This window comes from Ostrea edulis, chromosome 6 (assembly GCF_947568905.1).
Source record: "Ostrea edulis chromosome 6, xbOstEdul1.1, whole genome shotgun sequence".
NCBI classification, from domain to species: Eukaryota; Metazoa; Mollusca; class Bivalvia; order Ostreida; family Ostreidae; genus Ostrea; species Ostrea edulis.
The window spans coordinates 56,932,014-57,004,102 of NC_079169.1; the positions used below are offsets into that span (position 1 = coordinate 56,932,014).

Consider the following 72,089-nt stretch of genomic DNA (forward strand, 5'->3'; position numbering starts at 1 on the left):
TTATCTTTTATTTTTCTATGTCTATCAGTATCAATTTGATCGAAATCTTGTATTCAAATTGATTTGAATACAATATCATTGCATTTATTTACATGTCAATTATCAAAATTAGATTAATTCAGAAAAGTTACATGGATTATTTAATGGCGGATGTTTATAAAAGTTTATGTTGATTTACCTAGGAGTAAATCAGCTGACACAGAACCCCCGCTGACGACCACTATACAAATCCATACAAATTACTGCGCAGAAAAGTGCGTGATGACCCAGGGAGATTGAACATAGTTCAACTCCCAAAAAGATGCCGGAGTTCCTCACTAACAATATCTCTAAAGTGTTTTGAGATTCGGTCTTCCAACATTCTGTTGGAATACCCATGGGTACAGATGTGCTCCTTTATTAGTTTACCTGTTTTTGTATTCTTATGAGGCAAATTTTAACAGCTTTTATATGACAAGAAAAGTTTTCTTGCTGTGGCCTTCAACTTGATATTCAGATACATCGACGACGTTTTTTTTAAACTATTATCAATTTTCAAACTCATCTCTCCGCCAACCAACGTTCATCTTTATGAATTTGAATGGGATGGACGTCGTACGACCCCTTTGAGTAATGTTATAATGAAATGATGAATAACAATGAAATTATTTTAATATTTCTAAACGTATATGGCATGAAAGGTGAAGATAACGAACAGTGATCAATCACATAACTCCTATAAGCAATACAAAATAGATAGTTAGGCAAACAGGGACCCATATATATATATATATATATATATATATATATATATGAATATATATATATATATATATCGATTACATATATCTCAGTGAACCCTAAATAAAGGAAACACAGAGTCTTCCTATTCTGCTTTAAATTTGGACATTTTGCTGAATACATTTAGCAATATTCCATTATCACTTGCATAAGGTGTTTTTTGTCTCTCAATTGATACTATATGCGAGAGCATGTTTTACGTATGACAAATTTGAAACCGAGGTAGGCTACTGACAAATGAGTTGAATTTATTGGGGTTTCAACAGTATCGTTTAGAGTACGCATTTTGTCTGTAGTCGTTATCATGATCTTATTTGAAAATACAGCATGTCATTAGGTCAAATGCTGTTTGGCACATTACATACCAATTGTTAGGCCGTTCTTTACATACTGGTTTTGACTACGGTTACCTCCATTTACCTGGTCAAGATATAGAGCTCACGGCGGGTGTGACCGGTCGACATAGGATGCTTACTCCTCCTAGGTACCTGATCTTACCTTTGGTATATCCAGGGGTTCGTGTTTGCCCAACTCTGTTTTCTATATTATAGGAGGTATGAGATTGATCACTGTTCGTTATGTTAACTTTTTCATGTTACAGGTACGAAATAGAAATTCTGACAAGGTATGTTGAATAGACATATATTTTTCCTATCAGAAATAGAATTAACCTATTTCTCCACCATGTAGTCAAATAATGGTGTTAAAACTGCACCGTGATATATTGGTGACTTTGTGTTTAAGCAGCTCAGGTTTGTGCTAGACTTTATATAGATTGAATATAATGTGAGTAAAGGTAATTTTATTATTCATTATTTGTTCATATAGCTCGAGGAGTTTTGTGAACGAATCAACACTTCTACCTTTTTACACAGATTTTTTCTGATGATGTCATCAAAAGACAGCAGTCCCCCGGACACTCTCCACACGGGAGGATGTCATTGTGGTGCAGTAAGGTTTCAAGTTTTGGCACCGAAACGTCTTCATGTGTACAACTGTAACTGTTCCATCTGTATGAAGAAGCAGAACAAGCACTTCGTAGTGCCGAAGTCAAAGTTTACTCTTCTGCAGGGCGAGGACAATATAACAACATACACCTTCAACACGCGACAGGCTCAACACACGTTCTGTAAGACTTGTGGAGTACAGAGCTTTTATACACCAAGGTGAGTGCATTATTTCTTCAACAATTCGGATACTTATCTCATTTGTTTATCACAGCAGATGAATAGATCAGTAGAATTATTGAACCTCATTTTATTAAGTACATTACATGTATGTCAATTTTATGTGAAATTAGATCTAATCCTGATGGATATGGAGTGGCCCCACATTGCCTGGATCCTGGAACAGTAGAACACGTCACGGAGGAAGGATTTGACGGACAGAACTGGGAAAAACAAATCGAGGTCTCAGACATTAGGTCAAAGTCCAAAGAGTGATGTGTTGATGACATTCATTGAACAATAACAGGATTCTCAAATTTTTAATTAATTTTGTTACATATGTACTCTCATTGTCGAATAATTGTTCTCAGCGTAATTATGTTAGGATGCTTTCTGGGGAACTAAGGTTATCACAAATACATGATCTAATTCCTGTGTAAGGGATTCAGAATTCACGATTGCACGTAAGGGCACCATGTCCATGAACATTGATTTCACTTAAAGAGGTACTCTACATCGTCATAAGGGCTGATTTCTTTTCAAACATGGATGAAAATATAAATATCACTGATATTTGTCTATTCATTTCAAAATCATCGCCTAGCTGTTAGTAGGTTAGCACATCGATTGTTGAACGATCGCGGGATCGAGTCCAGCAGGGGTTTTAAAAAATTCAGATTGATTTCTACTAAAACTGCATTTTTTAGCTAAATACAGTAAATTTGAAAGTTTTCAATTTCAAAATATTGTATATACCCTCCACTTTTTATCCATATCAAATTTCTCTGGTGTAGCATACCTCTTTAAGCCTTAAACTAACCCTTAATTATTGTCAACGAAACTCGAGTTGTCTAAACTACAGTAAAATAGCAATGCCTTATTGCAGTTTCATGGATACAGGGGCTCTAAACCAATTGAAATAGATGTTTATGGACTTGCTCCTTTAAGTGTGATCATTGAGTTCTGATTCCTCAAAACCGCAACGCCTTTTATCAGTTTATGTTTCCACAAATTATATCAATGAAAGGTGAAGATAATGAACAGTGATCAATCTCATAACTCCTATAAGCAATACAAAATAGCGAGTTGGGCAAACACGGACTCCTGGGTATACATGGAGTTATCCGGAGTAAATGGAGTTATCCGTAGTCAGAATCAGTGTGCCAAGAACGGCTTAACAATCAGGAAGAAACACGTCAGACAGCATTTAGAAAATCTGTACCTGTTTACTAAATGATAGAACTAACTATTATGAAATATTGGAACTCGTTAATGTTGACAGGTATAAAATTAGATAATGGCCATTTGCAACTACTTCGAAAGTAACCAACTTGAATATTCATAGTATTTCTAATAAGCAAGTCAAAATAGCTCCTTTGGAATACTTATCTTGTTGGATACCAAGTACACTGCAACATGCTTTTGGATCTTGTAAGTTTGTTGTATACGATTTGTTTTGTTTATTTTAATTCGTTTTTCTTCTGAAGTTACGGATAATAAATATAACGCTAATATATTCTAAATGTATGCAAGTTTGAATAGTTTCTTTGGATAAATGCTTCGTTGCTAGCTTGAAAATACGGATGTGTATTTAATTGCTTTTATAAAATTTAGAAATTCGTTTCAAAATTAAGGATTATCTCCCTCACGAATAGCTTTTATCCTTAGAAGAATTTGACTCCACTTTTTTGGCACTCTGTTTTTTCCTAAAATAGCTCTAAAACTTCATTGTTATTTCGGATTTCAAACATTTCGGTTGAGCATCACTGAAGAGACATTATTTATCGAAATGCGCATCTGGTGCTTCAAAATTGGTACCGTACAAGTTTTACATACTGTAGAATTATTTGAATTCGTGGGGGCCAATTTTCGTGGATTGCTGAATGTTTACGGGTTCATGGGCACGTAATTTCGTGGATTTATATATTTGTAAGAAAGATAACTCTAGAATGTCTTTATTCGTTGAGGATGTAAATTCGTGTGTGAGGGGTACCCACGAATTCCACGAAAATTGAGCCACCACGAATTCTAATGATTCCATAGTATAGAGTACCGGTACGAGGGCTGTTCGATATGTAATGTGTATTGTACCACAGTGCGATAACACTTTGTACGATTTCGTGGATGATGATACTCTTGAATAGCTCTATGCAATACCTTTCCAACGGTATAAACTCGAGCCTTCAGCTCCACATAGTTTTAAACTTATAGTCATTTCAATAGAGCCAGTCGTTCACCACTGTTGTAAAACGTTGGGAAACGGGTTGAGATTATTGAAGAAATTAGAGCTTATATAAAAGTTCGCACAAAACTCGGTCATTCGGTAATACTGAATTGGAGGAAGTTTATGGGTCTGAAAAGGTATCGTTTGCGGCAGTTCGTAGGTGGAAAAAGGAATTTCTGATTAGCACAAAGTCTGTCAAAGATGCAGCAAAATCTGGCCGACCTGTGACTGTAGCTGTCAAGGCAAAAGTCAGGGAAATAATTGAAAGTGATAGTAGATACACGATTCGTGATATTGCGAAAGCTCTTGGCATATCGCTATCGCGGGTGCATTTCATTTTGAAGCGTATTTTGAAAGTACGAAAGATTTCTGCCAGAGGATACCGCATATATTGACAAGTGACCAAAAACGGATACGAGCACAAACCGCTAAGCAATTGCTCAGAATGTTTCCCAAATTCAATCAAAGACAATTTGCAAACATTGTTACTGGTGACGAAACATGGGTTCACTATTTCGAACCAGTAAGAAAAATTGGAAACAAAATATGGCTAACTAAACGCGATAGTTGCCAAAAGAACCATAAGCACAAAGAAGGTTCTTTTTTGCATATTCTTCTCATGTGATGGTATAGCCGTATAAATTTCGGTGCCAAAGGGCAAAGAGTGTTACAGGTCGGTATTACTGAGATGTTATACTAAAAAAGCTCAAGAAATATTATCATAAACGACGCCCTGTGTCAGGAATAAGGCATGTTCGTCTACTTCATGATAATGCTCCATCACATACATCTGAGCTTGTGAAGCAATTTTTCAAGTCGGAGAAGGTTACCGCCTTGCCACACTCACCATACTCTCCAGATCTAGCCCCATGCGACTTTTTCCTTTTTCCAAAACTTAAAAAGTTTTTATCTGGTCGTTATTACAAGTCCCGACAAGCCTTGGGTCAGCCATCAGTCAGTGCCTCAGAGGTCTACCTAAATCAGCGTACCGTAACACATTTCAGAAATGGATTCAGAGATTGAAATCATGTATTTCAAACCACGGAGAATACTTTGAAGGGATGTAATGTTCATTTCACTATTTGACTCGAATGTTTTTGAGATATCGTACAATACACATTACATATCGAACAGCCCTCGTATGCATTAAGTTTCAAATATGTGTGAGTAATCAATCGTCCTAGGTTTCAAATTCTCGTTCCTAGATTTTTATGATGTTTTTAATTTCAGTGAATCTAATATGGAATGAACTAAATTCAGGTTCAAGAAATCCCTCATTTATCTTTTAGGACGTTTTAAAAGACTGAATTTTGTCGTGACTTGGTGAAATATCGGAGACTTTTTGTCTTAATTTTTCTCAAATGAAAAATATTCTCGCCGAACTCTACGAAAGCAAGCCAGGCTGATTTTTAAGAGAGTAAAAATAGAAAGGACCCAATTTTTTTTTATGAGACCAACCGGCTTTCGTAATATTCTAATTGGAAAGTAAACAAATCTGGAATTGGTTGCTATGCAATTCTGCTTTTTTGAGATTTCTTTCCTTAAATGTTTACTTTTCGCGAATCTGGATTTATAATCTGATTTGAGTGTATGTTTATTTTGACTAATACAGTGTTATTTTGAGACTGAAAACAGGAAGTTGACAGTTTTATGTTGTAAAAAATAAATTTCACATTTTCCACCGTAATGAATGGATTTTATCCCAATTATTTAAAGAGACGCTTCGGTGCATTTGCGAAAATATTGACAAAGGGAATTTTTCTGTTTCTTTCCTCTCTACTGTTCCATTCCTAAAAGTATGAACTTCACAAAAAAATTGAACTTTTCAAAGTTAAATAATGTTCCACTTTTATCACTAAATTAAGAATTTTTATGGCCTTTACAAAAACAGGCGTGAACATGCGCAGATAACATAAACCTTCTCCAACATGCAAGAATGTTTTTTTTTAGTTTAAATAGTAATCTCGTTCAACCTTCGGAGATTTACGGAGATAGCGAGCATCTGGTTGCACGAGACTATATGAATTGATGAATGACGAATTCTGGAGAAACTAGTACTTACAAAATGTTACATCTGTTTTAAGACTTTTAACGTACTACCGATCGGATGTTGTAAAATAACAGAAACTAAGTTAACTTACCTTTTAAACAATAATCGTCGACATTGTTGAAATGCCCTCTGTCGTGTTCTGTATATATCAATTTCATTAACGGCAAAAGAATGTTTGTAAAATTCCTTACCATATTATAATATCCAAAGAATTTTTAAAATATTCACAATGCATTAGGGCTCACGGCAGGTGTGACCGGTCCACAGGGGATGCTTACTCCTCATAAGCACCTGATCCCATCTCTGGTGATTCCAGGGGTCCGTGTTTGCCCAATTATCTATTTTGTATTGCTTGTAGGAGTTATGAGATTGATCACTGTTCGTTATATTCATCTTTCATTACCGTGGAGAAACATTTATGCAAATAAACTTAAAGATATCAAAGACAGGAAAATGGCTGAATTTAGTTATCTAACAATAACATGAAAGGGGAAGATAACGAACAGTGATCAATCGCATAACTCCTACAGCCATTAATAAATATAGAGTTGGGAAACACGCGTACCTCTGGACACACCAGAGGTGAGTCAAGTGTCTAGGAGGAGTAAGCATCCCCTGTCGACCGTTCACACCCGCCGTGAGCCCTATACATGTATCCTGATCAGGTAAACGGAATTATCCGTAGTCAAAATCAGTGTGCCAAGAACGCCCTAACAATCACTATGAAACACGTCAGACACCATTTGACCCAATAATAGGTTGTACCAGCATATTAGATCGTTATAACGACCATAGAATTTGCGAAATGTTGACTTCAAGCGAGATTATTGAAACCCCTGCACCATCAAATTGTTTGTCAATAGCCCGCCTCGATTTGATAACTGACCATACACGGAACAAGCTCTTGTGTATCGAATCAGTTGAGATATATAAACAACATCTGCAGGTGATACTGGAATAATGCTACATAAATATGAGAAGTTAACGATGGAGAAGCTGAAATCATTCCGTCGAGTTGTTAGTTTGCCGTTAATATCCACTTTTAATAAAATATCTAAGTATGAAGCAGCAGTGGACGGCTATGTGGTGTCTTTTATTTCGAGTTCACAGGGATATATCGAATCGACATATGAATGAAATTATTATTGTTAATAAATAATACGTTGTCGATATATCTAAATGTCGGATTGAAGGCCAAAACAAGAGACTTTTTCTTCTCAGGTAGTAGTCTTCGGAAATATTATGCTTTGTAGGAATATAAAAACAGGTCAGCTAACAAAGAAACACAATTTGTGCCCATGGGAATTCCAACAGACTGTTGGAAGACCTGATCACCAAAGACTACGAAGATGTTGTCAATGAAGAACTCCAGCAAAGTCCTTTTTTATTTCAGCTTCAGAATACTTATTCGCGGAATCAGAGTGGTGTTTAACAAAGTCATTTTTTTGGATGACTGATCACTAGATATGAAAATTTGCGTTTTCAATCTTTGTTGAAGAAGCAACTGTCTATGATGTTAAAAAATGTAGCCTTTAATTTATCGTGAGGAATGGTTGTGTAAAGTTTTGAAAAGGCATACGTTTTGATGTTCTTGGTTTGAGAAAAGTTTTGCGATTTCAAATTTACTTGAAGTTCTTTAGAATTTTTTGGAATCCACATTTGATTTACACCACTTCTGGCATATGTAGTCGCAAGGTAAGTTTGAAGTTTCTCCTTCACAGCTGTTAATATTTTCGTGAGGAGCAAAGATAGGGGCTTTGTAGAACATTTACTGGATCAAACAATGTATCTTTGTTAGTAAGGGTTTTATGAAGTTTTGGAATCCAGTATAGGTACGGTAACTCATATTCATCCGACCCATTGACTGGGATATTAAATGTGTCTAAACCTGAAGCATGGTTTTGAAGAAATTCATCTTTTGAAAGGACAGTTGGAGTATTAATTACGATTCCAAATGTGGAATTGCCAAGTTCGTTTAAAATACAATTGTAATAATGAGCCTTACAAACAAAGACAATGTTTTTACAAGCTTTGTCAGCTGGAACCAAAACATATTCCTCATGCAATCTATCTAATTCTTTTATCACTTCTGGTTTATTTAACATAGAAGGATAAATGGTACGTACTTTTGTTTTAATATGTCTAATGCGGGATTTTAATATTCCTCTTATACTTTTAATCCATTCTGACAATGTATCAAGTTCTGTTTCATATTTAGCCCATCGTCTGGCATAATCTTCGACAGAATTCATAATAGAAATGAAGTTCAGTCGCCAATTGAAAGACCGAGGTTCTCTGTATTTAGGACCTTTTAGAATAAGTGATTTGAGGTCCTCATTTTCAAATATATCAACATCACCAGTAATGACATGTCCAGCTGGACTTTAGTTGAGAGAAGACGAAGAACAAGAACACGGAGGTGGATTAAGTATAAGATGGTCTATATCTAGGCACTGCAAAGTTTGTTTATAATTATAAAGTTTGGATGCAATAGTAAAAGTATATTTGTAGCAAAATACTGGGTGTAGATTTGAACTTGAAATAAGCTGGAATTCACGTCAGAACTCTTTTATGACGAAGAATGTTGCTTATGTTAACGGCATCTGATACAAATGCCTATTGAGTAAATAGGGGGACTCACTGTTGAAAATGCAAGACTTTTATTTTAGTAAATACAGTACTCAGTTTTGATGTCAAAATGTTGTAAACATATGGAAAATCAATGGTGCCTTTCTACCATTTGATATTATATGCATCTGGTACATCAAAATTGGTACCGTATAAGTTTTACATTACGACCCCTCGGTCGATGCCTCTGCTGGTGGACTGTTAGTCCTTGAGGGTCTCTACAGCCCAGTAGCTAAGTACTGCGTTACTAGCTTCAAAATATGGATATATATTTAATTGCTGTGATAAAATTTAGAAATTCATTTCAAAATTACGGATTATCTCCCCCATGCATAACTCTGATCCTTAGACGAATTTAACTCCAGTCTTTGTCACTCTCATTTTCCTTTTAGTTCTTTCAAGTTTATTGTTATTTCGGATTTCCGAACTTTCGGCTTGAGCATCACTGAAGAGACAGTTGTCGAAATGTGCATCTGGTGCATCAAAATTGGTACCGTATATAAGTTTTACATGGAAACACGCTCTTGCTGGGTGATATTATGAAAGAAATACAAAATGAAGATGCATGAATTTTCTTACTGCTAAATATGCAAATACAAAATGTAGTGTTTTTCAGATTCTTTATCTGAATTAACTTAATCTGATTTAACATTTACATGTAACAATGTCTTAATATTCCTCCGTAATTAAACATCTAAAGGCAAAAAACCGAACTATAGATTACCCGGAAAAAATCTTGCATCTATAATCTTTATTTCCCAGACCTACAGCACTGAAATATTTAAAACTGGATATTTTCCGATATTAGAGGGTAATTCTAAATGAATGTATTATATACAACAGAAAGTGTTAATTCCAATCTTTATTTAATAATCGAAAAATTCTGACTAAAATGGCAACTAAATTCCAAGAAAACGTGAAGATAAATAATAATAATACCATATTTATATAGCACCCTTTTCATACTCAAAGGTGCTTTACAATGCATATATACCTTTTAACAGAGATCGGTAAAGTTGGCTACTAGTAACCAGCTACTAGTAACTGGCTACTTAAAAAGAGAAAAGTTGGTTACTAGTAGCCAGCTACTTGAACCAGGAAAAGTTAGCTACTAGTAGCCAGTTACTAGTAGCCAGCTACTAAAAGTATGAAAAGTTAGCTACTCGTAGCCAGCTACTACAAAATATAAAAGTTATAATTACTGATAGCTCGCTACCAGATAAAGGTTAATGAGTTTGAAAATTATTATCTATCAGATTTATTTCTAAAGAGGACGAGGAGTCGTATGAAATTTCATGCTCAATTATCCCCAATTACATAACGTTGCAATGCAAAATACGAATACACTTTTTCAACTGAGTGCTTATTTTAAAAGTGATACGGATTGAATCCAGACCTTCAATCATTTGATATACCATCCATTTTGAGATATCTGCTACTTTTACAATTTGATTCGAGTTACCCTGAAATTTCAACATAAGTGTGAATACTGTAAGAAACTTTATGTTTGACTTTATGTTCGTATTAGATATCTGACGAATATACGACTATACATATGGCAAGAAGTCATAGATGGTGTTTTGGTACTCCACGAATTTTCAGATATCGCTCTTTAGGTAATCAGTTACTTATACATTTTGATTATCGGTACAAGATCCGTGTGAATACCTTAAGGAACTCCGTGTTTATAGCATATATTTAACTAACTTACAACGATACGTATGGCGAGTAGTGATATTGGGTATCGTGATATGTCATTAATTTTCAGATATAACGCTTAAGGAAGTCAGCTATATTTACCTTTTGATGGCAGGTAAACTGAAATTTCAAGTTTTTCGCAAATATCTTAAGGAACTCTGAGTTTGTATTAGATATCTGACTAATTTACAATTATCAAAGTGAAGAAGAGTGATATTAGGTATCTTGACATGCCATAAATTTCCAGATATCACGCTTAAGGAAGTCAGCTACTTATACCTTTTGATTCCTGGTATCCTGAAATTTCACGTTTTTCATAAATATCTTAAAGAACTCTGTGCTTGTATTAGATAGCTGATTAGTTTACAACTATCCATGTGAAGTGGAGTGGTACTAGGTATCTTGATATGCCATTAATTTTGAGATACCACGCTTAAGGAAGTCAGCTACTTATACCTTTTGATTGCAGCTGGTAACCTGAAAATTAAAGTTTATAGAAAATATATTAAGGAACTCTGTCTTTGTTTTAAATATCTGATTAATTTACCAATGCACATCTGATAAAATCTGATACTATGTATCTTGATATGCCATCATTTTTCAGATATCACTCTTAAGGAGGTCAGCTACATATACCTTTTGATGGCTGGTAAACTGAAATTTCAAGTTTTTCGCAAATATCTTAAGGAACTCTGTATTTGTATTAGATATCTGACTAATTTACAACTACCCACGTGAAGTGGTGTGATATTAGATATCTTGATATGCCAACAATTTTCGGATATCATACTTAACGAAGTCAGCTACTTATACCTTTTGATTCCAGGTAACCTGAAATTTCAAGTTTTTCATAAATATCTTAAAGAACGCCTTGTTTGTATTAGATATCTGACTAATTTATAACTATCCATGTGAAGTGGAATGGTATTAGGTATCTTGATATGCCATCAATTTTCAGATATCACCCTTAAGGAAGTCAGCTACTTATACCTTTTGATTCCTCGTATCCTGAAATTTCACGTTTTTCATAAATATCTTAAAGAACTATGTGCTAGTATTAGATATCTGACTAATTTACAACTGTCCATGTGAAGTGGAGTGGTACTAGGTATCTTCATATGCCATTAATTTTGAGATACCACGCTTAAGGAAGTCAGCTACTCATACCTTTTGATTGCAGGTAAACTCAAATTTCAAGTTTTTCATAAATATCTCAAGGAACTCTGTGTTTGTACTAGAAATCTGACTAATTTACAATTAACCACGTGAAGAAGACTGATATTAGGTGTCTTGATATACCATCAATTTTTAGATATCACGCTTAAGGAAGTCAGCTACTTATACCTTTTGATTGCAGGTAACCTGAAATTTCAAGTTTTTCATAAATATCTTAAAGAACTCTGTATTTGTATTAGATATCTGACTAATTTACAACTATCCACATGAAGAAGTGTGATATTAGGTATCTTCATATGCCAACAATTTTCAGATATCACGCTTAAGGAAGTCAGCTACTTATACCTTTTGATTGCAGGTAACCTAAAATTTCAAGTTTTCCGTAGATATCTTAAGGAACTCTGCGTTTATATTCGATATATGACTAAGTTCCAACTATCCACGTGAAGAGGAGTGATATTAGGGATCTTGATATGCCATTAATTTTCAGATATCACCCTTAAGGAAGTCAGCTACTTATACCTTTTGATTCCTCGACACCTGAAATTTCAACTTTTTCATAAATATCTTAAGTAACTCTGCTTTTGTATTAGATATCTGACTAACTTACAACTATCCACATGAAGAGGAGTGATATTAGGTATCTTGATATACTATTAATTTTCAGATATCACCCTTAAGGAAGTCAGCTACTTGTACAATTTGATTGCAGGTAAACTGAAATTTCAAGTGTTTAGTAAATATTTTGAGGATTTCCGTTTTTGTTTTAGATATCTGATTAATTTACCAATGCACATATGACAAGGAGTTATATTAAGTATCTTGATATGCCTTCAATTTTGAGATATCACGCTTAATGAAGTCAGCTACTTGTACATTTTGATTGCAGGTAACCTGAAATTTCAAGTTTTTAGAAAATATTTTAAGGAGCTCCGTGTTTGTTTTAGATATTTGATTAATTTACCAATGCACACATGACAAGATGTGCTATTAGGTATTTTGATATGCCATCAATTTTCTAATATCACGTTTAAGGAAGTCAGCTACTTATATCATTTGATTCTAGGTAGACTGAAATTTCAAGTTTTCCGTACATGCATATCTTAAGGAACTCTGCGTTTGTATTAGATATATCATTAATTTACCATCTCACATATGACAGGGAGTGATATTAAGTATCTTATTATGATATCAATTTTCAGATATCACGCTTAAGGAAGTTAGCTACTTAGACCTTTTGATTCCTGGTTACCTGAAATTTCAAATGTTTTGTAGATATCTTTTAAGGAACTGTGTGTTTGTATTAGATATCAGACTAATTATCTACTATCAACCTGAAGAGGAGTGATATTAGGTATCTTAAAATGCCATCAATTGTCAGATAGATATGTTAGATACTTGACTAATTTATCTTTGCCGATATTACAGAGCTTTATATGAACTGTCTTGATATGCAATCAATTTTGAGATATCACGTTCGACGAAGTCAGCTACTTATACCTTTTGATTCCAGACATCTTGAAATTTAAAGTGTTTTGTATATAGCTTAAGGAACTCTGTGTTTCTGTTAGATATCTGACTAGTAAGCTACTATCCACGTGAAGAGGTATGATAATAGGTATCAAGATACCTAATATCACTCCTCTTCACGTGGGTGGTTGTAAGTTAGTCAGATATCTAATACAAACGCAGAGGTCCTCAAGATATTTACGGAAAACTTCAAATTTCAGGTTACTTAGAATAAAAAAGTATAAGTAGCTAACTTCCTTAAGGGTGATATTTGAAAATTGATGGCATATCAAGATACCTAATACCACTCCACTTCATATGGATAGTTGTAAATTAGTCAGATATCTAATACAAACAAGACGTTCTTCAAGATATTTATGAAAAACTTGAAATTTCAGGTTACCTGTAATCAAAAGGTATAAGTAGCTGACTTCCTTAAGGGTGATATCTGAAAATTGATGGCATATCAAGATATCTAATACCATTCCACTTCACATGGATAGTTGTAAATTAGTCAGATATCTAATACAAACAAGGAGTTCTTTAAGATATTTATGAAAAACTTGAAATTTCAGGTTACCAGGAATCAAAAGGTATAAGTAGCTGACTTCCTTAAGCGTGATATCTGGAAATTTATAGCATGTCAAGATACTTAATATCACTCTTCTTCACTTTGATAATTGTAAATTAGTCAGATATCTAATACAAACTCAGAGTTCTTTAAAATATTGTTGAAAACTTGAAATTTCAGGTTGTCAGAAATCAAAAGCTATAAGTAGCTGACTTCCTTAAGCGTGATATCTAAAAATTGATGGTATATCAAGATACCTAATATCAGTCTTCTTCACGTGGTTAATTGTAAATTAGTCAGATTTCTAGTACAAACACAGAGTTCCTTGAGATATTTATGAAAAACTTGAAATTTCAGGTTACCTGCAATCAAAAGGTATAAGTAGCTGACTTCCTTAAGGGTGATATCTGAAAATTGATGGCATATCAAGATACCTAGTACCACTCCACTTCACATGGACAGTTGTAAACTAGTCAGATATCTAAAACAAACACAGAGTTCTTTAAAATATTGTTGAAAACTTGAAATTTCAGGTTGTCAGAAATCAAAAGCTATAAGTAGCTGACTTCCTTAAGGGTGATATCTAAAAATTGATGGCGTATCAAGACACCTAGTATCAGTCTTCTTCACGTGGTTAATTGTAAATTAGTCAGATTTCTAGTACAAACACAGAGTTCCTTGAGATATTTATGAAAAACTTGAAATTTCAGGTTACCTGCAATCAAAAGGTATAAGTAGCTGACTTCCTTAAGGGTGATATCTAAAAATTGATGGCGTATCAAGACACCTAATATCAGTCTTCTTCACGTGGTTAATTGTAAATTAGTCAGATTTCTAGTACAAACACAGAGTTCCTTGAGATATTTATGAAAAACTTGAAATTTCAGGTTACCTGCAATCAAAAGGTATAAGTAGCTGACTTCCTTAAGGGTGATATCTGAAAATTGATGGCATATCAAGATACCTAGTACCACTCCACTTCACATGGAAAGTTGTAAACTAATCAGATATCTAAAACAAACACAGAGTTCTTTAATATATTTATGAAAAACTTGAAATTTCAGGATACCAGGAATCAAAAGGTATAAGTAGCTGACTTCCTTAAGCGTGATATCTGGAAATTTATGGCATGTCAAGATACCTAATATCACTCTTCTTCACTTTGATAATTGTAAATTCGTCAGATATCTAATACAAACTCAGAGTTCCTTAAAATATTGGTAGAAAACTTGAAATTTCATGTTACCTGCAATCAAAAGGTATAAGTAGTTGACTTCCTTAAGGGTGATATCTGAAAATTGATGGCATATCAAGATACCTAATACCATTCCACTTCACATGGATAGTTATAAATTAGTCAGATATCTAATACAAACAAGGCGTTCTTTAAGATATTTATGAAAAACTTGAAATTTCAGGTTACCTGGAATCAAAAGGTATAAGTAGCTGACTTCGTTAAGTATGATATCCGAAAATTGTTGGCATATCAAGATATCTAATATCACACCACTTCACGTGGGTAGTTGTAAATTAGTCAGATATCTAATACAAATACAGAGTTCCTTAAGATATTTGCGAAAAACTTGAAATTTCAGTTTACCAGCCATCAAAAGGTATATGTAGCTGACCTCCTTAAGAGTGATATCTGAAAAATGATGGCATATCAAGATACATAGTATCAGATTTTATCAGATGTGCATTGGTAAATTAATCAGATATTTAAAACAAAGACAGAGTTCCTTAATATATTTTCTATAAACTTTAATTTTCAGGTTACCAGCTGCAATCAAAAGGTATAAGTAGCTGACTTCCTTAAGCGTGGTATCTCAAAATTAATGGCATATCAAGATACCTAGTACCACTCCACTTCACATGGATAGTTGTAAACTAATCAGATATCTAATACAAGCACAGAGTTCTTTAAGATATTTATGAAAAACGTGAAATTTCAGGATACCAGGAATCAAAAGGTATAAGTAGCTGACTTCCTTAAGCGTGATATCTGGAAATTTATGGCATGTCAAGATACCTAATATCACTCTTCTTCACTTTGATAATTGTAAATTAGTCAGATATCTAATACAAACTCAGAGTTCCTTAAGATATTTGCGAAAAACTTGAAATTTCAGTTTACCTGCCATCAAAAGGTATATGTAGTTGACTTCCTTAAGCGTGATATCTGAAAATTAATGACATATCACGATACCCAATATCACTACTCGCCATACGTATCGTTGTAAGTTAGTTAAATATATGATATAAACACGGAGTTCCTTAAGGTATTCACACGGATCTTGTACCGATAATCAAAATGTATAAGTAACTGATTTCCTAAAGAGCGATATCTGAAAATTCGTGGAGTACCAAAACACCATCTATGACTTCTTGCCATATGTATAGTCGTATATTCGTCAGATATCTAATACGAACATAAAGTCAAACATAAAGTTTCTTACAGTATTCACACTTATGTTGAAATTTCAGGGTAACTCGAATCAAATTGTAAAAGTAGCAGATATCTCAAAATGGATGGTATATCAAATGATTGAAGGTCTGGATTCAATCCGTATCACTTTTAAAATAAACACTCAGTTGAAAAAGTGTATTCGTATTTTGCATTGCAACGTTATGTAATTGGGGATAATTGAGCATGAAATTTCATACGACTCCTCGTCCTCTTTAGAAATAAATCTGATAGATAATAATTTTCAAACTCATTAACCTTTATCTGGTAGCGAGCTATCAGTAATTATAACTTTTATATTTTGTAGTAGCTGGCTACGAGTAGCTAACTTTTCATACTTTTAGTAGCTGGCTACTAGTAACTGGCTACTAGTAGCTAACTTTTCCTGGTTCAAGTAGCTGGCTACTAGTAACCAACTTTTCTCTTTTTAAGTAGCCAGTTACTAGTAGCTGGTTACTAGTAGCCAACTTTACCGATCTTTTTAAGATAATGTTATACATGTACACATAATACATAGAAAATAAATAAAACATTAAAAAGCAATGATATAAAAGGCGTTATCACATGTAAACAGTCCGTAGCTGTACCTATCCTGATTGTATATATGAAACATGAAAATACAAGATACCATAAATATGCTAGATAAGAATAAACATCAGTTTCAGGGCGTATTAAAATAATAATAATAATGAAATACACACACGCACACACAGATATAATGTCTCAGGATTAATACATTAAAACATAGAATTCTTTTTTTTTTAAATAAAACATCACAAAATGGTACTCGAAAACCAAGACGCACAGTCAAAACAGATAAGATAATCTTAATGCACTGAAACAGCAAACACGAATGACTGAAATGATAAGAACTAGTCCTGGAATTGATGGGGGAAATGTGTTTCCGGTGACTTCTTGAACGCACACAGTGTGTTACAGTCCCTTACATGTTCTGGAAGGGCATTCCACAGTTTTGGAGCTATTGTTCTGAAACACCGATCCCCGTACGTAACGGTTAGACTTTTTGGAATAACTAGAGTGACCGATTGTTTTATAGACCTAAGATTTCGAGTAGGCTGATATACTCTAGTAATTGTTTGATAAAGTTGGGCACTCGTCATGTAAGGCTTTGTAAGTATAAGTAAGTATCTTATATTGTGTAAGATAACGAACAGCGATCAATCTCACAACTCCTATAAGCAATACAAAATAGAGAGTTGGGAAACACGTACCTCTGGACACACCAGAGGTACCTAAGAGGAGTAAACATTCTCTGTCGACCGGTCACACTCGCCGTGAGCCCTATATCTTGATCAGGTAAACGGAGTAATCTATAGTCAGAATCATTGTGTCAAGAATGGCCTCACAATCGGTATGAAACACGCCAGACAGCATTTGACCAAATGGTAGGTTGTATTGGCAAACTAAATTGTTATAAAGACCATATAATTTGCCAAGTGCTGATTTTAATCGAGATTGTTGAAACCCCTGTAACATCAGCTTGTTTGTCAGTAGCGTGCCTCAATTTTAAAAGCTGATCATGCGCAAAGCAATCTCCTGACTATCGAATCGGTTGAGAGATATAAATACCATATGCAAGTGATAACGGAATATTGCTACATAAATATGGGAAGCTGACAATGAAGACCGTTTGTTATAAAGTTGTTAGTTTGCCGTTAATATCTATTTTCAATAATAGTACGAAGCAGATGTGAAGGACGTTGTGGAGTCTTTTATTTCGCATTCACTGTGATACATTTCGCAGGGTCCAACCAAGATAAAACAAATGTTGGTCTGGGTTCTTACTTCAATTATTATTGTGTAAGGAAAAAACCTATAAGTAAAAAACAAACTCTCACAATACATGAAAGGTGAAGATAACGAACTGTGACCAATCTCATAACTCCTGTAAGCAATACAAAATAAATAGTTGGGCAAACACGGATCCCTGGACACACCAGAGGTGGAATCAGGTGCCTAGGAGAACTAAGCATCCCCTGTCGACCAGTCACACCCGCCGTGAGCCCTACATCCTGATCAGATAAACAGAGTTATCCGTAGTCAAAATCAGTGTGCCAAGAACGGTCTAACAATCAGTATGAAACACGTTAGACAGCATTTGATCCAATGACAGGTTGTATTGGCAAACTAGATCTTTATAACAACCATAGAATTTGCAAAATGCTGACTTTAATCGAGAATGTTGAAACCCCTGTACCATCAAATTGTTTGTCAGTAGCTTGCTTCGATTTAAAAAACTGACCATACGCAGAAGAAGCTCTTGCGTATCGGATCATTTGAGAGATATAAGCACCATCTGCAGGTGATAATGGAATGTTGCTACATAAATATGGGAAGTTGACGATGGAGAAGTTGAAATCATCCCGTTTGTCATAAAGTTGAGGTGTCAGTTTGCCGATAATGTCTACTTTCAATAAAATATCTATGTATGAAGCAGCAGTGGACGACTCTGTGGTAAAACACCACAGAGTCGTCCACTTATTCGAGGTCACAGGGATATATCGACATATGAATGAATGTTATTATTGTTAATAGACAAAACGTAGTCGATATATCTAAATGTCGAATTGAAGGCCACAACAATGTTTGGAACATCGAACTGTCCTTGATTTCTGTCATCACTTGCCAATCTTCTCTTGGCTTCTTTGGTTCTCTTGCTTTCTGTCCTTCCTAATATTTTTTATGAACTTCAAGCTTAATGTATTTTGTTCTCTATACCTAAAGTGTCTACATATTGATGTGTCTCCTGTTATATCCTAACGGCTTGACACATTAAAAGTACATGTACATCATGTTCTAAAATAATTCCGGATTCTCTCACATATTGATATGTATGATTGATCTTCTGTAAGTCCCCATGTTTCTAGCTTTGCTTGACTTCATACAATACGTCTTAACCAGCTCCCAACAGGAATATCCCAGATATCATTCTATGCATGTGTCGGCTTCCTTGTACTTTATCACTTCTATTAACTGCTTTTTTTAAATGACTGATTACAAGGTATGATTATTTCCGCGTTCCATTTTTTTTTTTTTAAAGGCATCTGTCTATGATGTCAAAAGCCTAGTCTTTCATTTATCATGAGGAATGGTCTTGTAACGTTTTGAACAGTCATACGTTTTGATGCTGTTGATTTTGGAAAAAAATTGTGAATTAAAATTTACTAAAAGCTTCTTTGATTTTTATTTTTTAGAATCCACATTCATTTATACCACTTCTCACATATGTTGTGATACAATGAATCTTAAGTTTCTCTTTCAACGCAGTTCATACACTTGTGAGGAGCAAAGATAGGGGCTTGGTAGGACATTTACTGGATCCAGTAATGTATGTCTGTCATTTCAAACCAATGGAAGGCAACTGCCAGATGTAGAAATAAGCGTAAACACTGTATTGTGTGGTCATTCCGTTGAATGGACCCCGATTTAATTGTATAGCTGTGCACACATACCAAAATAACAGCTTCAGTTTATTCTCTCAAACCATAAATGAAATGGTACCTGTGGTATACAAAAAGAATTTCACCTTACATTTGAAATGCCTGACTACGATGCTATATAAATATCTTTTCCATAGGGAAGGGTGTAATCTATATAAGGGACTAGTTAACACTTCGTACTTTTCAAATGAAACTGCACAGAAATAGACAAACATTTGTATTTTTACCAATCTCAGGGGAGGTCCCCACTCAATGACCTTCCTAAGGCATCACTGGTGTGTAAGTATGACGGATAGTAATTACGGGCTTATGGCAGCATTGGATTTGTAGTAGTTGTTCTAATAACGGTTTATGTCGGACAAATCAGTGGGTTTTAAAACATGTTTCTTTTCCAAACATTCTTTTTCAACTGGACATTGTGAAAGAGATGATAAATTTCCAATATTAGGACGCACCACAGGGCCTTGTTCCCTTTTAAACAAATAATACTGTAAATAATACTATGATTATTTTCACAGAGGGGTACGTACGACATATCGTTTTTTAAACAAGAGCAAACCCTAGTGGTACAACAAATCGATGGAACACATACAATTTGCCAATTCAGACCTGTACATTGTAATTCAATTGATTTACATTTTCTTCATTTCAGTGGGTTTTTTTTTTTTTTTTTTTTGTTTTTTTTTGGTCGAAATGATGTTGCGGCAAATACTTGCGTGCGCATAGCGGTGTACTTTATCCTGTTTTTATTTTTTAGAAAGAGGAGAAAACAGTTTCAGTCTGACTTTGTATACTTTAAAAATGCTGGAATGAAGTTGTGCAGAAATATTACGAACCTCAGCCAAGCGCTCTCCCAGTTTTAGTGTGATGTGTACGCCGGGTGCGTGTCAAATTTTCCTCTTTGCGATATCGCAAGTTTCAAAATGATTGATACTGAACACTTCCGGTACATGTAGATGAATCGATTTCCAATTTCAAGATTTTGCAAGCGAGACATCAAATGGTAAGATTTGTATTACGGTAGAATTATGTTTTTTTTTAAACTATTGTGTTCTTAAACTGGCCATTGTTTTGTAGTGTGGGAGAATCTTTTGTAGAATTAGCTAAGTTAATGACAATTTAAAACAGATTAACGAGTGATGTGTCGGCAAAAGCACTGCTCTTTGATACTGTCATTGAAACGTACTTAAAGTTCCGCAAAGTCAAATTGATATGTTTTTTCTGTACCACTTTTCAAAGTATTTAGTCCATACAATATGATTACGGTGTGACCGTTGGGGCGAGCGCAGCATATCTGAATACATTTTCAAAAAATTTATATTGAAAACAAGGAAAACTGATCTGGTTCAATGTCGATACGTAGGATTACTGTCTTGCTCTTCTCGCCAATGTAGGAACCAGTTTAGCGGGAAATGCAACGAGCGTGTTGTGACGTAGCCTGGTAGTTGTGACGTGACTGTTTACATTTCTTTAGACAATATTTTAAAAAGAAAAAGAAAGGAGAAAGAATATGATTGTCATCCTTTCCTTTCAAATAAGAAAGGTTTGTAATACTTCAAATATTTTTTTGATTATTATTTTACGAATCGAACCATCCGCCATTTTGTACGAGGGACTTCTGGGATTGGCGTCAAAAAAAATTCTTGTTAGAGGTTGAGATTTAGCTCGGATTATTTCCCGCGCTCTAGTCATTAGAGCTCGCAGTACGAGCCAGCGCTCGCTATTATATATATACATCAGAAAGTTTGTCTTGTCACAAAAACTGACAGTTAAAACAAGAAAATCACTGACATTGCGACAGTGACCGATACTAATGTAAAGAAGTTTCTGAACTAGTATTTGTTTATTTTTTATAATATGGTGTTCATGCGAATCATTTTATCATTTTCATCATCTAGGCGATATTGGAAACCCTTTTTATCGGGTGCATAGAATCACCGAAATTACCGCTAATCACCGAAATTACCAAAGAAATGACCGAAATTACCACTGAAGGGGCCGAAATTACCTCAGTATATGTTCATCTATATACCATCTAGTCACACATCAAATTTCATGAAGATTAGTATTGATTTGAAGGAATTGTTTCCATAAAACCGATTATTGTGACGTGTGAATCTGAGTTAATTCCCTTTACCGATAGGTACTCAGTAAGCGAACTATGAATAGCCAGTAAGTTCCAAATGGCAATATAAAATTCAGGAGAAATATTTTATTTTATCTATTTATCACACATTGTATAAATCAATACCATGAATACGATATATATAACATGAGATATATAAATTGTATAAATTTACGCTTCACATTAATCGGTTTAATGACCATAACTCCTTTAAATTGTTACCAATCTTCATGAAATTTGATGTGTGACTAGATAGTATATAGATAAACATACATTGAGGTAATTTCGGCCCCTTTATTGGTAATTTCGGTCATTTCTTTGGTAACTTCGGTGATTAACGGTAATTTCGGTGATTCTATGTACCGCTTTTTATCTAAGTTTTATGGTGATTTTTTGGAAGATAAAGATGCTATTATAAGGTTAAAAATATCGGACTTTGCTTGCCCAGTATTTTTGTTGTTCATTTTAACATACAGACATGCATATATATATCAACATTATAACAATGCAATTACAAAACAAAGCAATGGTCAATGTTGCAAATGCATACATATATTAGACAGTTATGACACTTACCATTAACATAAGAACCTTGCACCTTTGCATACTCAAACACTACTAAAAACTGAATATAGCACCTTTATTTTGCAACATCTTGTCAGTAATTCCTGCTCGTAATATCCATGTGCATTGACCCTGGAGGTCACCAGCTCAGAAAAAAGTGATAGAGAGGCACTGAGCATGTGTCAGATTTGTGAAACAATTTAAGCCTATTGCAGAGAAAATGACAAGTGTTATCCAAATTTTATTTGAGTGGCATATTTGCGTAATTATTACTTTCTTACACTTATAGCACTTCTTGTCATACCTGAAGCGATGTAATATTTTAAACAAATGAAATGTGTAGTTACTCACGTCAGTTTCCATCCTATGACCTCAGTCCCCGCAACCCGATTATGTTTGGCAATCATTGTTCCCATGTCCTTGTATACGAAGCAATGGCAGTTTATACGAAATACTTATTGTAGATATGCTCTCAAACAATATTCCCTTGTTTATTTTGCGGATTTTTCCCCAGATCTTGGGGATTATATTAGTTATACCAATAGGTGATGTTTGGTGCCCAATTGGATAGTTGAAAAAATACCATCAGTTACAGCTTGTAAATGCTTTATTGTCCCCCAAGAAAATGCCAAGTTCCCAAAATATTAATAAGTTTTTTAGCTTTTTGTCTGGCGGAAACATCATTATAGATCTTTATATGAATTAAACTGAGTTTATTGAAGGAAAAATGTCACAATGTTCATGAAATGAAGACAGAATGAAATGTTTCCTATAGCTCAGTTGGTAGAGTGCATTGAAAACTGCAGAGCTAGAACTTGTAGATGAAATCAAAGCAGTTTGTCACTTTGATTTAGGTGGAACCTAAGATACATTTTCTAGATGAGGTACTTTGACGTACACTTTGATTTAGGCGGAACCTAAGATACATTTTCTAGATGAATTAGAAAAATAGTTTTATTTCCAATTGGAGCAATGTTCTAGATGAATTAGAAAAATTGTTTTATTTCCAATTGGAGCAATGTTCTGAAATAATTTTTATTAATTAGGACAAATGCTGTTTGTGTTCATGAAATGAAGACAGAATGAAATGTTTCCTATAGCTCAGTTGGTAGAGTGCTTGACCAGACATTCAGATTAGAATCGTGGCATGGTCTGTTGCATGTTCTCTCTTTCTGTTGCATATGTATAACGTGATAGTGACATGTTGCAGGGGGTTGAAAACTGCAGAGCTAGAACTTGAAGATGAAATCAAAGCAGTTTGTCACTTTGATTTAGGTGGAACCTAAGATACATTTTCTAGATGAGGTACTTTGACGTACACTGGTATACTAGGCATTAGTCAAAATACAAATAAATGTGTCACAGCCAAGACAAATCTTGTAAACATCAAACCTGCTTTCTTTCTTATTATGTTCTTTTCAAGTTCTTCAGCTTGCCAAATCAATAGTTTGCTTCTGTGATTATTCATCATACATAAAATAATTTTGCAGAACTGCCACTGAATTTTATGGAGAAATTAATTGATTGTATATCATTTAACATCCCTCTTGAGAATATTTCACTCAAATGGAGATGTCACCATCGCTGATGAAAGGCTGCAAAATTTAGACCTATGCTCGGCGCTTATGGCCTTTCAGCAGGGAGGGATCTTAATCATGCCACACCTGCTGTGACAGGGGGCCTTGGTTTTTGCAGTCTCATCTGAAGAACCACCCCCATTCAGTTGCCTATAACGACAAGCACGGGGTACTGAGGACCTATTCTAACCGGACCATGGAAAAATTAATTTGATAAAAAATTATGTGCCTATCACAACCCTAATACTGTAAACATGGAGAACTGTTATCTTTTATCTGTATGCAAGAAAGATCAGTAAGAAGCGCAAACACCACATTCTCATGAATATTTATCACTACCTTCACATCAATTTGCATACAAATTTCGGATTACTCGAACTCACTAATATTAATTACTTATCATAAATCCATTTGTCATCAGTGATTTGCAAATAAAAGTGGTCAGAAAAATGAAAATTAGTTTTGAATGACAATTTATACCAGAAATGTTTTAATTAAGCCATTCTTCTTTTTGTAGGTTTAACATATGAGGTGCCTTTTTGGTATTTATTACCATTGTTTTAGCTAAGCATATATAAATGATGTCACCTGCACATTTGTGTATGAGTGATGTTTAACATATTCAAATTAATATTGCTTAAGTAATAATTAGGATAATGATACCATGTATACATTTTTAAAAGAATTATCACTTACTCATTGAATAAATCATATCAATCATTGTAATGATCAATATCCATTTCCTCATGAAAGTGCTGCTGTTGTAAACACTGCATACACATGTATAGTATGTCTATTTTAACAGCAGACAAAAATGAAAGTAGACTGTAAATATAAAAAATTGTCATGTATTTTCAAAAATATGTTTATTTCTTAAATATATTAATCATGTTAATTTTAGGTCATTTAACACGATGATATATGCAGGTACTAGTCAGGATATGTACAAACTTTGCCTAGTAATTAACAATTTACGTGGAAATTTTATCATCACATTGACATATCAGTCCTTGAAGTACTTTCCTCTCTATGTTTTCACGATTTCAGAATTTCCATCTGTTAAATGTTCTTTGCGTTTCTTGAATGATGGACGTACAATGAACTGAAGTGAACACCAGGGGTTAACTATGATGGATTCTGAACAATTTTGTCATTAATATCACCATTCCATTAGACATAGTGGCTCATTGATTCCTCCCTCAGCATTTTAAACTGACTGCCGGTAGGATATATCCATTAAAGCAACACTCCATGATTCGAAGGTCTTCTTCATAATCACTCATGTGGTACAATCTTAACAACATCCACGTTCTTGTGTTGTGTGCAAAATGTAGTTACACTGGAGGGGGGGGGGTGTAGTCTGCCATTGTCTGTCCCTCCGTCTGTGTGTCACACCTTAGTTACACTGAGAGGGGGGGGGGGGTAGTCGGCTGTTGTCTGTCCCTCCATCTGTGTGTCACACCTTAGAACTTGCTAATTGTTTAAGAGATAGGACTTTAATAATTGGCAGGGATGTTGTTTGTGTGAGAGTTGTTTAATTTGTGCCTGATTAATGAACCCAAAGTGACACATGTTCCTTGAAACAGAGAGGAAGTGAAAAATTCTGCATAATACCGTTCACAAGGTGTCTGTGATTTGTATATATATATATATATAAAATGATGTGCATGGTGTTTTATGGATTCATTTAACACTGCACACATGTTACAGAGCAGAGTCAGCTTCATCAATTCTGTACTGCTCAACAGATTGTATTTTCTCTTGCTTTTATACGTGTAAATCTAGGTGATGGCTGGTCAGGATTTTATGTTCAGTAGTTCTCTTTTGTGTGATTTTACACACAAACATGTATTCTATTCAGGCCACATTTAACTTCTTTTCAACAGAAGTGATTGACATGAATTGACTGGCATATGATTATTGTCGCATTGGTAGGATTTTCCCTCCTATTAATTACTCAATTTCAGATAGATTATAAGCTTGTGTCACTGTGAAATGTATTTCCCAATATAGAGTTCATGAATACTATTGCAATACTGCATACATCATCACTTATGCTATAGACTCTATGACAGAAACTCCAAAACTGAGATTTAGGCTGCCAGGACCGAATGATACAGTCTGAGTCTTTTTGGATTGGTCAGAACTTCTCCAATAGATATGTATCTTGACAAAGTGAAATGGATTGCTTTGAGTTAGAAGAGTGGCTTGTTATCAGATGCTACATTATTTCATAGGAGAAAGCTTTCTCAAAGGTGATATATAGTTTCACAATTTATTTTCACAATTTCATATCAAAGTGTTTCAGAGGCTTAAAGGTAGCTAGTTGTCAACTTGTCATGTTTTTCTTGTACAGTATGTACAGTACGTACTCCGTAAAGATTGAATAACTGCCCAAAGCAAAAACTTAATTGATTTTTTTTTTCACATTAGGTGATTATAGAATGTATTTCTCTGTTGAGTGTAATTGAAAATCCATTTTAGTGATCAGTGTCATGTAGCCAATGGTGACCACACCATCGCTATAGATTTTCTGACAGTTTCAGGAAGGTAGTCTTTGTGAAGTAGAGACTGTAATGTTTCCTATTGATTAGTTACCGAGGTTTCCTGTCGTTGTCAAGATGTGGTATCGTCATGACAAAATTTATTTTCTCCACAATTTTGGACTAAACAGAATCTGACCTTTGTCATTAAGAAATAAGACTCCTTGTTACATATGTATTTGCATGTTCGTTTTTATATATAAATACTGTATAGCAGGTTATTTCCGCGGACTGATAGATTTGGCTGATTTTAGCAGTTAAATAGCTTTCCGCCAAAATTTCGCTTGCCCAATATACACCCAATTGCGACTTCAGTATGTGCAAGATCGAGAGATAACTCTTTTCTGTCCGCCAAAATTTATTCCACTAAAATTATTAGCATACGTTTGAGTCAGCATATCGCCAAATTTTAGACCCGCAGAAAAAAACACTGCTATACGGTATATTGAATGTACCATAATATGGTGGTACCACTATTACAATACTATTGTGATAATATGATTGTGCACTAAATACTATACTAGTCTAAATGAGTAGCGGACTAATGGAAGTAATAGAAGTCTTTTTGTTGAATGAATTAATAATCAGGTGTACAGTATTAAAGGCTCATTATCAAGGGTTGGCCTGAAGCAGGGTAGAACATTGGGGCAATTTGCACTAAATCAGCTGATTTATTAATGAGCATTGATTTCATGCTTACTGTTGTGGCGAAGCCCATCAATTATTTTATTTACATATATGCATAAAGTACATTTTTTATCATTTTTATTGTGGATAATGTCTGATCCTGTATGGGTGTTGACTACATGGACCATGCATCTGATAAAATAATGTGGTTAAAATACGATGGAAATTTGTCATCATCACAACAGTTCTGTATACATTGTGTTGTACCAGCAGTGTTATTGTAAAATACAGTGAACTGCCTGACTCAATCAATACATCTATTATTACAAGGTCTGAAGCCATTCTCACTGTACTGGAAGTGTGTCCTTCAGAGCATTGTTATTGTTAATACACATATTAGAATAGATGTGTAAGGGCTGGGGGAAAAAGTTCACAATTCAGTTCCTCTTGTGATGCTGTTTGCTTTTGGATTTATGTTTTTCAATGGAAAGGTAATCTTTGTTTCTATATGTCCCTCGAGAGAGTCTGCATTGATTTTACAAAGTATATTGCTGCACTGCTTTTAGACTTACTGTCTTAATCATGTTAATTAGTCTACAATAAACTTTTAACTGTACAATGTGTGTGCATAACCTTTAAAGTGGACATAGATACGTGTTACACAAATCAATTAGGGTGTTGCGAGCGTTTACCTGGCGAGCGTTTACCTGTAACATCTCTGTACACTGCATAGAGTTTATATGTGTAAATAAAAGTTATAACTGTCTAGTATTTGAACTGTGTAAGGATGGTAGATACATTGGAGTAGAGAATCAATGACTTTGCCTGTATTTATCACATCACTCCATGATCAGAGTAACTGAATTAAAATTAAACAATTATTCCTTTTGAAAATAAGAAACTTTCAAAGTATGTGCATATATTCTAATCCTTAGAGAAGACCAGTAGATACACACATGATTGTACATGGATTTTGTGAAATGGATCAAATCTCTCTATTTGCCCTCAGAGGTTGGCACTTACCAATTTTGAGAAATTTCGGAGCAATTTCTGATTCATATTGGAGTTTGTGCGATATTACATATACCTTGTAGAGGATCAAGCCACCACACTCCTGTCAATAAGTGATGTAATTTACTAGCCTTGCATGTTTTGCGGCCATTAGGTTTCTTATACGCATCACCGAGACCCACTGAGAATGGACAACAGTAAGCGAGAGGATGGGATTGATGTAGTTCATGTTTGTCAGCCTTGCCACATTATCCAAACTCTATGTTACTGAAGTAAATACAACACGATTCTGGATAATCGCCTTACAAAGTCCTGGATGACTGAATTCGTCCAATTGCCCAAAATCATTTTCATGATTAAATTCAAAGTGAAATCAAAGGAAAGACTTCAAAAGAAAATTGGTATCGCATACAGGAAAATTAACACGAATTTATTCACACACACAAACATGCCAGACCCCGAGTTAACTTACCATGAGCTATAACTGTGTATCTATTATTTTAACTAACAGTCGATCAAATATTTTAAAAAGTTTTTGTGTTTCATTAATTGGTCCTACTAATCAAATATAGTGGTATTTTAAAGATGCGCTAGTTACAGTGAATACAAGCGGTGCTGTTTGGTATTCATAATTCTGTGTGTGCACAGACTTGAGCGAGTTCCATGAACTAGGAAAACTTCAGTGAAAGTTTCTCATGATTGATATTAAACAATGAAGTTTGATTACATGTATTAGCAAATACCGAATATCTTTTGTTAGCAGAATTCATATTTTTAGGTACCATGCTATAGAATAATTAGTTTTTATATTCACGTTTGAGACTTACATGTGTAACAGGAAGGGAGCAAATGCAACAGACCAGACCGAGATTCGAACCTGGGCTCCCTGAATCTCTAGTGAGATGCTATACTATAACTGAGCTATCTGGCCACCGGTGATCAAACCCATCTGACCGCTACATCCCTCCCTCCTTAAATGTCTTCACACCTTGAAGACATCAACCCAGGATCTTTATCCCCTGACAGGCATAAATGTAACAGGTAGGGAGAAAATGCAATGGACCTGACCGCGATTCGAACCCCTAAATCTCCAGTCAGGTGCTCTACCGACTGAGCTTTCTGGCGATCGAACCCGTCTGACCGCTACACATTTAAAGTGGTTTGGAGCTACGTAATAAAGTAATTTTAATTAGGCCTAGTCATCAAGATTTATGATTGACATTCTTATATTCCACAGAGAAGATTACATGTTTGCATTGTCAAATAACTAGTACGGTCACATAGCACTGTTCTGTCTTGGCCCTCCTTTTATACTGAACACTATTTATTGCCTAAGACACTACCCCTGTTACTGTGTGGAGAAAACTCCTTGTATTATCTTTTAATTATTCATCAGAGATTTAGGTCTTTTAATCCTTTTTTGTTGTTTTTACACTTGTACTAATATTTTGCAATAGTAATTCCAGTTGTATAGGATCTGTGGTCGTCACTGGTAGAGCCCTCCCCCTCTGTTTGACTAGGTGGTTTGTTGTTCACATAACATTTGAGTTTTATTTCTTAGCGTCAGGTAGTTTTTCACAATAGTTAAAAGCAACACTTTATTATTTATAGACCTGATTTCTTTAAAAAACATGACCAGTCTTTCTTAAGTCAGATAATATTATCTTTCAATAATCATGATCATGATAGAAAATTTTGCAACTCCCATGCTATTATTGTTTTTAGAGCCTCAGTAGATTCTGAGGGAAAAACTTTCTTTTAATAAATGGCTGGTGGATTTAAATCTCTTTCTTAAACCAGAGGTTATAAGGGTATATATTCATTTAGAACAGTTTTCCCAGGTAAATACTGAGGGGTGAATGTGTGGAATGACCATAGGGAGTCAATATAATTTAAACCAGTTGAATTGGTTGGCATACATGATTAATTTTAGGTAAGATGCAAACGTATATTCATCAGATTTAAAATGCTCAATCCCTAGTATATATTCATGTACATTTAGAATTTGATGCGGTTATTTGAATCGGTCTGTACACAATCATATTCCTCGCTGGAGTTGTGTGACACAAGTGGACAGTTACTGTGATTGAATGTGTAAGATAAACTCTCCATATGTTGGATTTCAATTGTGTTTAAACGTGTTCTCCTACTGCTGGTGAAATAATAGGAATTCTGAATCAATCGACAATGGCCGCCACTGAATCTCAAAGTCCTCATGAAGATGTAATACATCAGTCCATGTGTTTCATTCTTAGTAAATTCTGAAGTGATTAAGATTCAGGGATCTTGGTTATTTAATATGATTTTAAGAGATTTGTGGAGAAAAAAATGGGTTATTTCTGTAAAACATTCTTTTACATCCGTGGAAGTTGCTATCTGTTCCAATGCAGAAGTTTTTAAATGTCACTGCAATCATTATATAATGCCAGACAATCTGTGTGCATGTGACATTTTTATTTGTTATCCATGCATTTGCTCCATGCATCCAATTCACTGTGTTAGTAGCTTGTTTGTGCAGATAGTTGTCATTGGAACATTCCATATTTATCACTAATTAAAATCCTCAAGAACAGCCTACAATGAATCAAAGCCACAGTAATATTGATATATTGTCAGGATTTCTTTTCCTTCCTGGTAACATGGGGGAAATGTCAACAAATTAGTCAGTATAAAGAAGAGGTGACAAGCTCATTATTGCATTTCAGGAAGATTTCTGCAAAAAAAATCCCTATTAATTGCGTACTGATAGATAAGTTGGTCAGATATTGAGCCTGTCGAGATACATTGATGATTTGTTTATTCAGGAAAAGTACAATATATATATGCAACTGGCGTAGTTTGTTCCTTGGGATATTATTAGATTGAATTAGTGTATGGAAGATTATACAAACATATTCATTTCCTTTTTCAGCTCGCCTGAGCTTGAAGCTCAAATAAACTTTTCTGATCAAAGTTTGTTCATTTGTCTGTAAACACTTTTCATTTTTTACTTCTTTTTTTTTTTTTTTTTACTTTTCCTTAAGCACAACTATACCAATTTCAAACACACTTGTCACAATGCATTCTTGTGTAAGGAGATTCAGCTTTCTTTGAATAGGGGAACCATGCCTTATTTCAAGGAAAGATAATTTTTAAAAATGAGATATTAAAGATATCTCTACCAAAAAAAAAAAAACTCCGAAAACTTTAGTGGAAGCCTCTTTGTACATGCATAATGAAGATTCAAGCTTGTTCATGCCATGTTCCCAATGGCCAAGACACTGGGCCACAATAGAAATTCAAAGTTTTACATTTACAGAGAAATATGTAGGAAAACCTTTGAAAATTCCAAGAACTACAAGGACATGCGAATTTGTCAGATTTATATATGAATGCATCCTCATCTAGTGTAGAGTCAAGTATGCTTACACCATATGCGTCCGCTTTCCCTGGACCAGAGGGATATGGATTTAACTTGTACATAGGAATATGATGTATCACATGTTTACTCCTTTATCCAATAGATATCACCTATTACATGAATTTCAATTATTACAATTATTTTCCTACGCCGTTTGTGACGGTCACAAAGAAACGTCAATTTTATGTAGTTTGTTTATAAAATGTCAGGAAGTAAAATTCCCAACAATACAGTATCGTAAATGAATAACCGGGGGGAGGGGTGGTGGTTAGCATGATTGTGATAAAAGAATCTCCCATGGTTTGTGGTTTGATATGATATATATCCGACTCGTGTGTCTATTCCCTCACCAAGGTTCGTTCAGTATAAAACATATTAAACCACAAACCATGAGAGATCCTATATATATGTAATCATCATCTTGCAGAACATTTAAGTTTGTCCAAGCTATGATAGCCAAGACTATGTTGGGGGTCAAAACAGGATTTTAAACATGGAAAAAGACAACTTTTCAGGTGAGTAATGTGGCCCATGGGCCTCTTGTCTTTCGATATTTCCTTTAGAACAGGGGTTTAGTTATTGATCAACTCACTGGAAACAGTCATCACAGATACCTAGTAATTAGGGTGTTAGCATGGTTAAGATTCCGCTGATGCATGTTGGTGATTATACATCTAGAAATTAGGAATTGGATGATAACTCTGCATTACTGTATATTGGATATTAACACACAGTCATAAAATCAGTCCATCTTACTGTTTAGAATTGTCATTATAGTTAGTCTCACAATGAGATAAGGATGCAGAGGAGTGAGGAAGGTAGATGTCAACAATGTCGGGCTCCTCGGACAATGAAAACACATCACTGATGGCAGATCATTCCAAGGGCAAGAAGAAGCAGCCAGACTGGAGCAGGTTTGGGCTGAGCCGAGAACCAGTTAAAGGTGACTCCGGTGTAACCAGCTCACCATCAGAAATCCAAGATGGCAGCTATCAGTCATTGGAGGAAGGCAAGCACAATGAACTCTACAGGGAGGATCAGGTATAGTCACAATACTACAAGATTCGGATGCTATTTGGATGTAGTATTTTGTCATTTATTAGGTTAATGGGTGTGTGTGTGCATTCATTTACTTTAACACAAGTGTTATGCATCTTTGAGAAAAATATGAATACATCCATGTATATAATATGTATATCCTTAGAGTTTCAAGTTCTTCACAATTTGTGAATGGGGTGCATATAGAAACTTTCTAAAAAAAAAAAGGCCATATATTATACCTACTACTATCATTTAAAAGTTACTTAACACAGATCATTCTTTTCAGTTTAGATATAAATACATTTAGGGGAGGGGGACTTAAGGACAAGGACGATTATGGGACATAGTGCAATCTACACATGCATGTATTGATTGCCCTTGGAATGATATTTGAATAACTTGTGGTACACAGCACTATACATGCCAAGTTAACACAGTATTAAAACAGAATATTGATTTCAGTTTACAGTTTACATATTGACTGAGAAAATTGTCATCAATGCCATGTGTACACATGATAATGGCAGATAAAATTTTTGTTATTACATTACTGTCCACACTGAGCACAAGAAACTATAATTTTTCATTGAATAGTTTTTTCCCCTAGATGTCTTAACATATCATCAACTGCATCTTCACTAGCCAAGGGTGACGATCCATGGTGTTTCTTTATTCACCGTGGATCGTCACCCTTGGCTAGCGAAGATGCATCAACTGAGGATACTTAATGATGCACTGTATCCATGCTGCTGCGGGCTTCCTATAGTCATCCCACCCATTAGAATATCTTTCTACAGTTTGATTATATTTTTCAGAGTCTATCTTCCCAGAAGCCTTGGTACAAAGCAAACTTCTTCATCTCAGAGCCGGTCCTGTTTGGGACGTGGGACGGTGTCTTCACTTCCTGTCTCATCAACATCTTAGGTGTCGTCATCTTTCTTAGAATGGGATGGATTGTAGTAAGAACTCCTTTTTATTTCAAATGTTTACTGTAAGAACCCTCTGAAAATTCTTATTTCAATTATCATATAATTTTTAGATATCAGATGAGTTATGACACCCAGATGACAGAAGACTAATGTATCTATTGTAGGGAAATGCTGGGATTTTGTTGACAATCTTGATGATTTTCGTCACTGTGTTCATTGTGCTGATCGTTGCCCTGAGTGCTATAGGAGTGTGTGAGAGATGCAAGATGGAGGGAGGGGGTGTCTATTTCCTCGTGTCTCATGTCCTCGGGGGCAGGATTGGAGGCTGCATAGGGATTCTTTACTGCTTTGCACAAGTATGTGTTTAATGACCGATGCCAGTGTTATGAAGTAAAGTCACATACTATATAACACAGTTACAGCGAACAAGTTTAAAATGAATTCACACTTAAAGTAAAACACGTTTACAGTTAACACATTTACAATGAATTCACGCTTACAGTAAAACAGGGATACAGCGAATACACTTATAATGAAACCACACTTACAGTAAAACACAGTTACAGGGAACATATTTATAATGAAAACATGGTTACAGGGAACTTGCTTATAATGAATTCACACTTTCAGCAATGTAATTTTCATTCCCTGTAGTTATAAAACATATTATGAATTAACTGGATATTATGAATTATGTTTATAACAAATCAAAATTGTTTGTTTGTCCGCAGCACCTCGCTATGATTGTGTTTTAATGTTAATATTTCCAATGGAATAAATAGGTGTTTATGTGTAGGCCTCTTATTCCAAAATTTTAAGTTTACTGTCTATAAACGCTTTAGAACAGGCATATACAGTAGACTGAGTTTCAGTCAATTGTCCAAATAGCCACAGTAAACCAGACCAATGCTGTAGATCCAGTTGACTGTCTATAAGACTGTAACTAGTGTATAACGGACAACAACCTCTGACAACAGTTTCTCAGGTCTTCGCCACTACCTCGGGACAATGGTTTTTTGACTGTTCCCCAAGTAGGCATGAAATAATTGTATACTGTAGATCCGGTTGACTGTTTATAAGAGTATAACTACTGTATAACAGACAAATACTGTAGATCCGGTTGACTGACTGTAAGACTATAACTATTGCATAACAGACAAATACTGTAGATCCAGATGACTGTCTAAGACAATAATTATCGTATAACAGACATTGTTGATCCAGTTGACTGACTGAAAGACTATAACTACTGTGACTGTCTGTAAGACTTTAATTATTGTATAACAAATACTACAGATCCAGTTGACTGTCAGTAAGACAAAACTGTAGATCCAGTTGACTGTTCATAGACACTGTATATCTGCCATATACCATTCTTATGTTGTAGACAGTTTATCTTCTATTGCTACTCCCTAAAACATTGTAGATCCAGTTTACTGTTCATAGACACTGCATAACAGGCATATACTGTAGATCCAGTTAACTATGCATAACCACTGTATAGTAGATGTGTACTGTAGATCCAGTTTACTGTCTATAGCCGCCTTATATCATGCTTATGTTGTAGTTTACTATCTATAGGTACTCCCTAATACAATGTAGATCTGTTTTCTTAGCAAAGTTTACATAACATAAGGAGAAAAAAATTTGGTTTTGCAATAATTTTTGGTGCTACTTGTGTTTATAAGTACATTATCATTTTCTGTCTAAGGTTCTGTTTTCATATATGGAATCAATAACACCAATGGCTAAAAAATAGTCATCTGAAAATTTCTGGATCTACATTAGTGTGCACAGAATATACTATGATAAACTGGTCAATATCCTGAAGCACATTACCAAAAATGCCTGGAGATATTTTGATCCCATTTTCTGTAATTGTTTTTGCCAGTCAGTAAGCTGCTCACTCTCGGTGATGGGGTTTGGAGAGTCCATTATGCGATTGATGGGGGAAGATAATCCATGGATCGCTAGAGGTGTTGCCATTGCACTAGTGCTGCTCCTGCTAGGTAATTACCATTGCTTCTGTCTCATGTTACATTTGAGTGGTTTTTATACACCCTTCTTTATGGTATGGGCTTGTCCATCTGTTAGCTTCATTTTATCAGGGAGTTGTATCTTTCACACTGTGTTGCCTAGGACTGTCAAACCTGATCAGCTGATGCATCTTTGGGAGAAGTGTGTATTGTGACCCAAAAATAGATTACTGTGACCCCCTTCTGGAGGTTTATGGCTGTACATACTGAAATTATATCCATATCATATTTGCACACACTGTGAAGTAGTTTAGTACCATCAAGCTTGGTCATTTGATGTAAAATTTGAAATTGACATAATTTTTATAAGACACCTCTAGGCACATAGCTGCTGACTAATTCTCTGTATGTATCATGCAATGTACGTTATTTTTTATACTGTAAACCAACTTTTATTCCCGACAGCTTTATTTTTGCAATTTACCAGTGATAAACTGTGTTGTGGTGACCAATTTTCGTGACTGAGATTATCTTAAACAAATACGAGAGACATTAAAGGACTTGTTCGTGGTGTGAAATATTCGCACCTGTGAGGTTCCCTCACGAAAATTTCTCATGCATGAATTAAAGTTTATTTACAGTAAACAGTCATTCAAACATAAATATTTGTATTACTTGTAACAGTCATGTTTTGGTATATTTGGATTACTTGGGTTATAAAAACTTTTCAATATATTCAATAGGTGCAGGGGTTCTAACAGTCTCGTTTAAAATCAGCATTTTGCAAATTCTATGGTTGTTAAAACAATCTAGTTTGCCAATACAACTATCATTGGGTTAAATGCTGTTTGACGTGTTTCATGCCGATTGTTAGGCCGTTCTTGGCACACTAATTTTGATTACGGATAACTCCGTTTACCTGATCAAGATATAGGGCTCACGGCGGATGTGACCGGTCAACAGAGGATGCTTACTCCTCCTAGACACCTGATCCCACCTCTGGTATATCCAGGGGTCCGTGTTTGCCCAGCTCTCTATTTTGTATTGCTTATAGGAGTTATGAGATTGATCACTGTTTGTTATCTTCACCTATAATTAAACACAGTCAATTAGAATACCTCATATCCTCTTGACCTGTACTTTGTAGCTCATTACCCTGCCATTAATCTCAAAGTGTCTGTAATTTTTGTACTACTGTATTCAGTTTTATATTTGTTTCTCATTATTTTAATGGCTTCTAGACTAAATCTACTGTCATGCCATTTGTGGTTTTTTGTCCACTCAACAAAATGAGACTGCATACTCAATTGACACTGTTATAATTGCTTGTTAGGACACTAGTGACTTGTAAGAATATATCTTGAAATCATTAACATTCATATGTGTTTAATAGAAATTTCAGGGATTTCAAAGTATATCCCAAACTTGCTAATCCACAAACTTCTTGGACACCTCTTGTTTACTGAAACATTCACAAGAATTTTATTTTCACAATAAGGCTACATCACTCATGTCTGAATTGACTGTTGTTTGTAGGTATAGACATAGCGGGGGTGATCTGACTGAATTGACCGTTGTTTGTAGGTATAAACATAGCGGGGTTGATCTGACTGAATTGACTGTTGTTTGTAGGTATAGACATAGCGGGGTTGATCTGACTGAATTGACTGTTGTTTGTAGGTATAAACATAGCGGGGGTGATCTGACTGAATTGACTGTTGTTTGTAGGTATAGACATAGCGGGGTTGATCTGACTGAATTGACTGTTGTTTGTAGGTATAGACATAGCGGGGGTGATCTGACTGAATTGACTGTTGTTTGTAGGTATAGACATAGCGGGGGTGATCTGACTGAATTGACTGTTGTTTGTAGGTATAAACATAGCGGGGGTGATCTGACTGAATTGACTGTTGTTTGTAGGTATAAACATAGTGGGGTTGAAGTGGGTGATCTGACTGAATTGACTGCTGTTTGTAGGTATAAACATAGCGGGGGTGAAGTGGGTGATCCGGCTGCAGCTGATCCTGTTGTTTACCTTATTCTTCTCGGCCATGGATCTCGTTGTAGGATCCTTCGTCCACACAGATCCAGGTGAGTCACTCTACAGTTTCTAAGTAACAGAACATCATGCCACTGGCAATTCTAGTTTCACAACATATGCCACTGGCAATTCTTGTTTTGATAAATACACCAGATTATTATTCAAAATCCAGATCTATATTTTAGATCCAGATAGGTGTTTATATGCCTGTCAAAGACAGGACATATTGTGGTATTGCATTCATGTCTGTCCATCCGTCTGCCTGTAAACTTTTTTATGTCCAGCTCATTATTTAAATGCAGTTGAACTTTGGTATCTCAAACACTGATATCTCGAATACCATGGATATTTCAAAGTGATTTGGAAGTCCCAACCACTTATTTTGTAAGTATTTTTACCCTTGATATCTCGAATCATCAGATATATCAGATTTTTTTAGTTTGAGATATGAGATTTGACTGTACTATGAGGCCTAGAATCATCAATCTTTGTCAGCTAATGCCTCTCAGGTAGAAGATGTGGTGCACTACGTGCACGTCACTGTGATCTTTAATTTAAATGTTATGGCTGAATATGGCAAAACCTTATTTGGCCGAGAATGATCAAACTTGGTCAGTTAATGCATCCTACTTAATTGCATCACACCCAACATCACAGTCACTGTGACCTTTAATTAAGATGATATTGCTTTATATTGTCATAACCCTTTTGGGCTCGTGTACATTTGAATACTAGAATCAACAGACTTTGTCAATCTTTAGAGAAATGTGAATTACAGCTTAAGCTTAAGCAAGACATTAGGTTATAAAAAAAATTTTAAAATGAATGTAGGAACAAAAAAAAAACTGTTTCAAGGGAGGTGATCCCTGCAAATGTAAGAATAATGTACCCTTTTTTCAAAAATTGGCACATCAAGAAATACTTTATGCATTTTTTCATACAATTTTAGCGATATAACAATTGATATAAATAATTATGTTGTTTCTATTAAATCATAATGGCATAAATATGCAATACTATACTATGAATAATGCAAAGACGTACAAGTACATCACACAACAGATTGAATAATTCCATTTGTCCCAATGGAGAAATGATCTACAGTGTTTCAGGGAGTTCGTCTGGGCATACAATGGTCATTTTGATATGAGCCAAATTGCATCTGTCAAGTTAACGATTAATTGATGAGTATGATGTAAGAAGACTGGAAATAATTCGTCACTCCTTTGGACATTTCTTTGTACAACTTGAAATTGTTTATTCAAACTTTTGGGTTCTATGATCTTAACGAGACAGTAGTTTGGAAAAAATATTCTAGAGACATGCTGATGAATGGAAAATGCATCAAAACAATTCTAGGATGTTGTGAATATATACACTGTGTACTATAAAATTGTAACCACAACAGTTGGACCTTTAATTTCCAGATTTAATTTTGATTTCTGGTCAGCGCAGGTTCAAATCCCACTCGTGCCGGTAAGTAAGAAGGTTTCCCAGTTTACTTGCGGAAGGTCGGTGGTCTTTTCCCAGGTACATTGTATCTGGGTTCTCTCTTCCACCAATAAAAACTGGGCGCCACCAGATAACTGAAAAATTGTTGAGTGTGGCAGAAAACAGCAATCAATCAATCAATCATTGATCTCTCAAAGTCTTATTTTGGTTCCTTGGACTTTGACTTCTCAAGAATCACGTGTCTTCATTACTACCAAACAAGCTGACAGCTTTGAATTTTGCAGATCACGGAGTTGAAGGATACTCAGAGGTCAACCTTCGCAACAATTCCAGCCCAGATTTCCTGGAGGGTGAGAGCTTCTTCAGCATGATGGGATTGTTTTTCTCCACGGTAACAGGTATCTTAGCAGGGATCAACATGAGTGGTGACCTGAGGGACCCCTTCCACAACATTCCTCAGGGGACTCTCGCTGCCCTAGGAGTATCGTGAGTATTCATACTGTCTGAGGAATTCCATATATATGATCAATATCTTTTTTTTAGCTCACCTGAGCTGAAAGCTCAACTGAGCTTTTCTGGTCGTCTGTCCGTCTGTAAACTTTTTACATTTTCGACTTCTTCTCTAGAACCACTGGGCCAATTTCAACCAAACTTGGCCAAAAGCATCCTTAGTTAAAGGTCTTTCAAGTTTGTTGATATGAAGGCCCATGCCCCTTTCAAAGGGGAGATAATCACAAAAATGCAAAATTAGGGTGGGGTCATTTAAAAATCTTCATCTCAAGAACCACGGGGCCAGAAGAGCTGAAATTTACATGAAAGCTTCCTGACATAGTGCAGATTCAAGTTTGTAAAAATCATGGCTCCCGGGAGTAGGTTGGGACCACAATAGGGATCAAAGTTTTACGTGCAAATATATAGGAAAAATCTTTAAATATGAGCCAAGGTGACTCAGGTGAGTGATGTGACCCATGGGCCTCTTGTTTTCTATTTTTAGCACCCTTCTGTATGTGTCCTTCACACTAGTTCTTGGTGCCACTTGTGTACGCAACTACCTCATAGATGATGTCATGATAGCAGAAAAGGTACTATTTTACTCCAAAATTATTACTCGGTAACCAAGCAGAAACTAGATGTCACCACAAAGGTATGCAGTAGAGTGTTCACTGTTTCATGATGGAATTTTTCACTCTTTGTTACAAAGAAACTGATAAGAATGATTATGATAATAGATACTGATGTTTATTTGATTAAAGAACCTAGGAATTATGATTTCATTCAGTGTTTAGTATTGACTATCTACTCTTTATTTTAGGTGTCTATAGCAGGCTTCCTGTGGTTAGCTGGTCTGTATATATCATCAATTTCATCGTGTATGGGTAGTTTGTATGGACCTCCCAGAATTCTCCAGTCCATAGCCAATGAAAATGTGATGCCTATTATTAGGATATTAGGTCAAGGGGTCAGTGTATATTACACATATAATATAGTTATATTTTTCTATCCAGTATATGATCATCTGTATATTAAAATTTGATGTAATGATTTTATAAAATTCATGCTGTTCACAAAGATCGAAATCTTTGTAAAATAAAAATTCAGGATACCAAAAGTAATGCACATTTTATAATATACATTTATATCCAGCCACAAATTTATTTGCTAATATATGATTTTTATTTTTTTTCAGAGAGGACCTAACAAAGTTCCAATTTTTGCTTTAATTCTTATAACTCTAGTCACGCTTCTTTTCATCTTTGTGGGTGATGTGAATTCCCTAGCTCCAATTGTCACAACAGCATTTATGATGACCTACGCAGCTATAGACTATGCCTATTTCGCACTTGCCATGTCGTATGATAGACGTCAGGAAAAAGAACTCAAATATGGACCAATCAACAAGAAGAAGCTTTCTTCTGGAGATATTGGAAATGGCTGTGTTGGTTACGGCACATACTCTGCCCAGACGAGACCGAAGGATTCCTTTGAGAAGTTGGCCAGTGATCTGGACAGCTTGTTTCCTGAGAGGATGACCCAGCGGGGCCAGCACCACCTAGTGAGGCAGAGCACTGGGAACAGTAATGCCACCACCCCAGATGCTGACTTTGACGCCACAAAGCAGTACATACCTGCAGAGAATACCACTGATCAGAATGATAAGGCCAATCTTCTACCTGAGAAAAACCTAGCAGGTACGGGCAAGTCAGAGTTATTCACATATGTTTTATCATATATTGTAATGACATATGATTTATAGAATTTTTGAAAAAGAAGACAAAATTGAAACCAGATTATATATTAAGAAGGAAATTAAAAATTCATGTTTCAGGAAACTTCATGCTGAAAATGTTTTTCATTTGCAAATGATCGATTGAAAAAATGTTAAAGTAGAGTATTTTATGTTTCTACAAGATGAAGAGAAAAAACCTCCAAGTGACGAGATCATCAAACAGCCAACGTCCTGGTACTCCTTCCTCTGTAACCGGTGGCTGTCATTGTTTGGGGTAAGTCCTGGTTCTCCTTCCTCTGTAACCGGTGGCTGTCATTGTTTGGGGTAAGTCCTCTGTAATCGGTGGCTGTCGTTGTTTGGGGTAAGTCCTGGTACTCCTTCCTCTGTAACCGGTCGCTGTCATTGTTTGGGGTAAGTCCTGGTTCTCCTTCCTCTGTAACCGGTGGCTGTCATTGTTTGGGGTAAGTCCTGGTTCTCCTTCCTCTGTAACCAGTGGCTGTCATTGTTTGGGGTAAGTTAAACAGAGTGTGTACAAAACATTTCACCTGCATGACCTGTGACTCACAGAAATCTGACACATGTACATATACTGTGGGATCATTATCAGCAAGTACTTTTGTGAATAACAGATATTCTTTATTTCATGGGAGACTTAAATTCATGGATCAATTATTACCGGAACAGTTTCCAAATGACATTAAAGGCATAATTTACCAGTAGGCATTGAAATTGAACCACATACAGTGTATCATCTTCTCATAACTGAAAGACAAATATTCTGGTATCAAGCTCATGTACTCAACAAAAAAATATGGAGGTGTTAAACAACACTAATGTAATTGTGATGACTTGTTGCAGAGCCTGGGATGTATGATCATCATGTTCTCAGTGCAGTGGGCCTATGCACTGGGGGAACTGACTGCTGTGTTAATCATATACATTTACATTGGACAAGCCAGTCCTGGTTATTTTCCAGGTAAGTGTGGACTCTAGGTATTGTACTGATATTTTATTCAATGGCTCATTAAAACACCTCTTATGAAGTATGATTTCACCATCAAAAGAGTGATGCAAGCTCTCAATTATTTTAATTGAATTTTTTTGTGATTTTTTTCCGATTTGATAAAAAAAAAAAAGTTGTTTTGCTTGCAAATAAGAAATTTTGCTGTGATTTGATGCATCATATGAATATCCAATAAAACATGCCTAGATGACTCATATAGACATTCTAATTTTTTAAATAAAAAAATATTCATGAAAATTGAAAATGTGTCATTTGTTGAAATATAATTTTTAAAAAAATTTTTAAAAACATGTCAGTTAGAAAAAAGATATATCAGACAAATAGGTTTGAAAAAGAAATCGTCATATTCAGTAATGTTGCAATTTTTCAAATTTGAACCAAGCCTGATCAAAATTATAAAAAAACAACTGATTTCTTTATTAAAAAGTGCATACAATTAGCAACAAAATTATTATTTTAGTAATTTCTATTTTGATTGGGATCGGTACTTTTTATGCCCCCGAGATCGAAGATCGGGGGGCATATTGTTTTTGTCCTGTCTGTCATTCTGTAATTCTGTAATTCTGTCATTCTGTCTGAAACTTTAACCTTGCTAATAACTTTTGAACAGTAAGTGATAGAGCTTTGATATTTCACATGAGTATTCCTTGTGACAAGACCTTTCCTTTGGTATTAAACCTTTTGACGTTGACATTTAACTTACTTTTAATTTTTTTACATTGGTCATAACTTCTAAATGGTAAATATTAGAGCTTTCATATTATACATGAGCATTTCTTTTGACAAGATCTTTCTACTGGTACCAAGATATTTGCCCTTGTGACCTTGGCCATCTTTGGAATTGGCCATTATCGGGGGCATTTGTGTTTCACAAACACATCTTGTTTCTCATTTGAATCATATCTAAAATATAACAATATATCTGAAATTTGGTCATTTCATTTCAATTTCTTTTTGAAATATATTTGTCAAATATATCTTTTTTCTAATCAACATGTCTTTTGAAAATTTTATCCTTAGATTTATAAGATATTAAGAAATTATGTTTTCAATTTTCATTTTAAAAAAATTAAACCATCTATCTGTCAGTCTTTTAGGCATGTTTTATTAGATATTCCAATCATATACCAAATCACAGTGAAATTTGGACTCAAGAATCTTTTATTTACAAATGAAACAACTTTTTATCATTCCGAAAAAAGAATCACAAAAAAATCATATAAATAATTGAGAGCTTGTAATGTATTACTTTTTCGATGGTGAAACCATGCTTCATACGAGGTGCTTGAATGAGCCATTAAATAAAATTTTAGTGTAATGACTCACCTTAATCACCCACTGAAATGAATATGAATATTGCTACTGTGTTAGAGCTATTATTAGCTCTTCTGAGCCAAAGGCTCAAAGAGCTAATGCTATGGCCATTTGTGCGGTGTGCGTAAACTTTTTAGAAAAAGGGCTATAACTCAAGAACCCCTTGGCCAATTTCTTTCAAATTTGGTACAGGGTATCATTGGCCCAAGGGCTTTCATACATACTAAATAAAGGGATGTGACCCTTTAACAAGGGGAGATAATCAGGAAAATACAAACAAAAGTAGTGGTTGCTAAAAAATCTTCTTCTCAAGAACCACAGGGCAGATTATCACCAAACTTACACATAAGGATGAGGATATGTTGTAGATTAAAAATTGTTCAAGGCATTACCCTGGGGCAAAGGGCGTGGTCTCAAGGTCACTTCAAAGTTGACCTAAATTTAAAATTTTTTTAAATTCCTTAAATCTTAGATATTTTAGCCATTATAAGGACTAGGATCATCAAATTTTGACAGTTGATGCATCTTAGGACCTTGTGTCAAGTTGTCTCAAAAGTAGGTCATGGTGACCTACTTTTTGAATTTTGCAGGTATTTATTTTAAAATTAATTTTGATGCATATCTTGGACACTTTGAAGCCTATGATCATCAAAACTTGTCAGTTGGTGGATCATGGGACCTTGAAATGCGTCAACTGAAAAATAGGTCACCGTGACCTACTTTCTGAATTTTATGGCTTATCATTTATAGATATATTTTAAGTTGTTATTTCAAATACCGAGAGGTTTAGAATCATCAAATCTTGTAAGTTGATGCATCTTGAGGCCTTGAAACATATTTATAAAAAAGTAGGTCACAGTGACCTACTTTTTGAATTTTGCAGATATTCAAATTTCACATTTTCAATTTTAGATGCATATTTTGGGCACTGTAAAACCTAGGATCATCAAACTTTGTCAGTTGATGCGTCTTCGTCTTCGGTTTGTGTCGACCAAAAGTAGGTCACCGTGACCTACTTTTGGTATTTGACAGCTAAATTACTATATTTCAGACACTATTTGACCTACAATCATCAAACTTTGACAGTTGATGCATCTTGAGTCAACGGAGTGTGTCGACCAAAAAGTAGGTCACCTTGACCTACTTTTGGAATTTGACGGCTATATTTATATATTCAGATACTATTTGACCTACAGTCATCAAACTTTGTCAGTTGATGGGTCTTGCATGTTCGAAGGGTTTCGACCAAAAAGTAGGTCAACTTGACCTACTTTTGGAATTGGACACCTATATTTATATATTTCAGATACTATTTGACCTACAGTCATCAAACTTTGTCAGTTGATGTGTCTTGCATGTTCAAAGGGTGTTGACCAAAAAGTAGGTCACCTTGACCTACTTTTGGAATTGGACGTCTATATTTATATAATTCAGATACTATTTGACCTACAGTCATCAAACGTTGTCAGTTGTTGGGTCTTGCATGTTTGAAGGGTGTTGACGAAAAAGTAGGTCACCTTGACCTAGTTTTGGAATTTGATGGCTATATTTATATATTTCAGATACTATTTGACCTACAGTCATCAAACTTTGTCAGTTGATGGGTCTTGCATGTTCGGAGTTCGATGACCAAAAAGTAGGTCACCATGACCTACGATTGGAATTTGACAGCTATATTTCAATATTCAGATACTAATTGGCTTAAAATCATCAAACTTTGTCAGTTGATATTTCTTGGGTTCTCAAAATGTGTAAACCAAAAAGTAGGTCACATTGACCTACTTTTTTTGAATTCTTAGGATTTAACTAAAGATTTAGAATACTAAGAGGCTAAGAATAGAAATGGTGGGGTTGTACAATTTATCAGAAGAGCGATTCTAGGCCCTTGGGCCTCTTGTTTGTTTTTATTGTCATCTTATTCCATAAAAATCAACCTAGTAAAGATACATTTTGTTGATCATGCATCATAAGTCCTTGGATTTAACTGAACAAAATTGCACATGTGATTTTAAATATAGCTCTAATTACTGAAAAGTAAACATGTATGCTGCAAAATATTAATTATTGATAAAATACACCTAAATGTTTCACTTCCTTCAGTTGAAAGATACATGTATTAATGCTGACTTGTTTCTTTTCTGCAGGTATTGCAGATTTTAACATGTATGAATGGATTAAAGGAGGCCTAAAACGGTGTTGCAGGTACAGGATATCTCAATTAATTGTTCAATTTAAACTTTAGTGTTGAAAAACAACATTTAATTTTTTATTTTGTTTGTGATGTGATGTTTTTTTCGTATGTACAGAGGTGGAGGAAGTGTTCAGGAAGAAATCATCGTGGCACCAGCCACACCTGCCATGAACTTAATGGCTGCCCAGCTAACTGATGACAATGAGGACTTTGCAAACAGGGGACGGTATCACCAATCAGAGATTGTCAGGGGAGAGAACTTTGATGATTATGGCAGTGATTGAGGTTCTAGTCCTTGGGTCTGCTGTGCCATATCATGGAAGGGGACATTCTGATATTTCCATCATCCACTGTTCTTTAATTAACAGAATATTAAAAATTCAAAAGGCATTGGCATCATTTTAAGATTTTTCAGCAAGATACATAATTATGTTGATGTATAAAGTTCAGCCTTTTCTTTGATTAACATCAGGGTTATCTATCCTTTTGTGGGTAATTTTTTTCTCCTTCTCTTTATAGACTTATTCACAGAGCACATACCAGGTAGTAAAATATGATTTGGACCAATCAGCATCCTTGATTATACATGTATACATATATATCTCCATTGTTACCTACAAAAACTTAGCAGTGCACATGTATGGTGTTGAGGTGAGAAAACACCTACCATCATTTCCAGTGGGGCTTTTAAAATGTACATGGTTGTTGTTTTTTTTAAAGTACTACATGAAATAATGCCAAAAATCTGACAATACATGTAGATATAGGAGCTTGTCACACAAGAATTAATTATTTTCATGTGATGAATGAAAGGGATATGTTTTTATTTCCACATTGGTTTAGGAGGACATTCTGCTTTGAAAATTGCCAAATTGATTAAAACCAACTCCCATGCTACACAACATCTTCGCTAGCCATAAAGATTTACGAGCCGCTCTGCTACTCTATAACCCTTGGCTGCGTTAGCAAGATTTTTGTGTCAACAATATTTCCTGCATATGATTGGATGCAGGCCTCCATTTAATCAGATTTTCATAGTCTCTATATACAACATGGTGGTGTTTACACTGCGCAATGAGGCTTTGCCTGTGAAAAAAGTTTATTGATTTTAAATGATTTCCATATAACATCGTGTAACTCACTGGGTACAGCCATTTTTAACAACACACAATTTGTAGTTGAAAAATGCATTTTCATTGGTTGAACATGATGTAATCTAGAGTTTGTTTTCTCCATCTGCTAAAGGATGCCACTCATAGCTACGAAAACCGTGCTAACGCAGCCATGGGTTGTAGAAAAGCGGAGCGGATTGTAAACCCTTGGCTAGCAAAGATGGTTACACAAATGGTTGTCACAAAATATTTTATTTGCTGGAATGTAAAACAATATTGTATTTTGTGATCCCAGGGACATTTTGTACTATTTTTATCTGTTCGTCCCAACTATGTGGATAATTTTCTTGCCACTTAGATTCATGGTCAGATTATACCTGACATGATTGACTTTCTTTTCCAAATCAGAAAAATATTATTCATTATGCTTTTCCTGTATTAAAATGGTATGTTAATAGATATGGAACCTACATTATTTTTTCCTTTTAATTATTCACATGTTATTTTCCCTTTTAATTACAAATGCTACTTTATTTGGAGATGAGAATCTGCATTTGTTCTTGGTTGGGTTTTTTTTTTTTCCAAAGCAATCGTAGATACAGTTGTACCATTTTTGTTAATGAGCAGAAATCCATTATACATTTTTATTTATTGTTTTGTTAGTTATGTGATATTTTACAAGATATCTATTTTTGTCTGTATAATTATACTTTTGTGTACCGGTATTATATATGTGTAGTGCTCACAGGTTGTCTGACAGTCTCTTCAGAGCAGTGATTTCGATAATCAGGCTCTCAGTAAAGCTGTACCATTTTTGATTATGAGTTAGCTATTTAAAGATTTCAAATCATGAGGATTATATTTGAATTGAATTATATACTATTATGATCAATCGGGTTGTATTTTAAGGAAGAATTTCATTTCCATATTGATTCATTGAATGATCTCTTTATACGAATCTCATATATATATATTTACAGTATATTGAACAAAATAGTTTGTCGTGTGACTGCATTCCATTTCTCTGTATTGCCTATAAGGAAAATCTATGTTTCATCATCACAGGGGGTCATATTTTTATATGCATAGTAGATATTAATACTTTTGGTTGTGATCTCAACAAAATTAGAAATTCAGATTTTCTGTTTAGATACTGGGAAATGTCTCTTTATGGTCGTGCCAGTATTTATTGTTGCAGTAGTTCAAAATTAGATCAACTCTTACATTATTCCATGCACCTGACTAATTATAACCTATTTATGTTATTAACAATTCCTTTTACAGAATTTTTTTTTTCAAGTTTGAATTCGCAATTATGTTTTCCTTGTAATTTTTGCATGTGTATTGATGATAGTGAGTGCAATTTGAAACCCTCAAAGTTTTCCCCCTCACATAAAGTTGTATTACTTGCAAAATCATAGAACTTGAAAGAAGTGGTAGATACTAAAAACTAGCCATTTATTGCTATTTTATTGATGTTGTTCGAGATATTTTTAAGTCCAGGGCTTGAAGAGATCTCCAACTGTAATGTAAAAGGATGTTATGGGAAAATATTGTCGTAGATTTTGTGGTGTTTCAAAACTAAAGTGGTTTTATTATATGTTCATGTTAAATATAGTAAAATAAAAATGTTAATTTTACCTTATTTGTCTTCAAAGTGTCTTCTATTAACAATAGTATGAATTATGAAGCAATTCTGTTTGCCAAGACATAAACTGAGAATGGTTGTGTTCATACTCATTAAAATCAAATGTGTATGTATAGAATGGGATTTCTGAACATCCTCTTTGTCGCATAATTATAGTACATGTATAGGTATATACTGTACTGCCAGATTTGCCGCACACGATTGAATTTTCCATGAGAGAACTTTTTGGTTTTTAGTGTACAAAAATACAGTACGGTACATGTATTCATATTCTGTATATATGTTTTCAAGTGTGCAGTTCTTCACTCATGGCCAATTTCCTTTGTAAAATTAAATTTGGAATAGTTTAATTATGTTTGGTTTTTAAAGGATCGCTTATGGCACAAAAGAAAATCTAATAGCATAGACCTGATTGGTGATGAGTGTTACAGTGATCTTAATCTAAGTGCCGGGGCATACCGTGCAGTTGGGGAGGAAAGTGGGAACCCCCTTCCCCTATCTACTGTGCTATATATGAGACAGATGAATAACCTGTATTATTTGTCAGTACACTCAGTCTGTGTTAAAGCACAATACATGTCAAAAAGATGCTGGGGAGCATTTTACAAAAGAACTTACGACTTGCAACCAACTTTGCATACTGGAATTTTCCAGTTTATTGTAAGATCATTCACTCCAAATGCTAAATGTATTTTTAAAATGTCGAAAATTAAGCCTCGGAGAAGTTTTACTTCATTCATTTAAAGTAGTAATTGTGTAATACAATTTAAGACTTGCGACTTTGTTGTAAACTGTTTTGTAAAACGGACCCCTGGTCATCATTTAAAGATTAATATATCTACGGTTTTTATACGACCCTCTTTAGATGGGACGTCTTAAGTTACAGCGATGTCCGTCCGGGGTTTTCTGTTTATAATTTCATTTTTCTATCGCATATTTAGCTGAATCTTGCTATGTAGCTTCTTTGTGGATCACTAGATCATGTTGAAATTTTTATCAATTCTGACCTCTCTTGCAGGAGTTTTGCTCCTTTAATTGAAAATTATTGTTTTATGGAGGGTATATAATTTGTCCGGCTAACTCCTCCCACAATTTTCAAGTGAGGGACATCTTGTTTTACAGAGTGTTTGTATGGGTATTGAAGATGTGCATGTGGCAAGGATTTTGATTTTCTTAAGATGGTTTCTATTATATGTATGGAGTGCCTCAAGTGTTAAAACTTTAATGATGCACAAAATTTAGAGGGCAATTTATCTGGTAATTGGAATTAACTCTACATCACATTTTTAGCTCATCTGAGCTGAAAGCTTACTTTTCTGATCGTCTGTTGTCCTCCGTTGTCTGTCTGTCCGTCTGTCTGTAAACGTTTTACATTTTCGACTTCTCCAGAACCACAGGGCTAATTTCAACCAAACTTGGCACAAGGCATCCTTGAGTGAAGGGCTTTCAAGTGAAGAGCCATGCCCCTTCAAAGGGGAAATAATCACAAAAATGCTAAAATAGGGGGGGGGGGGGCTTTAAAAATCTTCTGAAGAACCACAGGGACAAAAGAACTTAAATTTACATGGAAGCTTCTTGACATAGTGCAGATTCAAGTCTGTTAAAATGATGACCCCTGGGGGTAGGATAGGGACACAATAGGGGATCAAGTTTTTACATACAAATATATAGGGAAAATCTTTAAACTTCTCAAGAACAACTGGGCCAGAAAAGCTGAGATTGACATGAAATCTTCCTGACATAGTGCAGATTCAAGTTTGTTAAAATCATGACCCCCTGGGGTAGGATGGGGCCACAATAGGGGATCAAAGTTTTACATACGAATATTTAGGGAAAATCTTCTCAAGAACAACTGGGCCAGAAAAGCTGAGATTTACATGAAAGCTTCCTGACATAGTGCAAATTCAAGTTTGTAAAAATCATGGCCCCCAGAAGTAGGTTGGAGCCACAATAGGGATCAAAGTTTTACAAGCGAATATATAAGGAAAATCTTTAGATATTGGCCAAGGTAACTCATGTGAGCAATGTGGTCCTTGGGCCTATTGTCATCTTTAAAAAATTACAGTAGTAAAAAATCGTACATGAAGGCATTTGAGAGAGTATAACCAGACTTCCTGTTTTATGTACATTATTGGATTATGCAAAAGTAACAAGCACACATTACATGTACGTGTATATCAAATCAAAACTATCCATCATCTTTTTCATCAATATATATTTGAGAGAAAGGGGGGGGGGGAGGTTGGAAGCTTTCCTTAATTTTAACCTATACATTAAGTGTTTTACTTTTAAAAAAATACATGTTGGGGGAAATGTTTTAAAAATACCCTGACATCATTTTGTGCGATTTTCCTGTTGTCTCACTTAAATGAATAATGAAGGAAGTAGTTACAAGCTTTATCTACCACATATTGCGCTTAGGTTTGATATTAAAAATTAACTCTCAATAAATTCCTTACATCCGTATGTTCTTTGTACTGATCTAAAAGATGACAGGTGTAGTATACCTAATATACATATAAATGTCATTTTACTATACCTAATATACATATAAATGTCATTTTACTATACCTAATATACATATAAATGTTATTTTACTATACCTAATATACATATAAATGTCATTTTATTATAAATAATATACATATAAATGTCATTTTACTATACCTAATATACATATAAATGTTATTTTACTATACCTAATATACATATAAATGTTATTTTACTATACCTAATATACATATAAATGTTATTTTATTATAAATAATATACATATAAATGTCATTTTACTATACCTAATATGCATATAAATGTCATTTTACTATAAATAATATACATATAAATGTCATTTTATTATAAATAATATACATATAAATGTCATTTTACTATACCTAATATACATATAAATGTCATTTTACTATATCTAATTATACATATAAATGTTATTTTACTATACCTAATATACATATAAATGTTATTTTACTATACCTAATATTCATATAAATGTCATTTTACTATACCTAATATACATATAAATGGTATTTTACTATACCTAATATACATATAAATGTTATTTTACTATACCTAATATACATATAAATGTTATTTTATTATAAATAATATACATATAAATGTCATTTTACTATACCTAATATGCATATAAATGTCATTTTACTATAAATAATATACATATAAATGTCATTTTATTATAAATAATATACATATAAATGTCATTTTACTATACCTAATATACATATAAATGTCATTTTACTGTATCTAATATACATATAAATGTCATTTTACTATACCTAATATGCATATAAATGTCATTTTACTATAAATAATATACATATAAATGTCATTTTATTATAAATAATATACATATAAATGTCATTTTACTATACCTAATATACATATAAATGTCATTTTACTATATCTAATTATACATATAAATGTTATTTTACTATACCTAATATACATATAAATGTCATTTTACTATATCTAATTATACATATAAATGGTATTTTACTATACCTAATATACATATAAATGTCATTTTACTATACCTAATATACATATAAATGTTATTTTATTATAAATAATATACATATAAATGTCATTTTACTATACCTAATATACATATAAATGTTATTTTACTATACCTAATATACATATAAATGTTATTTTACTATACCTAATATACATATAAATGTTATTTTACTATACCTAATATACATATAAATGGTATTTTACTATACCTAATATACATATAAATGTTATTTTACTATACCTAATATACATATAAATGTTATTTTATTATAAATAATATACATATAAATGTAATTTTACTATACCTAATATGCATATAAATGTCATTTTACTATAAATAATATACATATAAATGTCATTTTATTATAAATAATATACATATAAATGTCATTTTACTATACCTAATATACATATAAATGTCATTTTACTATATCTAATATACATATAAATGTTATTTTACTATACCTAATATACATATAAATGGTATTTTACTATACCTAATATACATATAAATGTTATTTTACTATACCTAATATACATATAAATGTTATTTTATTATAAATAATATACATATAAATGTCATTTTACTGTATCTAATATGCATATAAATGTCATTTTACTATAAATAATATACATATAAATGTCATTTTATTATAAATAATATACATATAAATGTCATTTTACTATACCTAATATACATATAAATGTCATTTTACTATATCTAATATACATATAAATGTTATTTTACTATACCTAATATACATATAAATGGTATTTTTTAATGAATTTCATTAGAACGATTGACTGATCGAGAGAAAAAGCTGGAGAGGTAGAAAAAAAAGCACATGTACAGGTAAACTTCAATATCTTGAACTTGGTATAGGACCGAGGAAAAACTTCGAGATATCCGAGGATTCGAGAAATCAAAGTTAATGAATTTGACACCTAATTTTCATTACACACAATGGCGCGCTAGATCACATCGTTCAAGTTCAACTGTTCGTGAAAGACTTTCAGCACAAATCTTTTGAGATAACTGCAGTTCAGGAAAAGCTACTTTAATTAATCATTACCTTTCAAATCGGCAAGTAAAACCAACAATTCAATTATACCTACGCATTATGTCCATTTCATTTTCGGAACTAATTATAAGATACGATTAGTTTGTAGTTTTGCATCAAATGTTTCTTTTGAAAAAGGAAATGTATCTCTTCATGGAGTGACACATGGCGACAGCTTGACATGGTATTCAAAACAGGTACATGCCTAGCAAGATCTACAGTGGCTACCACCACTATATTCATTATACCGGTAGAAGGCCAATCCCTAAAGCTTACAAAAAGCGTGAAACGATTACATAAATTGAAAGAGGGATAAGATAGACAGGAAATTCACACACTTCAGAGAAATTATTGCCACCAAAAAATATCAAAGGGGGGGGGGGGGTAGTATTATCCATAATTTGGGTTCCTATGATCATGTATCCGTGCAGACTTTTTTTCCAACTGACATAAAAAAAAAGTGTGACCTATCAAATAAAAAATCATTAAATGTTCAAAGCACATGTAGATAAATTGTCACATGCCTGTTTTCTTTTGAAAACCTGCTGTACGGTGAGATCACAGGCACTTGTTTCTGTAAATAACTTACAACCTCTGTATACTAATAATAATTATTGTTATTATTAGTATACAGAGGTCGTAAGTAATTTACAGAAACAAGTGCATGTGGGTGAGATAAATGATTTGTTTGTTTGTTTGTTAGGGATGGTGGTTCAATGTTTGATCCTCACATTTTCTCTCTCTCTCTCTCTCTCTCTCTCTCTCTCTCTCTCTCGCTCTCTCTCTCTCTCTTGTTTATTAATTCTGTATCATTTCGGAGAGAAGTATAATTACATATTCAAAACAGAACGTGTAATTTCCTCCATAAAATATCAAAATGTTTTGGTGACTATTCCTTTTCTTCTTTTGCGTCTTCTTTTCAGTATGATAAAATTGTTGCATTGATTTTATTCTGTTGATTGTCGTGGGTTTTTTTTAAGGTTAAAGGGGCATTACATTAACTAGCTGTCGTTTTGGTATCAAAAATTGATTTCAATGAAAATTGTTCTATATTATGATTTCACTAATAACACCAATATTTAATTATTTCAAACATAATTCTTCGATCCTTAGGTCAACATGACTATATACATGTGTATATATATTTTTTTTACACTATTGAAAAGCGCAGTTATCTAACGCAGTTTTATTAGTCATTAATATATATATTCCTTTGCCATTAAGAGATTTTGAGAGAAAAAGTGGTTGCCATCACTTTCCCAGCTAATGCCCCTTTAACTGATGTAACAATCTCTAATGACACGTTGCATTTCAAATTAAAAGAAAAAGGAAAGATTATTTATTCGTTTTGGTTCGGTGAATTGTGCGTAATCGCAAATATACATTGACCCCCACACTCGAAACTCCTCGATATTTTTCATAGAAAGGCAATAGCATGGTGGAATGACAACAAAATATAGCGTCATGTTGAAGAGTTTGATCGTGAATGAATACTATATTCTATTGAAGATTGTTTGAAGGAAAATATGTCGGAAGATGTAGATGTTGATATCAGGGAACAAGTTTTCCACAACGCTGTTCGGGAATATATTGTAAGTGAAACAGAGTGAATTTTGAACACATAACTCGGGCAGTATCGTTAAAGAACCGTATTATGCTCTGGTCGTACTTTTCAGAGCGTGGTAAACTAAAACTATGTCAGGTATTCACTAATATCATTCTCAAATATTCAAAGTAGTCAGCAATAATTCATTAATAGAATGTGAGTGGGTAATTGATATTCGATAAACATCCCAGATTTGTCGTTCTGGACTTCTTCCAAAAAAACCAGTTCAGGATTTATTGAATTCTGTGCTGTGCTAAAATGTTGATTGCATTGAATACCTATTGTCAAAACACTCCCAACGGACGATAAAATTGTTACAGAATTCCCTAATAACGCGTGTGGATTGATAGAAACGTCAAAAGCTTGTGTAGGCTATTAAACATCCATTTTATTTAGAAGGGGAAAAAAACTATCATACAGCTGACAGTGTTAGAAGTTTATTATAGCACACATTACATATAGATATTTTCCTGTTTTCTATGGCATTAAAAATTTTTATTAGATGAGAGTTCATTCAAACCAGTTAAAGCATATGTAAGAGTGAAGCTTGTCCAAGCCTGACCGACCTAATTAAGTCCAACCAACACAGAAGTTTTTCATATACTTTTTCAGAAGATATTATCAGTTTTAAATGTCTGATTTTATGTGAATTTTGTGGATACATGTGTATGTCTGTGGTATAGTTTCCTCAGTTTCAAATGAAAACTGACTAAAACTGGGTAAAAGCAAACAAAGATCTTTTTAAAGTGGCCTAAAGCTAAGTACATATTCCTACAAATTAATGCAGATTAAATGAGTACTTGTGTAGAGACTGCAGATTAAACAAGCATTCATATAGAGACTGCAAACCTTCACTGAGTTTCCCAGACTCTTAAGGTAACATGAAGCAGTTTTAAAACACTTCAATGCATTGAGCTACTGATAGCTACATATAGGTGAATGTTGTAAGTACTTCTCCATCCAATAAAAGTAACGGAGTCTAGGGTCCGAGGGCCATTGCCTGTAAGGAATGGCAAGGCATGTGGATATTGACCTACTTGAAATCCACCTCAGTAAGGGCCAGTTTAAATATAAGTATATGTTGGTAAACTTTTCTCGAGTACCAATAGATTTGGTGCCGAGCGAAACAAGTTTTAAATGAATTATAAAGATACAAATAAATACTACATGTTTGTACTATATAATACTAGTTAGTATAGATTTTGTCACGTAAAACAGCTATTGTTTGATTTTTCCAGTGTTTGTCTTTGGTCTCAATGGCTCAGTGGATAGAACTTCTGTCTTCCATGCGAAGGTCTTCGGTTTGAATCCTGTCTGGATTTTAATTTGAAATTTATTAAGGCATTTTGTTAAAACTTAAAAGCTCCATAATGATAGAGTGTTAGGTGGAATTTGTACACACACACACACACACACACAAAGATAAAATTGAATTCAACAGAACTCGTCTGAAACTCTGCATTCCTTATAAGTAATAAAGTGCTTAAACAGTAGAATGGTTTCATAGACCTGTGTGTTTTAAATGTAGCTCACTATTAAGGCAGTGCAACTTCCTCTCATATAGTCCAGTATATCACAGCTGTTATGATGCGTATATTGCTCAAAAAATTTAATCAGCTCTTGTCAGTTAGCAAGTATATCTTTTGAGGAAATTTAAATAAAATCCATGCAGTATTTTTCACGTAATATTTTTTACACTTCCACATCAACACACATATACAGACAGGTCAGAACATAACCTCCTTTGTAGAGCTAATCTAGGACATTCGTGGTACAGTTACATTCAACATCAGAGTGCTGTCAAATCAATGATCATTGAATAAGAAGCTATGATGGTAGACCATTTCACTCGATATTATGCAATGTTATTTTACTTCAAATGGGCAGTGTACATGTATTACAGCTTGTATTAACCGTAGTTAATTTATGTGCACGTGCTGTACTTTAAACTTTTGTTAACATGCATCATTGTCTTGTTTACAATCACACAGAAGGGAGTGTAAATGCTCTGTGTACTTGGACAGCTCCATGTGTACAATGGGGTCACATCCACTTATATATGTTCATGTGTGTTTGTTTGACATGCATTTTGACACAGATACAAACAATGTGGATGTTTGGAGTTTATGCCCAAGCACTGTCAACTCCGTTATCAGTATTTAAATTACTCAGATGAATAAACAGTTTATGAATGAAAATACCTGTTTATCTAGAGTGGCAAGGACTTTTAATTCCTATCACTTACTGTTGAATCATTTTAAATCTTGGGCACCAAATTTTCATGGATTGCCAAGGTTTTACAATTTCATTGAAGTGTAATTACATGGATATGTTTTCTGTACATTTATAGGGACTTCATGCATTTCATTTGTAGGTTTTAATTTCATAAGATAGAATTGCCCATGAAATTTACAAAATTTTAGCCCTCACAAAATATAATTTAATACAGGTATCAATATTTTTAAAATAGATATAAAAGATATCATTAATTATCAGTGTTTTTTGTTAATTGACAGAATGGTCATATAAATCGGAGCTGTAGGGGGATGCGTGGGTTGCAGTACATTTAAGATAGCACTGTTGAAAGAGCAAAAGGAGGCTAAAAATCTGTTTTTATTACCTGAGTCACGATTTGTGGTTGTCTGTTGTTATCCATTGTGCGTATTTGTATTTGAACATTGATCAACTCCTTTTAAAGTGCATGGCCATTTTTCATCAAATTTGGTATAGAATATCTTTTGGTTAAGGGGAACTTAAATTGTGAATTGTATGATCACCTTGGGCGAGAGGGTTGGGTCAAATCCTTAAAAAGTTTCGCAATCTATAAAAATATTTCTTTACTCAGGAACATCAAGTAGAAAATTCCATGTATAGTAGCATGATGAGATAGTATATGGGTATTTTTTTTAAGCCTGACTATAGTTGTGGGGGGGGGGGGTGTTATTGTTTTTGTCCTGTCTGTCCGAAACTTTAACTTTGTGTTCATAACATTTGTATGATGAGTGTCAGATATGGCTTTTATATATTATATGTGCATTCCTTGTGGCAAGACCTTTTTTCATGGCACCAAAGTTTTCAACCTTGTGATCTTGACCTTGGAGTTTAATATCCTACTTTGAAGAAAACAACCTATTCAATATCTTCTGAACTATTGAAGGTAGAATTTTCATATTTTGTATATATATATTCTTTTGGCAAGACCTTTCATTTCATATATTGATCTTTGACCTAGTGACCTTGGTCTTCTCCAGAACAGCCAGATCATGTTAGTCATATTGATATTGAGGCATCCCTATGTTGTGTGAATTGAAGTTTGGTTATGTGGTGACCCTTTGAGACTACAATATGGGGGTCAATTTTTTTCATGGGAGTTAACTTGAAGGAAAAATCTTTTAAAAATCACAATAACTGAACAACAGCAAGGCCATGGTGAGTAGTGTGGCCCATGGGCCTCTTGGTTTAAAAATGATTAATGCTTTACTTGATTGAGCTTTCCATTGAAGAGTTTTTGTATTTATACCCCAGGTTATAAATTATCTGTCATTATAATTATATTAATGCCATTAATAATTATATTAATGCCATGGACCTTTTTGCTTAAAGCATGAACATTTTTTTTTGACAGGGTACAGTTGGAATTCAATTTATGCCCACTCATGTACATCAACACTTATGTAGAGATGCATGTATGTTTTAAAAGGTGAAGGTGTTGTTGATCTTCCAGATTTGCCTGCTGTTGTTTATTTTCCTCTATGTGAGTTCCTATGTGACAGTGAGACACTTCAAAACTGCAGATTCTGAAGACATCTCATCAGCAGGTGTGTTAAATCTAGTATTTACATCCAGCTTTTTACCCAGTTAATTGTACAATTATAGAGGAATCTCTGATATTTAGCACTACATTCTACCATGGACCAACATTGTAATTGGTTCTGGCAATAATTAGCATGTAATGCATTTTTAGCTCCAACCACACTACAAGTCTAGTCACTATGTATGATATGTTACATGAGGTTGTCATATTAGTTATGATTTTGTGAACTTAAATGTAAACACTTCTCTAGGAATAGACTGACACATAACAGGAAAAAAGATGATAATGATCAAATGTACGAAGTGATATTCATGAGATTCTGACATTTCTAGCTAACACTACGAGGAAGTGTGTTGGTAACGGAGTCAATGGTAAACTTGTCACACTCTTCCTGTAGCACCGGTTGTCTTCTCTGCACTGATAGAAAAACATGTCCTTACAGACAGATTATATAGATTTACTGTCAAATAACAATGCAGTCTTTTCACTAGTTCTTGATTTACCATCACCTAAACTCTGATTTCTTCACAATGTTGATAAAACTTTGTATATCACAGTGATGAGATGTATTGTGCATTGCAAATGTTTCATCAGAAAATACATCACAGTCAAATCAAATCAGCGTGAGTCTTTTTGAAGGTCTTATATAGGTGAACATTCTTCAGGCTTGGGTATTAAAGTAAGATTTGTTAATCTATTTATCTATGCACAACTTTTCACAATATGACTTAATTCTAGCATGCTGTGTCCTGCTGCAACAATAAGTAAGACCTATATTTCAAAGTTGTCACAGACATATTTGTTGAAAAGATTCATTGATATTGCTGTTTTGACTGCTGAAAGATATTTTAAATGAACCTCCATATAGTGTTTTAAATGAACCTCCATATTGTGTTTTAAATGAACCTCCATATTGTGTTTTAAATGAACCTTCATATCGTGTTTTAAATGAAACTCCGTATTGTGTTTTAAATGAACCTCCATATCATGTTTTAAATAAACCTCCGTATTGTGTTTTAAATGAACCTCTATATTGTGTTTTAAATGAACCTCCATATTGTGTTTCAGGTGAAGAGGATGCAGTGGTTTACAGGATTGCGTAAGCTATTTTCAATTTTGTGTTTTAACAAAATACATGTATGTGACTACATTTACATTGTTCTGATCTTAAATGATTGAAATCAATAATCTCCTAGAAATCATTACTGTCTAGTTCATTATTTCCGACATGTCATACTTTTCTAATTCCCTCTTACTAATGTCATTTATATTACAGTCTGAGTTATTTTCTCTTCCCCTCTAACTAATGCCATTTTCTATTTTCTCTTTCCCCAGTATCAGTGCTGTTTATATTACAGCCTGCATCACTTTCTATTTTCTCTTTCCTCAGTATCAATGCTGTTTATATTACAGCCTGAATCATTTTCTATTTTCTCTTTCCCCAGTATCAGTGCTGTTTATATTACAGCCTGAATCATTTTCTATTTTGTTCTGACCCATTGTCTATAATTTTCAATTTCCTATGGTGGCATATTTCTAACATCATTTGTCAGATAACCTAGTCAACCTATCAGTTATCAGATAATAAAAAGTTTAAAAGGGTAAATCGTAAAAATGCTTTCATGCTTAAAATGTGCTATCCACTTGTTAACATAATGTTCTGACAAGTCAACATAATGATCTAATAAGCTTAACCCTTACCAAGATCAAATGTCGACTTGTTAGATCTTTTTGTTAGCTTGTCAAATCTTTTTGTTGACTTGTCAGACCTTTGTTGTTGACTTGTCATATGATTAATTCATGTTGACTTGTCAGATAATTATGTCGACTTGTCAGATAGTGATTTTGACTTGTCAGATAAATGGAAAGTAGATGTCAGTAAATGCCATTAATTGTAATAACATATATCAGGATTAAAAGAGAATTGGAATTGACAAGTTGACATAATCATCTAACAAGTCAACATAATCATCTGACAAGCCAACATTATTAACTGACAAGTCAACATAATTAACTAAAAAGTCAACATAATCATCTTACAAATCAACATAATTAACTGACAAGTTAACATAATTAACTGACAAGTCAACCTAATTTTCTGACGAGTGACAGCAGAAATATACTACCATACTTATTTTCTATTTACCATATATTTATATTACAATTTGACTTATTTTCAATTTGCTCTGACCAATGTTGTTTATGTTACAGAATGTTTTATTTTCTATTTACCCCTGATCAATATTGTCTATATCACAAACTGAGTTATAATCTATATTCTTTTAGCTGATGTTATTTACATTACAAACTGTGTACTTTTCTGTTTCCCCCTAACTAATACTCTTTACATTACGGAGTACTTTTTTTATTTCCCCCTAACTAATACTCTTTCCATTACGGAGTACTTTTCTGTTTCCCCCTAACTAATACTCTTTACATTACAGACTGTGTACTTTTCTATTTCCCCCTAACTAATACTCTTTACATTGCAGAGTACTTTTCTATTTCCCCCTAACTAATACTCTTTACATTACAGACTGAGTACTTTCTGTTTCCCCCTAACTAATACTCTTTACATTATGGAGTACTTTTCTATTTCCCCCTAACTAATACTCTTTACATAACAGACTGAGTACTTTCTGTTTCCCCCCAACTAATACTCTTTACATTACGGAGTACTTTTCTGTTTCCCCCTAACTAATACTCTTTACATTACGGAGTACTTTTCTGTTTCCCCCTAACTAATACTCTTTACATTACGGAGTACTTTTTTATTTTCCCCTAACTAATACTCTTTACATTACGGAGTACTTTTCTATTTCCCCCTAACTAATACTATTTACATTACGGAGTACTTTTCTGTTTCCCCCTAACTGATACTCTTTACATTACGGAGTACTTTTCTATTTCCCCCTAACTAATACTCTTTACATTACGGAGTACTTTTCTATTTCCCCCTAACTAATACTATTTACATTACGGAGTACTTTTCTGTTTCCCCCTAACTAATACTCTTTACATTACGGAGTACTTTTCTGTTTCCCCCTAACTAATACTATTTAGATTACGGAGTACTTTTCTATTTCCCCCTAACTAATACTCTTTACATTATGGAGTACTTTTCTATTTCCCCCTAACTAATACTCTTTACATTACGGAGTACTTTTTTTATTTCCCCCTAACTAATACTCTTTCCATTACGGAGTACTTTTCTGTTTCCCCCTAACTAATACTCTTTACATTACAGACTGTGTACTTTTCTATTTCCCCCTAACTAATACTCTTTACATTGCAGAGTACTTTTCTATTTCCCCCTAACTAATACTCTTTACATTACAGACTGAGTACTTTCTGTTTCCCCCTAACTAATACTCTTTACATTATGGAGTACTTTTCTATTTCCCCCTAACTAATACTCTTTACATTACAGACTGAGTACTTTCTGTTTCCCCCCAACTAATACTCTTTACATTACGGAGTACTTTTCTGTTTCCCCCTAACTAATACTCTTTACATTACGGAATACTTTTCTGTTTCCCCCTAACTAATACTCTTTACATTACGGAGTACTTTTTTATTTTCCCCTAACTAATACTCTTTACATTACGGAGTACTTTTCTATTTCCCCCTAACTAATACTATTTACATTACGGAGTACTTTTCTGTTTCCCCCTAACTGATACTCTTTACATTACGGAGTACTTTTTTATTTCCCCCTAACTAATACTCTTTACATTACGGAGTACTTTTCTATTTCCCCCTAACTAATACTATTTACATTACGGAGTACTTTTCTGTTTCCCCCTAACTAATACTCTTTACATTACGGAGTACTTTTCTGTTTCCCCCTAACTAATACTATTTAGATTACGGAGTACTTTTCTATTTCCCCCTAACTAATACTCTTTACATTATGGAGTACTTTTCTATTTCCCCCTAACTAATACTCTTTACATTACGGAGTACTGTTTTTTTTATTTCCCCCTAACTAATACTCTTTACATTACAGAGTACTTTTCTATTTCCCCCTAACTAATACTCTTGACATTACGAAGTACTTTTCCATTTCCCCCTAACTAATACTCTTTACATTACGGAGTACTTTTCTATTTCCCCCTAACTAATACTCTTTACATTACAGACTGTGGATGTGTACGTTTACGTTGTCCGTGTCGGTGGGGGCGATCCTCCTTCTCCCGGTGTCCATTGTCTCTAATGAGGTCCTCCTGCTCTACCCCAACAGTTACTATGTACAGTGGCTGAACTCCTCACTGATTATTGGTAATGATTCAAAATATTATCATGAAATGTACACATTCACCATGAAACACCCAAGAAATGGACATGTGTTGCCAAAGAAGCATGTTCTTAAGGAATCACTGTCATGTGTCGGGTAGGTGAGGTGATTAACTACAATGGAAAACTTGATCATTTGCATATCGGCAAATCTGTTTTCTATTGAAGTTAATCACCTCATATGCAATGTACTCAACAAACTAGACAGTGATTCCCTACATGTTTGAAATCATAAATACTGAAATACACATGGCATTCCATGTTAATTTCCATAGTCCCCTTCCACTGACCTCTCATTTTGCATGAACTGAGAAATTTACATCCAGTTTTAAGTTGTGGGGAAATGAACACATTGGAACTTCAACAGGTTATCACATAGAAAACAGAAGGAAATGTAAATTTATACATGTATTGTGATACTGAGAAAGGCATATAGATTCATGTAAAATGTGCATGTATTGAGATATGTATCGTTGACTGCCCTATTTCGGTGACTGACCAGAATCAGTGACCTTTTGTTTACGTGTTCGTGTTGTCGTTTCCGGTTGTAGATTGTGCCATCAATTTTGCGGTATTTGCTAATATATATAGAGTACGTCGTCAATTTTTTTCTGAAAATGAAACACTAGAAGGAGAGTATGCAAACAATCAACACGGGCACCCAAAAATAAGCCCATTTACTTATTACTTGAAAATGATGTTATAATTTTCTGAAATGTTTAATAATCTGAAATTTATGTTTTAAAAAAAATCAAATTCATGTGTCTTGAGAGTGACATTAATGATTTAAATGTACTTTTAGGTTTCTGGAACAACATATTCCTGATTTCAAACCTGTCCCTGTTCTTCTTTATGCCCTTTGCCTACTTCTTCACAGAGTCGGAAGGATTTGTAGGACTCAAAAAGGTAAAACTCATTTTTCAAAGAAAATCTTTGAAAATCCTAGTTCAAAAAATGGAGAAAAAAATCTACTGTAGACAAATTAATATACACATGTTACAGGTGTAATTAATTAATTATAGCAATGAGTGTATTACACATCAATATTTATATGCAATACGGAACTTTCGGGATGTTCCGGAATTATCGATTATATTCGACATTTATACACCAAAGTCACGTGATAATAACCAATTGTAGGGCAAAGTTGACATCGATACAAATGGTGTTTTGCTAACAGATGGTCCGTAAAGAGCTATACGCAGTTCTACAATGTCAATCCAAGTCACTATTGGTGCTTAGTACCTGGTTGTAAATTAGATGGAAGGGAAAAGGCGCGTTTAGACGCATATCATTGGATGCAAGATGTGAAGTTTTACCGATATCCTCAAGATTTTCCCTAGATTTATTTCCCTCACCAACTCACATAATTTAATCAAATGCATTTTCCTATAAAATGGTTGTAGTGATTCCTTTCTTTCAAAGATAGCATTTATATGCAGGAATTTGATAGCAATTGAAGTATTCCATGCTTGTTTACTTAGTTGTTATTGTAATCCGGAAGTGACATGCCCTACAAATTATGTTCAACGCCCGATAAAAGTCAGAGTGGATCCATATCTCGAAAGTCCCGTATTACGTGTGCATAATAAGGAATTACAGTATTATCATATGCATTTATATCAATCAGACTTGTACAGTGTATGCATTAATTTGTCTGGTCTTTAGGGTATCTGGTCCCGGGTGTACGAAGCCTTTATTTTGCTGGTACTGGTAGGGATCCTGATGGTTGGTCTTGCCTGGGTAGCCTCAGCCATATTCGACGGCAACAAGCACAGTCAAGAAACACTGTTTGGTATTAATGTTAGAACTATTGTCTGTAATGTTAATCAATTGTTTTTTCTCAGGGAAAGCCATTCTGTTTTATTGTTTGCTTTTATCTTATTGTTGTGGGTGACGACTTTGTTTACTTACAGACATCTGGTCGTATTACCTCCCCTATCTGTACTCCTGTATCTCCTTCCTCGGAGTCATCATCCTCATGTGTAAGTCAAGTATCCAAAGTTTGCTTCTGTAATCTTTACTTTATTAACCATATAATTTTGATTACCAAATCGCAGCTAGTTTTCAAGTTTGTCCAAATCATCGCCCTCATGGGTTGGGTGGGGCTACAACAGGGTATTAAAGTTTTACCTGGGGATATATATATGTAATCTTTGAAAATTATCTTCTCAATAACCACTGGCCATGATTATTCATAATATGCAAGCATCTGAGGTGAGATCTGCCATGCGTGCAGCTAGCCAGATGCCTGGAAGGGGTCCCACTAGTGTGGACACTACCCGAAATTCTGCACGGAAATAAAAAGGAACCGACAACAACAACCACATTCCAATGTATTGCAGATTCATATTTGACTAGGGTTGTGTTTAAATTGAGATTCAACATTTTACATGATTGAGAGTAGCAGGGCCACTCTAAATCATATGAATATGCAGACATTCCCAAATTGTGTCAATTCAATTTTGTTTTCATGGTTTTTTAGCTCACCTGAACCGAAGGTTCAAGTGAGCTTTTCTGATCACATTTTGTCCGGCGTCCGTCTGTCTGTCTGTCTGTCCGTCTGTAAACTTTTCACATTTTCATCTTCTTCTCATGAACCACTGGGCCAATTTCAACCAAACATGGCCAAAAGTATCCTTGGGTGAAGGCTTTCAAGTTTGTTCAAATGAAGGGCCATGTCCCTTTCAAAGGGGAGATAATCACAAAAATGCAAAAATAGGGTGGGGTCATTTAAAAATCTTCTTCTCAAGAACCACTGGGCCAGAAGAGCTGAAATTTACCTGAAAGCTTCCTGACATATTGCAGATTTAAATTTGTTCAAATCATGGCCCCCGGTGGTAGGATGGGGCCACAAGGGGGGATCAAAGGTTTACATACAAATATATAGGGAAAAACTTTAAAAATCTTCTTCTCAAGAACCACTAAGCCAGAAAAGCTGAGATTTACATGAAAGCTTCCTGACATAATGCAGATTCAAGTTTGTTCAAATCATGGGTCCCTGGGGTTGGATGGGGCCACAATAGGGGATCAAAATTTTACATACAAATATATAGTTAAAATCTTTTTCTCAAGAACCACTGAGCCAGAAAAGCTAATTTTTACATGAAAACTTTCTGACATAGTGCAGATTCAAGTTTGTTCAAATCATGGCCCCCGGGGGTAGGATGGGGCCACAAGGGGGGATCAAAGTTTTACATACAAATATATAGGGAAAAACTTTAAAAATCTTCTTCTCAAGAACCACTAAGCCAGAAAAGCTGAGATTTACATGAAAGCTTCCTGACATAATGCAGATTCAAGTTTGTTCAAATCATGGGCTCCAGGGATTGGATGGGGCCACAATAGGGGATCAAAGTTTTACATACAAATATATAGGAAAAATCTTCTTCTCAAGAACCACTGAGCCAGAAAAGCTGATTTTTACATGAAAACTTTCTGACATAGTGCAGATTCAAGTTTGTTCAAATCATGGCCCCCAGGGGTAGGATGGGGCCACAAGGGAAATCAAAGTTTTACATACAAATATATAGTTAAAATCTTTTTCTCAAGAACCACTGAGTCAGAAAAGCTGATATTTACAAGAAAACTTTCTGACATAGTGCAGATTCAAGTTTGTTCAAATCATGCCCTCGGGGGGGTAGGATGGGGCCACAAGTGTGGGGGGGGGGGGTTCAAAGTTTTACATACAAATATAGGGAAAAGCTTTAAAAATCTTCTTCTCAAGAACCATTGGGCCAAAGAAGTTGACATTTACATGAAAGCTTTCTGACATAGTGTAGATTCAAGTTTGCAAAGGGTAGTTTGGGCCATAATAGGGACTAAGGTTTTACATGCAACTATATATGGAAAGTCTTCAGATATTTGCCAAGGTGACTCAGGTGAGCGATGTGGCCCGTGGGCCTCTTGTTTGGGTTGTTGTTGTTGGTTTTTTTCCCTGGACCCTTAGGTTAGGGTGCGGCTAAAATCAGGAATATAATTTTACACAATGCATTGAAAATAAAGGGAAAATCTTTAAAAATCTTCTTTAGAACTCTTACAACAGCAAGGCATACCCATGTGGTGTGGATTCAAGTTTGATGATGTCATGTCTCTAAACGGCTAGGTTAGGGTCATAATATGGGGTAAAAAATTGTCATGGAATGAAAGAGGGTTAAAAAAAATTTAACAGAGCCAAAGTGGCTCGGATGTCATATGATTGCTGTCTAAATTTCTTTAAACAGCAAGTATCATTATTTAGATAGTAAGATGGTGTCCAGAACGTCTTTTTGATTGTTTATCTTTCATATTTACATATTTGTCCTGGACAAAACAAAGCACTTCATAGATTTATTACTGAAATTGTTTACATTAACAGAATTTTTTCTGGTGGTTAGAGTTCATAGAAGGCAAGGCGAATAACGTACTACATATGTGTTACATGTGTTGATACTGATCCCTGCTTACTCTGATTTTTAGTGTGTACCCCTGTAGGATTCTCTAGAATGTTTACTGTGATGGGGGAACTCATTGTCAAACCAAAGGTATGCTGTTAAAGTCATAAAAATATAATAAATAAAATTATTTACAGGGTTTATTGATAAATATAAAGTGCACACATAATTATATGCATGCAATTCGTATGATGAAATTTGACTGACTTCTATATATTTTTAATTGCAGTTCTTTCAAGATGTAGAAAACGAGTTGGTCATAGTCCGTTTAACAGAAACAGAATTGAGACGGAGGCTGACCTTCACTAAAGACAATAAATGTAAGGAACAGAAATGTCATAGGTATTAATGACATACAAAGACAATAAATGTAAGGAACAGAAATGTCATAGGTATTAATGACATACAAAGACAATAATGTAAGGAATAGAAATGTCATAGGTATTAAATGACATACAAATAGTAAATTAGTGGATGCAGATATTAAGTTTTACACTGTGCAGCCATTAGGCCCAAAGAAAGAAGGACTTGAAAATCCACAAAAAATTACTTTTTTTTCTTTGCTGTTCACAGACAAACAAGTTCCTGACAGGCTGGCTAATGGACATTTGTCAACGGAGGATCTTATTGAACAGTTAGAAAACAACCAAAAGACTTTGAAAGAACTAGGTAAAAAAAAAAGTACATTTGAACCACAGTACATGTATGTCGAAGTTGTTGGGACTTTCAAAAACTTAGATATCCATGAGTTGGTGATTATTAGAATCCTTCATTAGTACGAGTGTGGGATAGGGAAATTCCACCGAGGGGGCAAGATTTGCAAAGTCTCGTCCTAGACAGCGAATTTTGTTCCAGAGGTGGAATTTCCCTATACCACACGAGTGAATAATGAAGGATTATTTTTCTCACATTTTACCTACAGTTTAGTGCATAAATTTAGGAGCTTTGAGAAAATTCTAAATGATCAAAATCCTCATTTGAACTTCGATGCAAAAACTAATTAGATGGGTAGGAAGAGCATACCCGAAAATGGTTTACACTGTAAGTGTAAATTAAAAAACCCAAGGTTGTCCACCAGAAAGCTATATAAATTAAAATTCATTGATAACAATGCAAAATATTTTTTCTTCACCGTTGACCGTGTGACGTAAATCTTCTCCGTGTAACTTAAATCATAGAAAATATATGATGTCACAATCAAATGACGTCGCAGCAGTGCGAGACTAATAGAATCCTTCATTAGTACGAGTGTGAGATAGGGAAATTCCACCGAGGGGACAAGATTCGCAGTCTTGGACGAGGCTTTGCCGAGTCCTAGACAGCGAATCTTGTTCCAGAGGTGGAATTTCCCTATCCCACACGAGTAAATAATGAAGGATTATTTTTCTCACATTTTAACTACAGTTTAGTGCATAAAATTAGGAGCTTTCAGAAAATTTTAGATTATCAAAATCCTCATTTGAACTTCGATGCAAAAACTAATTAGATAGGCAGAAAGAGCATACCCGAAAATGGTTTACACTGTAAGTGTAAACTAAAAACCCCAAGGTTGTCCACCAGAAATTTAAAGATAACAATGCAAAATATTTTTACTTCACTGTGTAACGTAAATCTTCACCGTGTAACGTAAATCATAGAAAATATATGACGTCACAATCAAATGACATCGCAGCAGTGTGAGACAGAAAAATCTCACATGGCTGTCTCACATGGGTAAAGTCAATCTCACACTGGTGATTGTGTGAGAAAAATATATTCTGGGTTAAGATCCGTTCTCACTTTGTTACACTTGTTTTGCATGTTTTACTTGGAATTTTTCAAGTAGGTTATATCATTAGCTCTTCTGAGCCGAAGGCTCAAAGAGCTAATCATATGACCATGTGTGGCGTGCGGTGTGCGTCAACTTTTTGGGAAAAGGGCTATATCTCAAGAACCTCTTGGCCAATTTTTGTCAAATTCATCACAGGGTATCCTTGGCCCAAGGGCTTTCATTTGTACTAAAACTAGGGTTGTGACCCTTTAACAAGGGGAGATAATTAGGAAAATGCAAACAATAGTAGTGGTTGCTAAAAAATCTTCTTCTCAAGAACCACTGGGCAAATTATCACCAAACTTATGCATAAGGATGAGGATAGGTTGTAGATCAAAAAAAATGTTCAAGGCATCATCCTGGGGCAAAGGGTGTGGGCTCAAGGTCACTTCAAAGTTAACCTTAAATTTTGTTTTGTTAAAACTTTGATATTTTGCTTAGTATAAGGACTAGGATCATTAAATTTTGTCAGTTGATGCATCTTAGGACCTAATATCATGTTGTCTCAAAAGTAGGTCATGGTGACCTACTTTTTGAATTTCGCAGGTAATTATTATGAAATGGATTTTGATGCATGTCTTGGACACTTTTGAGCGTATGATCATCAAAAGTTGTCAGTTGATGGATCATGGGACCTTGAAGTGCGTCTTGTGAAAAGTATGTCACCATGACCTACTTTCTGAATTTTATGGCTAATCATTTATGAATACATTTTAGGTTGTTATTTCATATACCGAGAGGTTTAGAATCATCAAACCTTGTAAGTTCATGCGTCTAGAGGCCTCGAAACATATTTATAAAAAAAGTAAATCACAGTGATCTACTTTTTGAATTTTGCAGACATTCAAATTTCACATTTTCAATTTTAGATGCATATTTTGGACACTATGAAAGCTAGGATCATCAAACTCTGTCAGTTGATGCATCTTGAGTCTTCATAGTTTGTTGACCAAAAAGTAGGTCACCGTGACCTACTTTTGGAATTTGACGGCTATATTTTAATATATCAGATACTATTTCAATGCTTTCATTAAGAGCCGGTACCCGGTACTTTTACCCGCCTACAATTGCATTAAGTACCGGCAGAAAAAATCGCTTGCAAAAAAAAATATTGTAAAATAATTTTAATCGTAAGTTTCTTCATAAAAGCCTTAAAATTGGCTTGAAAACTTTCTATTCGTTGCGTTCGGTTGATCGAGTTTGTTTTGGTGCTCTCTTCGAGGTCCGCGTCATTTCGACAGCTTTTTCCGCATTCTCTCACCAGAGGGCACGCTACGCAAGCTTCACTTTCACCTCTGTTATCGTCTGATAAATAGTTCGGCTAAACACATGATATCGCTCGGACAAAGTGACGTCTTTGACTCCAACAGAAAGGCACGTTTCTGTTCTTTGTGCAATGTCAGATTTTCATCATTATAATCTCGCTAGTTTTTTTTAATGTAGAGTCCATAGTTACGAAGTGAAAGTGAAATAATACATTTGACAAGACAAAATAGTTCCATAAAAATGGAGGTTGCACTATCGTAATACAGCGTTTCGATACCTACCAATGTGTTTTTAACTCATAAATGTATGTTTTATTTATGAAAATGATGCAGATTTATTTTATTTTCAAAGACGCTCTGTTTTACAAAATTCTTGTAAATTAGACGATAACAGAGGTGTTGTGGAGCGTAGCGTAACGCCCTCTGGTGAGAGATTGCTTTTTCCGTTTGACTGAAAGATAAACTTAGAGAGTACCGAAAAGAAATCACACGAGCGCTTTAAATAACATCTCTTACCGTTAGAAATCAAGCGTAAAATTGACATTGAAGAAAAAATAATTGATAAAATTGTCACGATGTCAAAATGAAAATCTATTACAGATTACTTTGCTTCTAACAAAAAGAAAAATAAAGGTAAAAATGATAAATCAAAGATCTGAATTAACCAAATGAAAATTATTTCATGTTCAGTTGCTAGAACAAAAATCATAATACTAAGCAAAATGATGTCTTGTGCAAATACTTGTAGCCACAGAAAACCAAAACAATATGAAAATGAATCAGTCAAAGAGACTGCACTCCATTCAACTTTGAATAAAGAAAACAAAAACTTTCATATTTACAACATCATTTATTTAAAATATTTGCATTTTTATTAAGTAATAAACATGTCACAACAGTTTAACATCATGTTTCAACCAATATTAACCCTCAATTTTACAGATAAAAAAGCCCTTTTAACACAAAATTCAGACCCCTCGCCCTCAGGTTGGGGGTACCTCCTGAGAATCAGGAGGTACCCCCAGCCTTTAAAATTAATGAAACCCCTGCTATTTGACTTACAATTATCAAACTTTGTCAGTTGATGCATGTTGAGTCTTCAGAATGTGTTGATTAAAAAGTAGGTCACCGTGACCTATTTTTGGATTTTGACGGCTATATTTGAATATTTCAGATACTATTTGACTTGCAATCATCAAACTTTGTCAGTTGATGCATGTTGAGTCTTCAGAGTGTGTCGACCAAAAAGTAGGTCACTGTGACCTACTTTTGGAATGTTGACGTTTATATCTGAATATTTCAGATACTATTTGACTTCTCAATTATCAAACTTTGTCAGTTGATGCATCTTGAGTCTTTGAAGTGTGTCGACCAAAAAGTAGGTCACTGTGGCCTTCTTTTGGAATTTGACAGCTATATTTGAATACTACATACATCTATGAAATTAACATTGAGAAAGAGAACATATATACACAAAATAAAAACATCCGATAGGGGATCTAACAAGATGACCCCCTATTGCATACACATATGTAAAAAAAACTAGCATAAAAGTATTGCCTGCCCACAAAAAAGGGTGGGTAGCAACAACAAATCAAGGCCATGAATCCAAGGCAAAATGAATTGGATTAACCCCACCCAAAGGCCACTTGGCAAGTAGAAAAATAAAACCACATATAAGAAGGGGCAAGGAAACAAGGCATATATATATGCATTATTATAATGA

At 34.4% G+C, this 72,089-nt stretch overlaps 3 protein-coding genes across 6 annotated transcripts in view; all 3 read left to right on the forward strand.

The window, feature by feature from the left end:
• The window catches only part of LOC125683599 (centromere protein V-like), a 17,087-nt gene extending 13,625 nt beyond the window's left edge, over nucleotides 1–3,462 (forward strand). For 2 of the 3 annotated variants that reach the window (XM_048924925.2, XM_048924926.2), the window contains exons 2-3: nucleotides 1,656–1,946; nucleotides 2,081–3,462. In XM_048924925.2, the coding sequence (XP_048780882.1) occupies nucleotides 1,666–1,946; nucleotides 2,081–2,222 (423 nt within the window). In that variant the 5' untranslated portion in view covers nucleotides 1,656–1,665 and the 3' untranslated portion in view covers nucleotides 2,223–3,462. Of the gene's footprint in view, nucleotides 1–1,381; nucleotides 1,406–1,655; nucleotides 1,947–2,080 lie in introns of all 3 variants that reach the window. The other variant, XM_056140164.1, reaches the window with a different exon arrangement.
• Nucleotides 3,463–20,403: 16,941 nt separating this feature from the next.
• On the forward strand, nucleotides 20,404–48,526 carry LOC125646494 (solute carrier family 12 member 8-like). 2 transcript variants are annotated; one of them, XM_048872819.2, is made up of 14 exons: nucleotides 20,404–20,730; nucleotides 32,352–32,615; nucleotides 33,431–33,574; nucleotides 33,709–33,900; nucleotides 35,436–35,553; nucleotides 37,498–37,611; nucleotides 39,298–39,499; nucleotides 40,008–40,095; nucleotides 40,326–40,472; nucleotides 40,701–41,202; nucleotides 41,423–41,514; nucleotides 42,099–42,216; nucleotides 45,723–45,780; nucleotides 45,885–48,526. In XM_048872819.2, exons 2-14 carry the CDS (start codon nucleotides 32,397–32,399, stop codon nucleotides 46,051–46,053), a joined length of 2,163 nt encoding a protein of 720 aa, XP_048728776.2. In that variant the 5' UTR covers nucleotides 20,404–20,730; nucleotides 32,352–32,396; the 3' UTR covers nucleotides 46,054–48,526. The 2 variants fall into 2 exon arrangements, with proteins under 2 accessions (XP_048728776.2, XP_048728777.2); XM_048872820.2 differs by lacking the exon at nucleotides 20,404–20,730 and adding an exon at nucleotides 27,491–27,654.
• Nucleotides 48,527–54,532: 6,006 nt separating this feature from the next.
• LOC125646078 (protein LMBR1L-like) overlaps nucleotides 54,533–72,089 on the forward strand; it is a 23,105-nt gene continuing 5,548 nt past the window's right edge. Inside the window, exons 1-10 of the mRNA XM_048872216.2 lie at nucleotides 54,533–54,731; nucleotides 58,470–58,563; nucleotides 59,628–59,658; nucleotides 62,701–62,840; nucleotides 63,658–63,761; nucleotides 64,524–64,650; nucleotides 64,772–64,840; nucleotides 67,314–67,378; nucleotides 67,518–67,608; nucleotides 67,862–67,957. Coding sequence (XP_048728173.1) covers nucleotides 54,666–54,731; nucleotides 58,470–58,563; nucleotides 59,628–59,658; nucleotides 62,701–62,840; nucleotides 63,658–63,761; nucleotides 64,524–64,650; nucleotides 64,772–64,840; nucleotides 67,314–67,378; nucleotides 67,518–67,608; nucleotides 67,862–67,957 — 883 coding nt within the window. The 5' untranslated portion in view covers nucleotides 54,533–54,665. The remainder of the gene's footprint in view (nucleotides 54,732–58,469; nucleotides 58,564–59,627; nucleotides 59,659–62,700; nucleotides 62,841–63,657; nucleotides 63,762–64,523; nucleotides 64,651–64,771; nucleotides 64,841–67,313; nucleotides 67,379–67,517; nucleotides 67,609–67,861; nucleotides 67,958–72,089) is intronic.

Excerpts from the sequence above, each read along its gene's own strand:
- LOC125646494 (XM_048872819.2), top strand. The coding sequence starts at position 32,397 with ATGTCAACAATGTCGGGCTCCTCGGACAATGAAAACACATCACTGATG. Across the intron at positions 37,612-39,297 it reads CTTCGTCCACACAGATCCAG|ATCACGGAGTTGAAGGATAC; the intron begins GTGAGTCACTCT and ends TGAATTTTGCAG. Across the intron at positions 45,781-45,884 it reads GGCCTAAAACGGTGTTGCAG|AGGTGGAGGAAGTGTTCAGG; the intron begins GTACAGGATATC and ends TCGTATGTACAG.